This window comes from Cheilinus undulatus, linkage group 8, assembly GCF_018320785.1.
Source record: "Cheilinus undulatus linkage group 8, ASM1832078v1, whole genome shotgun sequence".
NCBI classification, from domain to species: Eukaryota; Metazoa; Chordata; class Actinopteri; order Labriformes; family Labridae; genus Cheilinus; species Cheilinus undulatus.
This window is the reverse complement of record NC_054872.1, coordinates 28748911-28809858: the sequence shown is the minus strand read 5'-3', so window position 1 is coordinate 28809858 and position 60948 is coordinate 28748911. Positions and strand designations below refer to the sequence as shown.

The 60948-nt window shown below is 38.5% G+C and overlaps 1 protein-coding gene across 1 annotated transcript; it reads right to left on the bottom strand.

The window, feature by feature from the left end:
- Positions 1–10106: 10106 nt before the first annotated feature.
- dgat1b (diacylglycerol O-acyltransferase 1b) lies at positions 10107–39209 on the bottom strand. Its single transcript, XM_041794092.1, has 17 exons — positions 38660–39209; positions 36617–36704; positions 35510–35550; positions 30537–30622; positions 22652–22704; positions 21419–21524; positions 16862–16990; positions 16496–16558; positions 16286–16389; positions 15780–15818; positions 15575–15616; positions 15442–15486; positions 14476–14588; positions 13989–14054; positions 13476–13563; positions 13245–13307; positions 10107–11163 (listed from the first exon to the last, which is right to left on the bottom strand). The coding sequence occupies exons 1-17, from the start codon at positions 38899–38901 to the stop codon at positions 11014–11016; spliced, it is 1518 nt and encodes a 505-aa protein (XP_041650026.1). The 5' UTR covers positions 38902–39209; the 3' UTR covers positions 10107–11013.
- Between the last annotated feature and the right edge of the window lie 21739 nt (positions 39210–60948).

The window sequence follows — 60948 nt, the reverse complement described above, 5'->3', positions numbered from 1 at the left end:
ACACAGACTCAGTGCTGTGATTGCAGCCAAAGGAGCATCTACTAAATACTGACATAAGGAGGTGAACATGCAGTCACTTATTTTTCATGTATGATAAAAAATATGCAGATTTGAAGTGGCTCCATCTACAAGGTGTGACTATTCTAGACAGCAGAGGGCAGTCATTGACTGCAGTGTTATATCTAATACAGCGAATGACTCAGTGGAATATACGCTTGCTGCTTTTTTCTTTATAGGTGTTTCCTTGTCAGTTAACACAGATCATTAAATGGCCAATGGCCGTATTAAGACAGAGCCTTTAGGGTCCATGAAGGACACCTATAATTATGATACTATTAAAATAGGGTGAAGGTGTATTTTAGGAATAAGAAAGAGACAGTGCATACTTTTGTGTGATTATACATAGCTCTGCCTGTTTTTTTTTAAGCTGAGAAACAATGCTACTATTTAAAGCTCCTGTGAGAGGGGCTTCAATGTAAAAATAATTTAAAAAGCAGGTTGAAATTTTTACTTTTTGCATCAGTTAATGGTTAGATTTCATTGCCTGCTTCCAGTGTGTATGTTTGTGAGCATGCTGTGTGATCTAATCTGTGTGGATAATTTTGGTCATGTTGAGTTTTACTTCTGCTCAAAAGTTGTATACTGTGTTCTCAATTTGCAGTACAGTGATTGTTGTGATCACTTGTTCTTGACTGTGAAGCACATTGTGTTGCAATGTGTATGAAATGTGCTATATAAATAAAGTTTGATTTGATTAGATTTTTGTGGAATTTTTACTTGGTTATAAAGCACAGTGAAATTAAAACTGAAGTATAGTCTATTTGTAAGAGAAAAAAGCTTCTAAGAGCAGATGGACTTCTTCTATAAAGTTATTATTTATGTGTGAAATCCCGGCCAAAGGGTAGGTGTCAGAAAAAGTGGTTAACAGCTGTTTTGATACATTTTCCATGCCAAAGACTGATAGTGAGGGATATATATTTGCCCGTTAAAACCACAATGACAAGGTTTTTATTTAAATAGTTCTTACAATTGTACAGGACAAGGCCAGAAGGAGATAAAGGATACAACCTCTACAAGGGGTGCCAAAAATCACTGTGACAGGAAGTTCTTTACAGGAGCTTTAACATAGTTGTTGTGTGTTTTTGTCTACTGAGGTCTCTGCTAGGTTTTCTTTTTCGATCTACCAAGTTAACCTTCAGACTTACCCTGCAAGTGAGAGAGTCAAAAAGTAAAACAGTAGATCCAAAAGCCTTATTTGGAGTCAAACACATGAGAAATTACTGCTTTTTAAAATCTGCCCAGTAAAATAGGGATACATTATAATTACAGTGATGACTCTCAGTGGGTGTAACCTCAAAATTGGCTTGAAGTGATCATTTCACCATCTCCTTCCATGACAAGTGTAGTTCAATAGCTCATCTTTATCCTCCCTCAGCCCAGCAGTTTATGTTGTGTTGTCTCACTGCTCATAACTAATCTCTCAGCAAAATAATCATTCAGCTGATGAAGAAAGGCCAAAGAGAACAACATGCTCAGCTGAGGGTGAGGCGTTAATAATGTGATTCAACTTTAACAAGAGCGGCCCAGTCTCAGCACATTAAGGCCACTGAAGGAAATAAATGGCTGTTTTCACAGTAACATCCCCCTGATAATGTCCAGCTTACTGGAGCTAGTTTATCATCATTAACAGTGTTAAACAGTGTTATGAACATTGCTCTTAGGAAATTGTGTGTTAAACTGCTTACTTCATCAGTTCAGGAAAAACAGGCACTTAAAATGAGTGTTTTTAATGATGGATTTTCAAAGCTGGTCTTACTGGAAGTGTTAAAAAAATGAAAGGAATTATCAAGCGGCAACCTGCGGTCCTGAAAAATGAAGCCAATGCAGAAGTGCAAAAAATTGCTATACCGCGAGTGTCCACTTGAGGCTGGCTGGAGTAACACTGGAAGTCCCATCTGGACACCTGTTAAACAGCCGGTTTTGACACTAGAAATAAACTGGTTTACAGACTTGTTCAAAACACCAAACGTGTCTCATTAGCTATCGTCTTACTGTGCTCCCACTGTACGGGGGGTGAATTTTTTTGTACCACGATTGTTTGGATTATATTTAGGATGAAAGCTGATTGGTGCATCTCATTTGATTGACAGATAGCTCAGCAGGCAGAGGCTCCGTTTCTGTCAACCGGATGCTAGCTAGCAGGCTGACAGGAAGTCATGCTTAGTGGGCGAGCCGTTAGGTTGATCCAAAGTTTGGTTGAGACCGCGATTTCAATATGGAAGACTCCACGGATTGGCTTCAAGAGTCCCCCTATTGTAAGCAGACAACTGACGTCCAATGTCCAATTCTTTCTACAGTCTATGGGAATTATATGCAACTTTCAGCAAGGTGTCCAGTAAATGATACACCTGTCTCCAAGACCAAAACAAACTGTATCACCTTCCCTCCTCTCCCACTCCATTTGTTCTCTTTCAGTTGGACTTTTGCGATCAAACTCCACCATCATATTGCTACATACAGAGTCCCTGGCAGGGCTCTCTTTTAACCTTCATGACGGCAGGGTTACAAATACGCCTTTCAGCCTCTGAGTGAAACGAAACAACATGATGAAGTACCATATTGTCAGTGTAAACACAGAGCTGAGGACAACAGTTTAACTCCAAGCTACCAGGTTAGTTAACAGCAAACTTTGAATAGATGTTAGGCAATTATCATAAAAATGTGACAGCTATTTTCACTCACTAAATAGGTTCATGTAGCTTGTATTTTCTATTAACATTATGCACTTAAAGAAAATCAACATGTTTTCCCTTAAATGCTGTTTTCTCAATTGAAATCTGCTGCTGTTGCTAAAAACACATTAGCAAGAAAGAAGATGCTTAGCAAGTGTGATAGCTTACAGTACAATAGCTGCTGCATCGCCAATATGGCAGTCATTGAGGGCGTAAAGCGTTCTACGGTTTTGTGTGTGCTAGTAGTGTACTGCATTTGACTGTACTTCTCAGTGTAATTGCAATTGCCACACTTATGCACTCAAAATATTAAATATTTAGTGCAGAAGTAAGCAATTTGGGACACACACATGTTGGTAAGTTAGCATGCTAAGAAGTAGCTAATCTCAATTATGTCAGTATGTAGCCAACCAAGGAACATAGCTGGTAGCAAAGTTTTTGGACTATTGATCAAGTGATTCCTGTTAAGGCACAGAAAAAAAAAAGATAGAAGGCACAAGTTTATGATATCAAAACCTAATAGGCCAAACTTAAATATGTTAGCATGTAGCACATTCAAACACAGAGCTGTTAGGTGTTTATCTTGCAATCTAAAAATAAATGGAAATTCTTATAAGTCAATGTGTTTCATTAACAAATGATTTTCATTCATCAGCAGTAGGCTATTGGATGCCATCTATCACCACACTGTCTTTGCAGCAACCAGTTAAACAGAAATACTGGAATAAAACTTATGTAGCCTCAGGTTCGATTCTGCACAGATAATTGGCTAATTTCAATGCATCACTGTTGCTTTCTCATTGTTGCTTTTCCTCTTCTGACATCAAAGAGTGTGCTGATGTAATGACTGAAAAGTGATCCACAGCGGAGAGCAGAGGGCCCGGGGGCCGATCACAAATAACACTGTCCAAATAAATTCCAGCAGCGTGGGAGCCCCGTTTGGGTGGTAGAGTCGATATGTGTGTGTGTGTGTGTGTGTGTTTGTGTGCATGCACGCTCAAGATTGTGTGAGAGAGACGGGTCGGATATTGGAATACAGATCTCACGCTGCTCTGCATCAAATTATAGCTTCAAAGAAAAAAAACATGCAATGCAAAATGAAGATTGTGGTATTTGTACCTGTGCTTGAATGGATTTACAGGGATATTTCATGCATATAAGCTTTGACAAGCTTTTATGTTTAATCATTGCGTGGCACTATTTAATTACATTATATAATGAAACAAAAATAACTTTTTCAATTGTTCACATTACGTACACCTACAATGCAATTTATGCAAATTTTAAATAAAGTTTAAGTAAGTTACGACAATGGACAGTCTGTTTTGATGTGAGACAAATTGTACTAGTTGAAAACAAACACAATAAACAACTTTATATGAAGAAAGAACAAACATCAGACTTACTAAAAACTGAGTCAAAACCACGTCTGAAGTTCAATTTAGCACCTGTTCAAATCCCGAGATCCTTGGAAAGTGTTGTTGGAATGTTGGGTCTTTTCCAAAGCTTCAGCACTCACTGACCTGATCACGTTTGAATATCCACTTGCTCCGGTTGTTTTTCTGTCGTGAATGACCAAGTATTCAGTGAGAATTTCCTTTCTTCTATCTGTTGTGTCTCCTTTTAGATTCTCCAGATCACTGTTCAGTCAACAGATCTCTCTGGATCTGTGCATCGGGAGGCATCCTTGTCATTTCTGTCTCTTAGTCAGCCTGTTTTAATTTACTTAGTGTGTTGATTTTTTCCAGAGTTTCCTTTAACATCCTTATATCTTTCTGCTCCTGTCTGTACATCTTTCTTTTGACGTGTATTTCTTCTTCTTCTCTGCTTCTTTTTCTCTCCCTGATAGCATCATTTTTAGACTCTCTCTCTCTCCCTGCTTCCCTCCCTCTGTCTCTTCCCTCAGTTTGGCCTTCACACAGGAAGTCTCAGTGTGTGTTTACATTCTGTTGGGACATGCACATGAATGCCCATGTAGGCTACAGCATGAACACACAAATACATCCACACACCAGCTGCAGCACTGATATGTTAAATAAGTGACACTGTGTATGACATTACTTGCACATAAAAGTCCTTCAAACCACAACAAAGTATTACATAGACTGAAAGGACAACGGTAAAACACAAATAAGTGCATTCACCATAATATGTATTAAGTTAGAAATTTTATTTCAGGATTTTTTTTCTTGCATAATCTTGACCTTTACGATGTAAAATAGCAAACCAGTACCACTAGTCTTAGCTCTTCAACAAAAGGGATTAGAGCATCCTCAATCTGTTTCTTAGGATAAATGTGAACAAGAGTAATGAATGGGGCTGAATCATACAACCAAGACAAGCAAAGAGCCCTCTGATATTTGCTGGATTTAAAAAGAAAAAAAAATTGCTCAGTAATTTTCATTTGTGTAATTAAAAACTTTGGGTAATTAAGAAAACAGCAAAAAACATTATTATGATTTTTTAATTATCTAAAGTGACTGCTATGAAACATGAAAACATCTCACCTCATCTCTCATTTTCATCTCACTCTGTTGAGCTCAAACTGTAATCAGGCTGAACAAATAATTTGATGCTCTTTTCATCCTGACACTTGTTTGTACTAGAAGTGGGGAAAAACTGAGACAGACATTATCATCCTAATGGAGACAATCACTTCTCTCAGGGTGATATCAGCTGTCTCAGCTGATTGCATTCAACCTCCTCAGTCTTTGATGAATTGTAGGAGGGAAATCAAATATTGAAGTTGAATATTTCATACAAGATATAAAAAATACAGGTAAATACTCCTGTGAAGTTGAATTAGATTGCATTGTGAATGCAAGAATAGGATCAGATGGATTACAGACTTTACATTTTGCTTTGTCCCCCAGAAAATGCACCAGAAGTTGATTACATTATACATATTCAGATGCATGGCATCAAATTGAAGACATTTTTGTTAGGTTTATTTCCTGTTGCTGGAAAAGTTTAGTAATAAATGAGCGTATATTTAGTCTGGGGAGAGAAACCGGGTCAGAACAAAGGTGTGTTTGAACTGTGGCTTTTTTAAAACTCCCTGTTTATACTGTTCAATAGATTTGTGGATCATCTGCAGATATAGATCACACTTGCCTGACTGATAGTCGTGTAAGTCCACGTCTTTATGACGTGCATCTGGGCCTACACTTTATCTATCTTGCAGAATGAGACAGGTTTGCTTCTCCTGGTTTCCTGCCTGGAGGATCATCATCACTCACGGCCTGTCGGCATTCTGTGGAAAGATCCGGAATAACGGATGTCACGAGAAGAGCCATGGATCAACCTGTTACTGAGGACAAGCACGGAGAGGAGGTGCAGGACAGGGACAGAAAGAAGGAACTGTGAAAGAATAAGACTTAGGAAAATTTAGAAAAAGATCATTTCATTTCATATCATGCCATCTGTGTGGACGATGTAGAGAGATGCATAAATGCGTCTCAGTCCAACCAAGAAAACCAGAGAAATTTGTGTCAGCAGCATTCTAGGTATTGATGACAGAGAATGAGATGGTGATGTTTCTGCACTTTTTACTCCCCTCCTTCTCCCCTTCCCTCGTCCTTTGATGGTTTATTTGTCAGGAATTAGAGCAGGATAGATGGAGGATTACAGCTGTCCCGCAGCAAAAGCTCAATTTTTAGCACATGAGTAAAGTTTGAGGACAGATGTGAGGAATCCATTGCTAGGACAAATAATTGCACAAATCCATCTTATTGAGATGCAAGTAAAAATACATTTCTTACCCACTGCCTCCACCACACAATGAGACTTAAAAGACCCCTGGGAAAGATAGACAGCATTTCATAATGAATTGTGATATCGACCCTGCTGAGAGATACTGTGTCTAAAACTTCTTATTATAGCAGAGTAGCTAAACAATTAGCATTAACAGTACAGTGCCTATAAAAAGTATTCACCCAGATGGAGGTTATTGATTTTATAAGTCAGTCATGGTCAATATAATTTCACTTTTTTGTCCCCAAAAATGTTACAATAATAAATTGACTGGTGGTGTAAATTAGGTTTAAATAAAGTTTTACTGCAAGCTGACTATATTTTGACTTTTATAAGACAAATCCATGTCTCCTGTCACATCTACGTGTTAATCCTCAGTACACACAGGCACATACACAGGTCTGCAGAAACAATGTGATTTGCCTCATTCTGGCTGTTTAATTCCCTGTCAGCCTGACAAAATACAGGCCCAAAGCTCTGTCCTCACAAAATACACACGGCACACCTTATTGTCAAGATTTTTCAGGAGACACAACGTACACGCACACATGTTCTGACACAGACTCAGAACTTTTGTCACAGCTTTAAATGTTTGGTTAAAAATGCTGCACATATGCCAATAGAACCTAGGTAACCTAGTCACTACGAACAACAATGACATGGAATACTGCCAGACACATATGACCAGGAAGTAGCATTAAACACACTTATCTATTGCACATTTCACATTTAAATCCCTGACTACATCATTTTTATATAGTTTATTAGAGATTTATGTATTATAATATTTGGAACACAAGTTTTACATTTTATTAAGTAAACTTCTCCGCTTCCTGGTAAGAGTGATATTGGCCACCTGCCACTGACAACATCTCATATACCTAAACAAGCATGACAATAAGCAGAACTGTCCCTTATTTTTACCCACGTTTTTTGACCCACTTCCCTAAATGTAGGTAAGAGATCCCTCTATACCTGTTGATAATTCATAAACCCGAGTACAGCTGCAAATCACACAGTAACTACAACTGACTAGACTTTTATTTAATTCAGTAGTGAAGGTCCCTGCTTTTATTTGCCACAGGCAAAAGGAAAGATTGGAAAGAATATAAAACCGTTTATTTAGACCTGTAGAATTATTAACCGTTTACAGTTGATGTCAACAACTACTGCTGATGGGAACTTAATGCGTGAGGCAAGGTTATAATAGTATTTGATTTTTCATTAGTTTTTATTTTCTAAACTTGGCACAAAAAGAAAGGAAATTTGTGGTTGGTAGATTATTTCTTTGTTGTAACAATGCTTCTTGGTAACAAATCTTATACCATTGGAAATCCTGTTTATTACCCTTTTAAATGGTGCCACATTTGTAAGGAACATGCATTTGTGTGGTTAAGCAGCAGAGCTGAGTATGTGGGTTGCGCCCATGAAAAATGTGCCAAATCTTCTCTGCCAATGCCAAACAGCTTTTTTTGCTGTCGCTATTGACTCTAGTTTTGAGCATCTGGGGCTGGGCTCTCTACTTTTCATTTTATTTATTCGGTTTTAATGTTTGTATACAGCTCAAGATGTAAAATTACCATTGTGTGAAGTCTTCTTCAATCAAATCTAGCAGTTTTACCCACTCCAGGCTTGGGTGTGCATGTCAGTTAGCATGGTGCTGTCAAAAACTAAAACTAAGGAGATTTTGCCTCTAATTTTATTTCATTTTAGTTAGTTTCATAAGCACAGAATTGAGTTTCCCTTCGTTTTCTTTTTTTGCAGCTTAGTTTTCATTTAGTTTCAGTTAACTAAAATTACTTATACATTTTAGTTGTAGTTAACTATAACAACCTTGGTGTGAGGCCTGCTTTTTTGTCAAAATATGCCGCAATGTCAGGCCATTTTAGTGGATTGAGCCTTATATTGCAGCGGGCTTTTATTCAAAGTTTTATGGTACCTTAATGAAAACGAATAATGTTTACTAAAATTAAAACAAGGACTAAGTTAAACTCTGGGGGGTATTCCATCAAAGTAGCTAATGAAGGCTGAGCTTTCCTAAATTAACCTGACTTGAACTAGCTACAACTTCCATGTAAGCCTCAACTTGTTCCACAAACGTGACTCAGCTGCATCCAGGCACAGCTAACTCCAGTCTGACTTAAACAACCAGCATGTGTGCTCGTGCATGGGATGATTATGGAGCCCAAATCAATCGATAGTTGAAAAGAGGATACTAAATGTGAAAAATTGTATATTTAAGAGTTTTAGGAGGAAACTGAACAAGTTTTGACCAAAAAAAGGTGACATTATCTACATTAACAAATCAAAGAGGATCTTAGTATCAAGAAATGTCAGTGGATTAAAGGCATTTATATAATGCTATTGTGGCGATCCAGCAGTCACCTGGAGCAGGAACTTCTGGGATTGCTTTGTGAGATAGAATGTTACTTAACAGTTCTTTTATGTTAATGTTGCATTGCTAGTTGATAATTATGCATGTGTTGTTTGTTTGTTCATGTTTTAGTGGGAAATGTTTTACAAAGTGTGACACCATGTGTGAGGGAGTCATTGCTGCAGACTAAAGTGTCTGTATGCGTCTCTCTTTAGTGGAACATGATTTAAAAAAAGAAAACAATTGCTCATGCTTACAACACAAGTGCTTGTTAAACTATCAAGATTGGTCCCTGAGACATTCCTCATCACAGCTTGCAATACTATATAGTTTGCTTGATTATTTTAACAAAGTGTACATTTGGGTAACTAGGTAGTGATCATGACTATTGTAGTAATATCTGTAAGATTAATAGTATCAGTCATATGCTCAAAATGAATTGACCTTCACTCGCTCTTCACTTTTTTATCTCTGTAAGTAATCACAGTAGTATGACAGGATGATCCAGCTGGCAGAAATACAGTTTTTTTTTGTTACGATTTTCATGAATATAAAAGTGTTTTAGATAAACTAAACTATATCTAAATAAACTGTGACAAAGATATTTTGTAAAAAATAGATTTTATAATCATTATGCAATAAAAATGCTTTGATGCCATTTTACATCCATGACAGGTTAGACAGAAGCTTTGTTGTAAATTTCTTATACATTAGGCTATTTGCAGAAAGTGCTATAACTTAAAAACCATAGGCTGTAAAACTTAGGATAACTTATCAAAATAAGTATTAGTGTAATGTAAAATCTAGGCTCCTTCTTTTAGAAATCCCGTTTGAAAGTTTATGGTGATACTGACACATAGCCAAATCTATTTTTTTAATCAGTCTTTGAAACTACAGTAAACCTGAGAAATACGAAGTTTTATTCTGGAAAACCTTACAATCTGTTTTTCGAGATCCATGTAAAAACACTGTCACGGTTAAAATGTATTGCTGGAATTTGAAGCCTGAATGAATTAAATATGTAAACAAAGGCAACAATACGCTCGGCAGAACCACATGTGGTGTATCAGTTTCAGTCCGTCAGACATTTTTTGAAGCACAGCTAGACTTAGCTGGACAATTAATCTGCTCCAGAGCAGGATAGTTCTGAAGTCTTAAGTAACCATGGTTACCCAGCTGAGCCTCCAGCTTGCCACGTTGATGGAATGAAACTCCTACTAAAATAAGCCAGACTAACCGAAGTAAGACAGGCTTAACCCTTTATCCACTTTCATGGAATACCCCTCTGGAAATGTTTTTTATCAATACAAATTTCAAAATTAATCAGACAACATCACCCTGGGGCAGACCAACTAAGAGTATCATGACAAATAAAAAACACCAATTCAGTGACTTTTACATAGCCTGCTTTAAGTGATTGTTTGTTCTGCAATGGCACCTCAGTTAAAAAACATACTGCTACTAACATACTGCAATGCAGCTAGCATTACTAGCACTATAAAACATGATACAAATTTAAAAAACTGCACTTTAACAGTGAAATCCTACCTGGAATACATTCATGTTTGCTAGTGGTGTTCAACTTTACAGTAAAAGAGGAAACATTGAGGCTGCCTTGGAAAAAAGGAAGAAAAAATAACAGAGGATCAATACTGTGTGACACAACTTCAACAAAAGAACTTCAATCAGCTTTACATGTCTTTAAAGAAACAGCTGGAAAGGAATACAACTTTAACTGGAAAATTATCAAAGTACCACAAACAGTTGTGTATCCTCTCAGTGGAAAAATTTCAGGTCAAACTGGTCGTTAAACATTTTCAATAGAAACTGGAAGAAAAGTCTCCTGAGTAAGAAGCCGCATGATATAACATCACTAAACAAAGAAGTGAAACCTTCCTCTTTATATTGAAACAGTTTAAAAACATTTTTTCTACACTTAAATTTTTTTTTTTTTCTAGCTTCCGGATGTTTCTTGCAGGCAGATAAAATAAGAGATTTTTCTAATATAAACAGGAAAATCAGAATGTGATCTCCTTACATAAAAAGCTCATTGCCTTTAACTCCTGGATGCTACTGAACTTTTTTGTTTATATTAATGTACCAGTGAGCCCAACAAAAACCTCAGGACAATCCAGAGAAAGCTGTGCATGTGTATCAGTCAGTCTCCTGTGTGTAATTCAGGACGTAGTAGTCGTGGACGTACATCAGGACGGCGAAAGGCTGACCAATGATGAGTGAGATCCACACTGCAGCGTTGCCATAGTTACCACGCAGGAAGGTACCAACAAACCAGGCTAATGGAAGCTGATGAGTAAAACATCAATAAATTAATCACACATATTAACTAATTTGTGACTGTGTGGCTCACACAGTCTTAAATAATTTGTTATCAAACTTTGAATAAATTAATGAATAAAATTATGATGCCATTAAAGCCCAAAAGGCTTTTATGATACACATTTTCAGATACATTCTCTGTGATACATAATTTGTTTGGCCAATGAACTTTTCAAACTATTACTGGAACTAAGGCCAAACATGTTTTAATGGCTTTAAAGGCACAGCATGAAAAATCCGCCATCAGGGGGCTCTTCATCAAAACAATAACAGAAGATGATGAGTAGCGAGACGCTGCTAAGTTCTGATCACCTTCACTGCTTACTTCTTGTTTTAAACTGGAATCGATACAATAAAACATGATGCCTTGTTCAAAAAACACTAAACCACCATTTTTGTTTCATGGATGAACTTCAAATGATGAGAGAGAAAAGTTGTTAAAAGTGAACACAGTGAGTGATCTTGATGGCTTTTGTGCATGACTCAGGGCAAACCAGGGAGGTCACTTTTCACAACTTTTCTCCCTCATATATAAATTGAGCATATAGTAGCAGTTCACGCAGGTCATGAAGTCAATCGCTGCCATTAAATTGAGAACTGCTGGCTTCACGCAGGCCTTCATCAGCTGACAGCCAACTGATTCACCTCTAAACAAGCTAGTGGTTAATTGCATTCAGGTTACCATACTTAATCTTAGCTCTCTTTGGTGCTTCCTCTGCAAGCAGCTATTTACAACACTCCTCCTCCCCAGCTCCTCCTTTATTCTGCTTCTGATTTATTCAGTGTCATTCTGTTCTCACTGATGCCTGCTCTGCTCTGGGTTTTTGCTCGTTCTCTGCCTGTCTCAGGCTTTCCTTGTAGGCACAGGAAAGGCAGGAACGTGTGCTGTTCCTGCTGCTTCCTAATGCTTCCCGCAAACGGTTGTGGAGGGCAGGGGGATCCCAGAGCAGCCACACTGCTAAATATAAATTACAGCAAAAACTGGAAATTTATAATAATAAAGAGAAATATTTATAACCGCAAATCATTTGTGTTTCTTAAAAACTGGTCCTGACTTAAATGGTGGTTTACTGTTTAGTAACAACAACAAAAAAAAAAAACAACAGAGGTGAGTGGAGTCAAGGGGCATGGATCTACTTTGAAATGTATAATGGGACAACAATGTAAAGGGGGTGGTGGAGTTCCACGTTACAGAAGGAGCTTGAGCAGTAGATTGCACAGTCGATGGCAGAGAATAATCATGGTCAATCACAAGTTCAGCACAAAACATGAATGATATACAGCTTGCAGTGGCACAATCTTACATTACAGTCTTTGATATAATATCCAACATTTCCATGGCAACAAAAAACATAATGTGTCTTGTCGCATCGCTGTCATGGCAGCTGCTGTGACAAGACACATCATGTTAGAACAAAAAGAACTATGAACTTCTCTGGATTAAGAAACATATTCCATGTCTGCCATCAAGTGGATCCATCTTGCAAAGTTTTGAGCTGAAAAGCCTGTCTTTGTCAGAGAATGACTGGACCGATCAGGGTCATTTAAGGGGAAAGAGGCTGGAGCTACAGGTGGGGGTTAGTTGCACTGCAAGCCGGTAAATAATGACTGTTGGTGAAGGGATTAGCACAGATGCAGCTAAAAGTAGCAGTTTTTCACAACTGAACATAATTTCTTTATTAAAAGAAGAGCAAAGACAAGTCTTCCTAGGGGAAAAAATGTTTTTGCTCTTCTCCAGAACAGCTTGAGTAAGAGTCTGATTTACCATCTGGCTCCACTAATATTGAACAACAATAATGGCTGCCTGTCAAGTTTGCATTATATAGTGTAGTCTTCAGGGTGTCATCTGTTTTGTTACTCTAATTGGCTCGAAATGAATATGACAGACAGAATGTTTGTCTAATAACCCTCTGAACTTTTTTTGGAAGGACATGCCCTTCTCAAAACACTGTGTATGGGCTGCTGCCCAAATGAATGCAAAAGATAGTCCATGCCATGCATATGTTAAAAAAAATACCATCTGGCATGTCAGGGTAGTAGAGTCTCACCTGTGCCATCATGCCCATGAAGGCCCAAAGTCTGAACATCCTGAGAGGAACACTCACCAGGTACTGTTGCAGAAACAGAGACAAAACATTTTTAATAATTACTCATATGAATCAAAGTATGTTTATTCATAATTATTTTGAAGAAAAAAATGGTTTGAATAAGGGCATTTGCAGGAAAGAGTTTTGATGAAATAGTAGACCAAGGATGGACTAGTCTGTTTCATCTCTTACCTCATGAAAGAAAGCTGACAAGAAGAAGACAGCTGATTGGCTGACTATTTTACTGAATCCCCTTCTTAGCAGTGGCTTGTAGAAGTGGCTGCATATTAGAGGAAAAAACAAATGAAATGGGTGTCAAAAAACAAAGTCAGTAAAACAGCATTTGAAAGATAAAACTTTTGTTGTTGTTTTTTAAATTCTGCCTTTAAATCTGTTTTTCTAACCATATGCTAAAAACTCCCTTATGTGCTTGAAGTCTCCCTACCTGACAGAAATACAAAGGAAACAGGCTTTAAACCCTTAAATGGCATTTCATTTATTCTGTCTTGTTGAATAAAACCTCTCTGGGTTTGCACTTGCCTCTGTGTTACTGAATAACTGGCTGCAGGCGCTGTATTTATTACTACCACTTACTCAGGCAGAAGAATCAATTTCCCGAAATACATTGGTGTGCCTTGTTAAGCCTTGTTCACTTCTATAAATTTCATTGCTCCCTCTCACCGTGTTGGTGTTTGAATAACTCACCGCAGACACCACTTGTGTACAGGGATGTTCCAGTTCTGCCAGAAATATGTCACTGTCTCTGAGTTCCTGAATGAAGAACGAATAACAGAGAGATTTCAAGGTATTTATAATGGATTAAAGCCAGTTTCTTGATATTCATGCAAATAAAAAAAATGTTTTATTATCAGGCAAGAGAGGAGGAAATACCTTACTAAAATGCACCGATTTAAAAGATGAATTTATTAACACAGAACAATAACAGAACACACAGAAAAACCTGTTTAATTTATTCCCTTAACTGGACAAATGAGTCCAAATAACTGTTAAGCAAAAAAAACATTTCTTTACAGGTATGATTACTTAAATAAACAATTAAAAGAAAAAAGCCACCCAAAAAGTGAGTCCTAAAGACAGATATAAAAATTTACAAACATGTAATGTGTAATCTTGAAAACCATGCAGACAATGAAAAACAGCTCATTAGATCCATCATCAGAAAAATACGTACCACCAGTCCCTGTAGAACTGTCGGTCTCCAAAGCGCAGCAGCTCAGCTGTAAAGTTCATCGATGAATGGAAGAACCAGTAAAAAAACATGAGCCACAGCAGGTGATTAGGAACCTGTCGGAGGGTTTGACAAATGGAGAGAAATATATGACTGTGAGAGGTAGAAGCCTTGTAGAAATGCTGAAACTGGTTCCCCACCAGTGTTCTGCATGTTATCATATGGAGACATAGGGTGTTCTTCCATAAAGTTATTAAATATATTTAAGACCTATAAAAGACATGATGACTGTAGCAACCTTGCCAAGTCAGGTGATTGTCCAGATTCAGATTCAGCCATTTCCATCATGTCATTATTGATTTACTGCTACAAACAGCACCAACTTAAAGAGCAGAACACAAGGCTTGCCAGAATACGCCTCATGAGCTTTCTCATGGATGACAACCCTATTGTCCTAGACAGGAAAGGAGATGACATTGTGAATCCTACATTCCATGGCAAAGATGACTTGGAGAGAAGATAAGTGGTCTGATTTTGTGGAAGCACCATTTTTTGAGCATAGCACACCTTCATATACTGCCACCACTTCATCTTCAGGTTGCACTGTTCGCTCATCCTTTAATATCCTCTCGCAAAACAGCTGTAAAGTTTCCGTATTTGTATGAGTTTTTTCCAGCTGGCCCCTCATAACATTGTCAGACCAAATGTCTTACTGACATTTGGTCTCTTTTTTGGTTGCATTTCCTGTCACTAAAGGTCTGAACCTTTCAAAATAATGCTTTCACACTGGGCATGAACCGAACTGTGGTTCAGTTTGGTACAAACTGAGACCTCCTCTTTTGGTTAAACCAAGGTCTGGCTGTTTGGTCCAGAGGGAGGTGAAATCATCAAGTTGCAACAAGTGTGACAACAAATATCAGAAAAGTTTCCACAAGTAGTATGACTGTGTTGCATCTACTCTGGACTTACAGCTAATCTTAAAAGTCTCTCAGTCATCCTGGACAGATCCATGTCCTACAGAGGAGAGATTAAAGAGACATATTAAAGACCATGATGCCTTGTTGTTTTGTACATTTTCAGCCTGTCATTCTGTTGTCCTCACCTTTAATGGCTTCATGGAGCTTTGAATTATGGGAATCATCCACTAAAAGAGAGAAAGAAGACCGATCTGTTAAGCCAAAATCAGGGCTGTGAAACACAAATATTATACACAGCTTTATTTGATTTAATTGTATATTCTATTAAATACGAAGCAAAATAAACACAGCTCAGTACATCAGTTTAGGTTCACATTATGATAAAAGTACCTGCTGAGTAAGACCAACTAACAGCTGTATGAAGAACATCTGGGGAATAAGAGACAAAGCAATTTAGAAAGAGACAAGGTCTCACAGAATTAAATTGCAAGTACTTCTTTATCATTTTTGGATGTGTGGCAATTATTACAAGAAAAAAACACTAAACTTTTAAAGGTGTCGGAAAATACAACCATAACAGCTAATGATCAAACTCCAAAAGTAAGAGCCAGTAATCTCACTTAACAAGAAAAATTACCCTAAACTTAAACATCATCATCTTCATGGTCATGCAAAAGCATTAAGCTCTTCAGCTGTGCTCATGCACATGCTCTTGAGTTATTTTAATGAGATGCTTGTTAAAATATGAAAGCGAAACCAAGAAGACTTAAAGACAACACTCCTATGCACTTGGAGAAATGACATAAAAGAAAGGGATGCCTCTTTATGGATAAAGCACACAGCTCTAGAAAGATTTTTTTTTTTGCTGCCTAATACTCATGAGATTTTCCCCTCACCATCTCAAACAGCCTCCTCAGCAGGAAGCTCATTCGGATCTTAGGAGAGCGAGGGAAGTTGAGTTCGTAGCAGAGAGTGGGTGCAAAGACAAAGTAGTACATGTCTGCAGGGAGGGAGAGGAGTGATAGTTTGACAGAATTCAACACATTAAAAGAGATAGTGTGATAACTTGATTAATTAGGTTTCAGAGTATAATGGTGTTTCAGTACCTCGGATGGTGAGATTGCCAGGATAACACACTTTACCTCCACTGAGGTGCTGTGCTGAGGGGCCTGTTGGCATAAATAATACAGAAATGCAAAGGTACATTGAGACATTATATAAATAATATAAATAATATTTGGATTAGCTGATTATTGGTTTCACAGTATACTGTGACAGCTGCTGAACTGTCACACATTTATTTCATCTCAGAGCTGTATTATCAAGTACTTTCCATTAGATGTCACTATAATAGCATGAGCAAAAGACTAAAGGATTATCTAAAGTAGGAAGACAAAATTTAAAATGAGCAAACCATAAATTATCTGTTTTCTACACTTGAGACAAAAAATATCCACGTGTTTGTGACTTACAAGACAGTGATCTGGCCAGCTTCTTAGCCTTGATGGTGCTCAGCTCTCTGCACCACAGGTTGACATCTTTATAAGAGTACAGCTTCAGGAAAAGGATGGTGTAAGTACCAAGAACAAACGCACCTCCAACTGTGAGGAAGGGAAAGATGACAGTTAACACTTTAAGCTGTAAGAAGGAACAGAAGAAACTGGGCGAGGAAGGCAGGTAGCTGTTTGAAAATAAAGACAGGAGGAGGGGACAGAGAAAATAAGTGATGAGAGCAAAAAGTGTCACTATTTGATTTTGAACTAACTACAAAACAAGTACAGCAAGGCTAATCTAATCTACAAATACCGAGGAACCCAGCCCTGCCAGGGAGGTTGTTATAAAGACAAGATACGGAGTGGTTGTGTGTGTGCACCATCAGAAACCTCTGGTGCTGAAAGTGGAAGCTGATACATGAGTGCAGAAAATGGCAGTTCCTCCAGTGTCTGCTTGAAGTTTAAAACCCCAAGGGATCACGTTATAATGAAATGTCATTTTTACAGCAGGAGTTAACATGTTTAGGACCTGGTTTAACAACTGCTTCCGTCTCTAAAGCTAACTTTCCTACTGGTAGACGATACAAGTACAAGTGATTTTTTTTAATAAAAAATGAAAGCACCTATTTTGGCCATCCTAATGGGAAAGTTAATGCTTTCACCATACTCTTGTGAGGCCTGCCTATTGAGTGATTGCCAGAGGTGCGGAGTGGACTCCTTTGTGACAACTTCTCTTTTGCACATCTTTGGGTATCATTGGTAACACCGTGTGTCTAACACTGATGTGCTCAGGAGAGCAAGGATGGGAAGGGTCAGATGATAGATACGGGAATGGCATATGCGCTTCTTCAGGCACCTGGTGCGCTTGCAAGGGCCTGATCTAGCTCACCGCATACTGGGTATGCCAGGTGTGCATCGTGGAAGGGGCAGCTAAGAGGATACCTGGAGAGATGGGGAATGGACCTGATGCAGGCCACGACAATGGCCATCAGGGGGCAAGAGAAGTACAGGATCAAAGTCAACGCGGCACAGTGATGCTTATGCTCCCATACCTCAGTTGACCTGTTAATATGCTAGCAAAATGCAGAGCTGAATGAGCTAGATGGGAGCTTCAGCAATCAAGATATTAACTAAGGCTGTTTCAGCTCCACCTCTTTTGCTTCCAAACATTCTTGCATTTCTAAAATGGGGGGTGCCATTGTTTAGCTTCATAATTCTTTTCCAAAAACTAATGGATGACATCAGTGAGACCATGTCTATGTTTAATAAAGTCTACAGTGCTTACTCTTTAAAATGTAACAGAGTTTATTCTGAAAGCTTTGACCTTCTTTTGAGCAGCTTTAATACATTACGGGCCAACTGAGCGGTTTTCCTAGCCTAGCTTCATCAACAGCAACCATATCCTTGAAAGAAAAGTATCGCACTGAATGAAGGAGACACAAACCAATGACACACAGTCATACATGTGCACAAACACAGCACATCACACAACTAAACTCTGCCAGCAGGATGAGGAGGAGGTCAGCACACCTGGCATCAAACCACAGCAGATCTTCTCCATTAACCATCTGTTTCTCTCTCTCTCTCTGTGGCTTCCAAACAACTACCCTGGCTCTGAGGCAGCTTCAGGAGATACAGGGGTACTCATGGAAACACGGAGAGCTGAAGCTAAAGTGGAAAAGCTATAGCAAGTACTTGTGACACCATCTCATCACCAAAGCTAAGAAAGAGTCTGCAAAATCCAATCTTGAATTTCAAAACTCTCATTTAGGGTGATCTCTGTTGCGTTTGTCTGTCCCTGAAATAAATCTCAGCAGTGACTGGGAGGGTCATTGTTCACAGGCTTAAAGCAACACACTTTTTTTCTGTATGTAGCCGTCTACACTGTTTTGATCAGAACTTGTTCCACCACCACGCCAGGCTCAGCTACGTGAGGTAACATGATACTTTCTGTATATACCTCAAGTGCTACCACGAGCTTTCAAGCCTGTACAAGCTGGATAATTACTGAAGTTTTTCATTAAGATGTAAACTGAGAGATCAAAAAGGGGCATTGTGTTTAACCAGAAATACCTGATGGGGTTATTTTTTTGCTCTTCAGTTTAAGAGATTTTCTATGTAAGAGCTTTTTGAGTACCTGCCAGAAAATCATCTAAAACGGTGTTTATCTTCCTCTGAGGTGAAAATACCTTCTTTAAGATGTTTCTTCATATTTTATATGTCACTCTTTTTAATTGTTTCATCAGGGACACTGGCAAGCTCTCATTTTAGACCTAAACAAACATACAAGTAAGTGTGTTTAAACTAAAATGGACACATTGAAGTGTATTTAACTATTAAGTATACATTAATGTGCAATGCAGAAGGGGTGTCTAAAGTTATTATTTCCTATAGGGCTTCATGGAAATCAATAAGCAATAAGTGCAATAAGTTTATCCTTCTACAATGCATGATGTATCCATTATAATACTTTAACTATGATATATATCTGGCTTATTATGGTAACCATAGTTAGTAAAACATCGATCAAAAGTTGATTCTCTCTTAAAAAAAAAGACATGGATTGCATTGGCAAAAACAAATAACAACAACAAACAGTATTCACTTAAGACTGCACTGTTCCTAAAAAATACCTTTAGATATGTAGCTTAAAATCTGACCATGTCATTCTGCTTCATGTGGAGAAGAAGCAGCTTGTAGATGCAAAAGCTTCCTTCCTCACATACACATATATCTGACATACACACACCTGCCCTCTCTTATTGCCCTTCCTGTGTGAAAAGCAACGTAGAGAGGAGAGCAGAAAGACAGATGGACTGACTCCTTCACTACTGTACCTCCTATCAAAAGAACAGATGAGAGAAGAGTTCTCAAACTTTAATTTCTATGACCATTTAACAACAAAACGGCATTTGCAATATTACACTAAAAACCAAGGCTGCATAATTTTAGCAAAAAGTGACGATGTGATATATTTTCTTTTTGTGATGTATAAAAAAGAAAACCAGATAAAAGTGGAGATTTTCTATGAACATTATGCTGTCATTATATCAGAAAATTGTACATCATGTGCTACTTTGTATTTTGATAACTAAATAAGGTGTGTGAATATAAATATATATTAAAGAGTGCATGTAGGCCAAATCTCTAAATCTCAAAGTCTTGTATGCATCTGCTGTTCTTTATGTTTAACACAATCACTGTGTTTGCAATGCTTCCTTGCTAAAGCCAAAAAGCAGTTTTTTTTAAATCACTAATAATTAATAAAACTGAGGCTAGCTAATAGTTAGCTGGAGAGTAATTGGACTGCATCAATCGACTATTGTGATTTTTATTTACTGCAGAAAGATACTTTACCAAAATTCTGTCCAATAAAAGGCACCCACGAGGGCACTTTTTCAGCTTTTTTTTCAGATAGTTATTTTTTTTAGTTAGAATTAGTTTTAGGTGTAACAACTGAGGCATAAAGAACAAAGGACAAAGGCCCTGCCAAAAAAGACTATGTAATAGAGGGGAATTTTGTGAGCTTACTCATAAATCTGACCTTAACTGTGAAATATTTTACATTTTTACTTATGTCTTTATTTTAAATAAGTCTTCCTAAAAAAGCTGAAGATTTAACTTTCACAAAGTATCAATCTTACAATAAGTGTTGACATAAAATCTAAATTTTCTGTTTAATTCAACTTCATGCTACTGTCTATTTTCTGGTTTTGCTGGGAAACAGTGAGCGATATTTCACATATCTGAAAATCTGTGTTTTTACAACAGCACATTGTATCCACATCAGGAAATAAAATTTTGCTTTGTTTCTCTATGCTAATGGAATCACTCATAACACAGAGAAAGGCTGCCATTAAGTATGAAAAACAAAGAAAATTTCATTTTCTCGTGTGAATGCAACATGCTTGATTGTACTTTTAATACAAAATCAATGCAAAAATGACAAATTTTAGCAATGCTGTTGTATCATTGTGACCATTGTGTAAACCACTGCTTATTACTGCAGCATGAAAATTATGAAAGTCATGTTTTCTGTCAGGCAGCCTGATAAAGACACAACAAGGTGACCCCTGGATGACCCTTTACTGCTGACCACACCTACTCTGGCATCCATCCTCTCCTCTCCCCTCCTCTCTTTTAATTCCCTCTCCTCTCCTCTCCTGTAATTTCCTCCCTGTTTCTCTCCCTTCCCTCAGCGCCAGCTGGAAATAATCCAGTCATGACCAACTGGTCCATTACTGCTAACCATCTCCAATTATGACTCTGAGGTATAAGAGATATTTTTACTGCTCTATCAAACTGGTGGCCTTTTTCTTTGAAGGGTAAGAATATAAATGACCTCTTAATCTTTATTACAACTACATTATCCTCTGTTTAACACACATGGTGACAAAGTAAACTGCCAATGAACTGATGACAATTTTGGCTGTAAAATACATACTTCTCTTTGAGTTAGCTATTTCTCTCAGTTAAGTACAAGTGTGGGAATGCAGGTATGATATTTTTTACAACACTAAAAAATAAAGCATTTACCTGGGGTCGTGGAGGGGACCAGCAGGACCACTGCAGCAGGGAATGTTAGCATGATTGTAAGGTTTATGCAATGGACCAGAAATCCCACAAGTTCACAGAATGAACCCTGGAAACAGATGCAGAGAAGAGAGCATGCCTTTGGACTTTAAACACGAAATCAGGAAGTTACTTTTCTTTAAAGTTCCTGTGAGGAGTTGAACTGGTCATGGCACAGAGGGAAATTAATTCTGATGTGTACTTAAGAGCTGCAAGGGCAAATATGACCCTCAGTGGCATAAGTGATCATTGCTTTACACTTACGGTTATTTTTAATGCCTTTAACTATTGCCACGGGGTAGGTGCCAGATGTGGCAATGTCAAGCCTTTAACACATTTTATATTAGAAACATTTACAAAGACTGATTCAAATTAAATTAATCAGAAAACACCATTTATGAATGTAAAGGGCAAGGTACACAAAAATATTCATTCCTTTGTATGTTTTACCCTTTAATCAATTTTATAAATCAATTGTGGTCAAAATATTTTTTACAAAAAAAAAAAAAACTCATTAATGTTAAAGTGGAATCAGATTTCTACAAAGTAATGTCAGAAAATGTGTAAGGTAATGTAATGTTTGGTGGACACCAAACGCTGCACATCACCACACAGACCCCACTGTGTAGCATGGTGCTGGCAATGACAATGACCCGAAGTATATAGTGATAGCTTCACAGAAATGACAAAAAAAAACAAACAAACAAACAACCCCCCCCCCAAAAAAAAAGGTCCACAGGGGAAGCCAAACTCAACACAAAGAAAAATCCTCACAGGAGCTTTAAACTGCTGGCACGTGATTTACTTTTGCAATTTATATCAAAATATCATAAGCACCATTCTGAAGCTTGCACTAGAACTGACAAAAAGTTGGGTTTTAAGTGTTTTCTATGATCTTGCTCAGAAGCTAATTTTGAGTTTTCCTGGCCTGCTAAAGTTTTAAAAAGCTCATGATGTTCCATATTCATGCCAAACAGACAGAGCTGAACTGAATCATCTGCCCCAAATGCAGATGGTGAAACTAATTCCTCATTTAACTATTTGAAATTTGCAGAGGCGATCAGGGAGGGTCACTTTTTAGAGAACAGCTTTAGAAAAATAATCCCTCCTGGGGCTTGTGAAAGTGCTCCAAATTCAACACTCAGTTAAAATCCTCGGTGCTCTGATGTTTAAAGCAAACAGGGCTTCTCCACTTACCTTGGACAGCTGCCTCTCTGTGTAGAGAGCCACCACAATGAAGACATTGGACACTGTCAAAAACACAATGAGAGATTTATGTCAGCTCTCCTGAAACAGCCAATCATAGTGCTTTTCTCAGCAGACCCACTTCTGAAGGGACTCTGCAGGATAAATACAGGTACTATTCTCAGAACAGAAAAACATTTCTCCTCAGAATTCTTTACCTGTGGCTAATAATAGTTCACGGATGTCATTCTCACACAAACAAAATTTAGGGAAATAGGAAAAATTGTTATTAAATGTGAGAGTCAAGGTACAGGAAGACAGGTTATTTTAAGATTCAATTTTTAAGTGTCTCTGAGGCAACAAATGCAACCATACAAGTGAAGTGAAACATGAAGTAAACCAAACTGGATGGAAACATATCTCACATACAGAGTGGTGGAATTTTAATGAGATGATCCAATAAGAATGACTATTTTCATCATCTATTTATCGATAAAAATCTTTATGATGATTTAACTACATTTAACGCTGATTTCCAAGCCTAATGTTTGTCATTGTTTGGTTTTAGATTGAGCATTCAAGTGGGTTGTAGCAGCCTTGTTTTCCTTTTTTAAACCTTCTCTCTTACAGAGAAAAAAGACACTGGGAGCTGCACAAACCACACACACAGCCAAATTCTCTCACATGATTACACAGCAACACCTGATGAAAGAAATGAGCCAGCACTAATAGGGCATATGTGTAGCAGAGCACACACCAACTGCTAGAGACAGCAAATGTGTGTTTGTGAGCTAATGCACATGCACACATTCAATAATGCACTGTTGATATTTCAAAGCTGCATGCTCACTTTTTTTAAATGGAACAAAACAGAGATAAGATTTGTATGAAATTGCAATAGTAAAATACCAACATAGTTTGCCCATTTAGTTCAAAAGCCCATCTCATTTTGCATTAATTATAGCCACTAAGCATGACTGTGAGTGAAGCTAAGTTGGATAATTACATGGAATTTTTTTCTCCCTTTTGTGTTGTTGTAGTGTCAGTAGTGTAAAGTAGTGAGTTAAAACTCATGACTGACTTGGCTAAAGGAACCCCCTGGCATGTGCATTTCTTTTAACTGTTACACAGGCCTGATCCTCACATACTTATGTTCATTTTAAGATTTAATTGGTGCATTACCATGTCAATTGATCTGATCTAGACTGAGTACATGTTGACTGTCAGATGTTTTGATAACTAATTTGTTGTACTGAAAGCATCAATTTAGCATCCAACGTTAATGGATCTGTGTTCTGCCTTTATCAATTCCATAGAAAACTTACATAGAAAACTCCCTGTGAAGAGAAAACTATGCTGTAAGTGAGCCCTAATAGGGATCAGGTGAAACTCTATCATGTGCATGATTAGATTATCTAAAAACAAGCTAATCATGCACAAATGAAGAGCAGTTATTTTCTCCAAACTGTTATGATTGTAAGTAAGTCAGAAATAGGGCTAATGGCAACAAAGTTTCTACAAAGATGGCAATAAGAAGAAGAAGAGTCAGTATCTTGGCAAATGTTGCACTACCTTAAAAGAGACTCTTATACTGAAATTTTACTGAGGCCATGAGACCATCTATGTGTAATTATCCCTCAGGAATCTTTTTACTTAGTAGCTTTTAAATGGTATTTCTAGACAAAATGCAAACACATTACCAAAAATATAATTACTGCAAAAAAAAAAACCACCATTTGTAACACTGAAAAGGTTTAAGTAGTTTTATAGAGAGATGGGTAAAGCTAACCAAATATTTAACTCTCTTAACAGTCAATCTGTTAACTTTGATAACAGTTTAATTTAATTTAAAACTATTGTAAGTTAACATTAACATTATTGTTAAAGCCTGTTTAAAGTCCGCCCCTGTCTTTCAGTGTGTTTTCTAATCAAAATTGTTTACACAATTAAAGTGTAGGGTGGTGCAGCATCCAGGTTTTGATTCCATTACACGTTCCTTAAATGTCCCTGTGGTATATGGTAATACTGCCAGGCATGGCCGTAGCCAGCTATGAGGTCACCAAGGTCTGGACCTCGGTGACCGCATGTGAAACGCATATTAACACACCAGACAGCTTTTATTTTGAAACCACACACAGGAAGTTATCCAAATACGCCTAGAAGCGTCTAAACTGCCTTATTTCACAAGAAGAAGAAGAAGTTATCTGGTGTCAGGCCCACCCCTGCCCAGATGCAAACTACGCATAACGTGTAGGGCTTCAATATTGTGGGGGGCCTCACTTTGAGCGTCTGTTTCCTTCTCTCTCTCTCTCTCTGCACATCAGTCCGGTGTTTGTATGATGAATATGATTGAGGTAATGTATATACAATGTTGACCAGACAAAAACTTTACCTGGTCGTTACGTTAGTAAATCAACCCTCACAATATCTATTTTTGGAAATCAATGCCATCCGTGATCAATAAAGTGCGCGCCGTGTGCGCTCGCTCTACCTTTCTCTCTTTTTTTCTCTCTCTCTCTCCTGACGCTTGCAGCACAGAAACTCTAATCACGCGTGGCCTATATATACAGTTGAAACCAGAAGTTTACATACACTATATAAAAAGGCACATAAACTTTTTTTTCTCACCGTCTAACATTAAATCAGATTAAACTTTTCCTGTTTTTGGTCAATTAGGATTACCAAAATTCTTTCTATTTGTTAAATGCCAGAATAATGAGAAAAGGATTTTTTTTAGAAAATTTTTATTACTTTCTTCAAAGTCAGAAGTTTACATACACTAAGATTACTATGCCTATAAACAATTTGGGAAAGCCCAGATGATGATGTCATGTCTTTGGAAGCTTCTGATAGGTTTATTGACAACATTTGAGTTAAATAGAGGCACACCTGTGGATGTATTTTAAGGCACACCTGAAACACACTGCTTCTTTTTGTAACATGGGAAAATCAAAAGAAATCAGCCAAGATATCAGGAAGAGAATTGTGGACTTGCACAAGTCTGGTTTATCCTTGGATGCAATTTCCAGATGCCTGAAGGTGCCACGTTCATCTGTTCAAACAATTATACGCAAGTATAAACACCATGGGAATGTCCAGCCATTATACTGCTCAGGAAGGAGACGGGTTCTGTGTCCCAGAGATGAATGTGCTTTGGTCCGAAAAGTGCATCTCAACCCAAGAACAAAAGCAAAAGACCTTGTGAAGATGCTGGCTGAAGCTGGTAAGAGTGTGTCATTATCAACAGTCAAATGAGTCCTGTACCGACATGGGCTGAAAGGCCACTCTCCCAGGAAGAAGCCATTACTCCAAAAGAAACATAAAAAAGACAGATTACAGATTACAGTTTGCACACAGGGACAAAGACCTTAATTTTTGGAGACATGTTCTGTGGTCTGACGAAACTAAAACTGAACTTTTTGGCCATAATGACCATCGTTACATTTGGAGAAAAAAGGGGAAAGCTTGCAAGCCTGAGAACACCATCCCAAATGTGAAACATGGAGGTGGCAGCATCATGTTGTGGGGTTGTTTTGCTGCAGGAGGGACTGGTGCACTTCACAAAATAGATGGCATCATGAGGAAAGAACATCATGTGGAAATACTGAAGCAATATCTCAAGACATCAGCCAGGAAGTTAAAGTTTGGGCGTAAATGGGTTTTCCAAATGGACAATGACCCTAAGCATACTGCCAAACTGGTTACAAAGTGGCTTGAGGATAACAAAGTCAATGTTTTGGAGTGGCCATCACAAAGCCCTGATCTCAATCCCATTGAAAATTTATGGGCAGAGCTAAAAAGGCATGTGCGAGCAAGGCGACCTACAAACTTGTCTCAGTTACACCAGTTCTGCCAGGAGGAATGGGCCAAAATTCCTGCAAACTATTGTGAGAAGCTTGTAGAAGCATATCCAAAACATGTGACCCGTCATACAGTTTAAAGGCAATGCTACCAAACACTAATGTAATGTATGTAAACTTCTGACTCTCAAGAAAATAATAAAAAATTGTCTAAAAAATGATCTCTTTCATTATTCTGGCATTTAGCAAATAGAAATAATTTTGGTAATCCTAATTGACCAAAAACAGGAAAAGTTTAATCTGATTTAATGTTAGACGGTGAGAAAAAAAAGTTTATGTGCCTTTTTATATAGTGTATGTAAACTTCTGGTTTCAACTGTACACCTGTTATTCTGCAACCTCTCTTGTCAAAAGTCTGCTCCTACTATCCTTTAGTTTGTGAAATAATGGTAAAACTCCGTAAAGCTCCCACGCTGGTTCTGACCAGGAATTAATTGACGTCGTAGAACTTCATCGCCCTGATCAGCTGATTTAAAATCAGATCGCGGATGAAAACAAATAAAGAAAATGTATATTTAAAGGTGATATAATAACATAAAGCCTACTGATGATGACACAGAAGCAGAAACATAGTTAGGGAGATACAAAAGCGAAACGGATGAGCTGCTGTGTTAGGGAAGGGGAGGGTGCAGGGGTGTATTTGGGGGGGGGTGAGGGGGGGCAAGATCACTGGTTTATGCTAGTTTAATCCCGAGGGAAAAACCCCAATAAAACAGAGCTAAAAAATGTGGGGTTAATGTTATGATGAAAATAACTCTTAAAAAAATCAGGCATTAAAAATATCATCTTTGTTATTGCAACAAGGAATATGATTATTGAAAGCAATGATCATTTTTGTGACCTTTTTTCAGGTAAAAGTTAGTTTTGTTGACACAGGCTTTGGTAGTTTTTGGTACGTTATCCTTGGTGATGACTCAATTACAACTAAGAATGGCCTCTTTTATATTCAACTAACTCATACTAAATTGCAATTTGCACAGACTCTGTATGTGTTATTGTAATACCGAGATGGTATGTGTGTTGTGTATGTGTATGTTATGCCACAGCATAACAAGTTTTCTTATGTATAAAAATATATTTATATGGGGGGTTTCAAATCCTGGACCTCACTTATTTTGAAACCCTGGCTACAGCCCTGCTGCCAGGTATTGAATTTAAGAAGCAGATTGAAGCAGGCACTTGCAAGGAGGCAGAGTGTGCATATCTGCAGACGTTTCATTCAATCTTTTTGCAAAAATCCTTTAGGTCTAAATTTGAAAAAAAAAAATAAATAAATAAATAAAAATAATAAGAATAAGAATAAGGTTGTGTCTCTTTTTTCCCTCTCCAGCTACAGATTACTGGCTTTTTACCAGATAATGGCTGGCCGCCCATATTATTTATTTTCACATTGCGCAACAATGGTGAGCTCAATTTAGCCAAGAGCTTACTCAGCAGTATGCTTTTGAAAAGGTACTACTGACTGCTTTAGTGTCCAAAAGATAAAACAATGATCAATCTACTGAATCTACATATCTCATAAGATGAGGTTAACAAATATACTACATTGCCAAAAGTATTCACTCACCCATCCAAATAATCAAGTGTTCCAATCACTTCCATGGCCACAGGTGTATAAAATAAAGCACCTAGGAATGCAGACTGTTTCTACAAACATTGGTGAAAGAATGGCTCGCCCTCAGGAGCTCAGTGAATTCCAGCGTGGAACTGTGACAGGACGCCACCTGTGCAACAAGTCCAGTCAGTGTGTCCCTCTTTGAGAGGTTAATTGTTTGACTAATAAGCCTGACATCAGGAGTTCAGTTATCACTTTTAAGGCATATTTACACACAGGCAGTGGTGCTGCTGCTAGAAACAATCACACATTCTCAAGTCATTTTTTATAAACATGTGCTCATTACACAGCACAGTCTACATGACTGTAATGAAAGCAATACCCACGCTATTTTTAATTACCATAAGATACCGCATTATTGTATTTAGGGTTATTTGTGCTCTATACATGTATGATCTGTATGTTTTAAACTGTCACACTTTAATGCATCTGTTCCGTTGGGGTGGACAGTGAAAAACAAATCCACCAGAGGAGATATGCCCACACACTTACTTAATACCACTAAAACATTTTAGGCTCCAACCAACAATGCAGGCTCTATCTATGCATCCGTCACAACAATGACAGACATAGATTTTTAGTCTTTAACTTAACCAGGAGAGGCTCAACTGTACTCCCCTCATTATAATATTTCAACAAAAACAGTCTTTCTGCATCAGAAAGAATCCCCATGGTTCAAATCCAGTAAAAGACTCAATCCAAACAAATTACATTCAATCAACAGATTGCTTTAAATCTCCAAACAATAGATTCTTTTGATATATTGCAATCTTTTATCCACACCTGCAAAGCAGCATTTCACAATAAAAGTGTCCTTGGCATTTAGGAGTGTTATTTAATAAGTTCTCTTACAAAGAAGGTGATATTCTCTTGTTTAGAAAATGTGACAAATGGAATCTGACAGATTAGCATCCGTTAAAAATGTATACAAATCTTTACAGTTATAATCAATAACTGATGAATAAACAGACAGCACTGGTTTTATATAATCCAGTTCATCATACATACAGACTTATTCCATTCACACAGCTGAGGTCTTCAGTGATTCATAGGCTGATACTGCAAATGGCCTTTTGTTTTTATTCTTTCTAGTTTAATCCATTTTGAAAACAGGCCTGTTGAGCACACAGCGGGTGTATCAAACTTGCAATAACAAAAAAGGAAATCATGGGACATTCACAGGACAGCTTTAGATTATTTTTAGAAAGCAACTGACTAGTAAAATCCTCCATGTGTGTCAAGTGGATTTCATTTAAGTAGCCACTTGTCGTTGCTGAAACTAAGTGTAAAACTCAACTTTTACACTCCTTGCTAGGTTGTCAGCTATTGTGTTCTCTCATTTTCTCTGTGTTGAAGTATTCTTCTATGTTTTTGTGAGTGTGTGTGGTGAGGTTGCTGCAGTGTCTTGCTGAATGCCCTCTGGGAATGAGCTGCTTTATCGTCCATGTTACTGTAAACAAACTCCCTTTCTCACCTGTTTCTTAACCACTGGTGCAGTCATTTACCTTAACTCCTCCACCTCCTCCCCCCTCCCTCCCTTGCTTCTCCTGCAGCACTATACACCAGCTCTCTCACTCTCTCTTTCTGCATATCCTCCATCTTCATTCTCCACCTCCTCTAAATTTCTCCATTCCTACAAACTTCTTTTATCCCAGCCCTCTCTATAAAACTTTCAGTCCCTTTATTCTCTCTCCATCTCTGCATTTCTCCCACTCTCTCACTGTTTCTGCAGCACAGCACAAGTGTGCAGTAAATAGGGCAGGTGACTGTCCCTCAAGAGACACTGTGAGCTGCACCACTGCAGACTTTTACTGCACTAAACCAAACAAATAAACATATTAAAAAAAGATTTAAATACAGCAAGTGTCTGAAGAAGAGGGACTGAACTGGCTATTTAAGGAAAGTAAATCTTTAAATGTAGTTCAGTTATCTTACAGTTACTCCTACTCAAAAAGGAAGATAAAGTATTTCAGCAGATAAACAATCTTTTCTCATGTGCATGAAGCAACACCTCTTGATAAGTTGTTCTTTACATGTTCAGGCTTTGCTGGTTAGGTGTGATTCTAGTTTTGATTTAGTATCTATCCATATGTTCAAAGAAAAGTGTTTTTTAAAGGTAGGCATCTCTAAATCAAGTTTAAGATGTTGACTGTAAATTTAACTATATAAATTTGGAATAAAGATGTAGATTAATCGTATTTTGTTCACTGTTAAACTGTAACAGGAAAATACAAAAGAAGATTAACCCAGACAAATGAAATATTAAACCCTAAGATGTTTCTTCTTCATTTTTGTAGTTATTTGTTTAGATTTTCAAAGGAACAGGAAAATAAAAAAGTATCCAAGTATCCTTTCATGTACATGCTTTGCTATATGAAGTTCAGTAACTGTGTCTTTACTTGGATGAATGTAGTTTACCTACCGATTATCAGGCATGCTGCTGGCCAGCTGTATGGATCATTCAGAAACAAGGAAACCACCTGGATTGGGTCTACCAGGACACCATACCTGAAAATATAATATAATATAATATAATATAATATATGTTTTGTGAGGCATTTCCATTGTTATTTATCAACAAAAATAGATAAATAAACCAATGGGGTGTTTTAACCAAGTGGTCTGGTTTAGTTCAGTTCACTTTGGTGCATTTGAATAGAGTAAACCTGATCTTGCCATTTTTCCACTGCCAACCATACACTTACAAGTAGAAAGGGATTCCTAACAGCACTGTCCAGTTACTACTACACCTGCTCTTGGCCAATGAGTCATATGAGGGCCTGCCTCTCCCAGGACATCCATGTGACTATGCCACATGCTGACATTATTCAAAACAAAACAGACAAAAACAGCCTCCAAATTACTTTCCCTATTCACAGATTATTTAACCATGGCGTGTTTTGTGTTTGTGCATTATTACAGCTGCTAACCTGGCAGTGTTTCACACATCCATCTGGTAAAACACTCATAGACAGCATTTGGGTGCCCTTTCCTTTGAGAAAAAAAAAAAAAAAACCTCAGAGGGTGAGTGGATGAACTTTCTGTCTGTCACATCTTTATGGGCCAATCAGAGCAACAAAACACGTGAAGTGGGCTACTGAGCTGCACCCCCACCAAAGGAGTAAACTCCATACAGAACTGCATAACGCTGCAAACCATGGCGATTGTTGACATGTTAGTACAAGTCCTTTGTTGTTTTTGGGGAAAAACAAAAAACAAAAAACAAACTCAACGCTGTTCTTTGTTCATCGTTTAACGAAGAAATGTTGTCAAGTTCTGATAAAACTTGCGCTTTAAGGGTGTACCCACACTAGGCCATCCGTACCGTGACTCGGCCCGTTTCAGCCTCAAGTCCGGTACGTTTGGCCAGTGTGAGTGCAGTCGTTCCGTACTTCAGCGCGGCACGCTTCACGGCCCCGGCACAGATGGACGAGGTGGGCCTAAGCACGGCACGGATGCAAATGAAGGAGCACAAGCGTGGGAATGTGACGTAGCGTGAAGTAACAAGAGGACCCGCCTCAGAGAGCCCACCAGGGAGCAGCTGCATGCTGGAGACAGCAGGATCCCAGTCCAGTCCACATTTCTGACCAGTTTCTGGCAAAGTCAGGCTTTAATGACTGTGAGAGGATTTTTGGTTCGTAAAATAAAGCTTCTTCCCTTGTTTTAGTCACAAACAGCAGCTCACAGGATAACAAACACCTTTCATCCTCTGTGCGTAAAGGAGAGTGCCAAATATGCGGACAAGTGTGTCCCAGGGTTAATCACATGGCTGATTTAACCTCTCTTATTATAAAATTATAATGCCAAACTACCATCCACTGAAATAACTTACCTCTAATTCTATTTCGTGTCACCAAGAAGTGAAATTATGATCTTGATCGCTGACGTTTGAACAGAGCATCGCCTATTATTAATCCTGAGGCGTTTTCGCCTCCAGCTCTCATCAGATGGCTAAAATTGCTCTCGTCACGGTAAAAACAACTTTTAACCGAACATTTAACCCTGCTCTGGACACATGAGCACTTGTTTGGAGCATCAGGCATCCAGGATTACGCTGAGAAAATGTAAAGGTTCGTGGTACATAAAGGTAAACTCTCTGCTACAAACCACTTTTTCTCTCTCTCTCCTCACTGTCTCTGTATAGTTAATGTAGCTTCCAGGTCAGGGGAAATAATTCTGGTGTCAGATCAGATATTGTATAAATCTGTAACTATTTTACAGCCTAAAAAACAACACCTATGCATACTGAGTCATCAATGGTAGATGCTTCGTGTAATGACGTCGACGCGTGACGTATCCGTGCCCAGGCCTGGATGCGCTGAGCAGTGTGAGTGCGGGCCAAAGGGGGGACAGGAGAGGGAGTCAAATGGGCTTCAGCACGGTTAGAATACGGCATGGTACGGATGGCCTAGTGTGAGCACAGCACTCAAAATGTCCTTTATAGTAGTTAAGTGACAGTTCTTTGACCAATCAACTATGTGCCTAGCTCCAACCTTTGGGGTCAGATCTGTGTGCTTGATACCTGAACAGAAGAGTGCCTCCTAGGAATGGGTGCTAATCCTGTAATACAGGATCCTAGGGTATTGAAGAATAGCCATTGCTTTAATTATTGCAATGAGGAAAATGCTGTGCAACGGCCACTATAGTGCTCCAGTCAAACCGTATAATCACCACTGGCTGTAATGCAATCCGTTGGAATGTGAGTTTAAAAACAATTCAATTCTTCTTTAGTGATTGACTCAGTGATGAAAAATTATCTAAACTCTAAAGCAAAAAACCCTGTGTGGCATTAAAACCATCAAACACTTTCGTTAAGGTTTAAATGTGCCATTTTTATCTGTTTTAAAGCACATGGAACATCCCTAAACATTCGGTGATCCTGTCTGAAAATAGTTTTAAATTACTTTTTCATATATTACCTCTAAATGATGGGAAAAGATAGCACATATTAAATATTTCACAGAAAGAGGGGAAGAAAAGAGACAAATCTTCAGCACAGCTGCAATTAAAAATGTCTTCTAGTGCCCTGTTATAAATGTACCCAAAGCATTTTGTAAAAGGATTGAAAGAAATGCCTGAAGAGGCATGTGCTCTGCTAACTGGGCAAAGACGGACCGTTATCTCTGACGGCCACTCTCACAGACCATTCATCTGAGACGCTGTATATCTCAGAATGGAAATACACACTAAAACTTTCAAAAAAAAAAAAAAAAGAAATCACATTAACCTTCCACTTAGGGTAGAGGAAAGGGTTGAGGTAAGGCTTAGGATACCTAAGACTTTACCTGCAAAACCTAATAACAACACATTCAATAAATCAGAGGAAGCAGCCTGATACAAAAAAAAGCTTGTCCTCCATGAAAACATTCTAACACAGCCAGCGTAGCTCAAGTAGCTCCATCAGCTCCATTAGCTGCATAGATAATGTAGCTATGTAGCTAATGTAGCTAAAGCAAAGCTCACAAAGGAGCTACATAGGATATGTATCTATGTAGATAAGTTAGCTTCAGCTACGTCTGTTAAAGCTCATGTTGCTAAAGCTAACTTAGCTATAGAAACCAAAGGTAAAGTAACTACATAGTTATCATAGCTAAAGCTAAGCTCACAAAACAGCTTTGTAAACTATGTAGGTATGTTATCTACATAGCTACTTTAGCTTTAGCTACATTTGCTAAAGCTCATGTTGCTAATACTAACTTAGCTACACTGGCTTATGTAGTAACGTTATTTACATAGCTAGTGTAGCTATGTTAGCTTCAGCTAAAGGTTACGAAGCATAAGCAAACCACCGTTAATTTAAGTACTTTTAAAACGGTTACTTCTAAAACATAATTTCATTCCAGAGTAGACCTCTGACCTTTTCTTTGTTTTATTTTTTAAACGTTTCCTAGTCTGTAATGTTTGCTGTGTGGTTACTTCATGAATGCAACTGCGAGACCTTGTTCATGCATAAAGTAGATTTTTTTTTTAAAATCTAAAACTGGAAATACTTTTTACCAGCAAAATATGGCGCTGCCTTTCTGAGATACATGGTGTCTCAGATAAACGGTCTGTGGCCATCAAAAATATATGTTCTGCAGCCAGACTCCTCTCAGCTGTGCTGATGCATGCAAGCTGGCAAGTGCTTTTTCAACCCGATCCTTAACCATATGGTTTTTAAGCACCTGTTAAATACCGTATACACAGCAAAATCGCCAGCATTAGATTAACACTGAGAGTGTAAAATCTAACACTAGAAAAGTGTGTACATGTGTCCACTCTTTTGGTGTTAATTTAACACTTTTCAAAGTGTTACTTATTTTACACTGAACCAGTGTTACTGCAACACTGTATGGTGTCAAAAATTTACACTGGTGAACACTGAGTAGTGTTGATAGTACTCAACACTGGCATCAGTGTTAAAAAATTAACACTAAGGAGTGTATTACAATTAATTTCAGCAGCTGTAAAATACTGTGGATAGCAACTGCCCCTCTTCCACCAACCTGATAATAACGAGAAACAAGACATGTGAGTTCCACTAAGTGAGCGTTGATAATCAGACACGCCTGACTAGATTGACTGCCACCTCACATTGTGAGGTATTTGACAGCAATCAGGAAGTTATGAGGCAGACTCAAAGACAAAGCCTGTCCTGAGATGACAATCTGCTCTCACTCCACAGTTACCATAAAGCTGTCACCACAGCCAAGACTTGACCAACCTAGAAGACAACTACACTCATGGTGCTTTATGCAACAAAAACTTAGGAACTCAAGATAATTCAAGAAACATGTGCAAGTGAATCCCACCAGTGACCCCTGTACAACAGGCAAAATCTAAACACAGCTAATCATCTAAATACATCTAAAAACATCTGAACCCAGCTTAACACTCTGCACTAAGGCATGATGGGAAAACTCTGCTCCTCAGATTTGAAATTGCAGTAGGTGGAGCTTGGATCAACTGACTCTCTACAGTGTTGGAATAACACTGGTTGATTTAACACTGTCTCTGAATGGAGTTAAAATAACACTTTGAGTGTTAAAATCAACACTGAAATGTTTAACACTGAGAATTCAACATTCCAGTTTTTGCTGTGTGCTGTGGAGAAATTTTTTGAAAACTTTAGCAGATTAAAAAATGGATATCACCCAATCCTAGTGCCTAAATGGTGTCGTATGGATCATTTATTTTGGTACCTTTTGGTACCTGAAAGTAGAACTCAAAGAATTGTGCACTGTACCAAACAGTGAGTATGTGGTAAATGCAGCTTAGGTCAACGTCAGCCCTTATTGTGTGTGCTAATTATACCTCAGGTTTCCAACATGGCAGCTGTCAAGCATACAGTATGTCCATTGATATAACAGATAATCACCTATTTAAAATATCTGAAAAATAAAGAGGTGCACTCACTTTAAAAGGTTTTCTAAGAAGAGGCGGGCATTACTTAGTACCTGTCAGAGACAAAAAAAAAGTCAGATTAAGAAAGTGGATTTATTAAGAAAAAAAAACGAAAATTCAACCATACAGTTTTCTAAAAGAACTGATACAGGTATGGGCGAAAGTATTGGCACCCCTGAAATTTTTCCAAATTTTGTCTGGCCCATTTTTTGAGTTTTCTGTAAAATTATGTCAATTTTTGTCTTTTTTCTTCGGATTTTTTGTGTTGCTCCAATGCACATTAATTAAATAAACGTGTATACAAAAATATTTGTAATTGCAACAATTTCTGGGAGAAATGGTGTATTTTCTGGAAAAATTCCAGGGGTGCCAATACTTTCGTCCATGACTGTATGTGACCCTTTCATTTTCTCATCATGTTTCATGGCTGGTGCTTCCTGTTTTATTTTGTTATTCACCCTGTGTCTTGTTCCAGGCCCTTTTTTCCTGCTCTTCTGACCGTTTCTCCCATGTCTGCGATTACCTGATGTTTTACCTGTGTCTTGTTGTCTTGAGTGTTTAGTCTCCCTGCTCATCTTCCTTTATACCTGTTCATTTTTACCCTGCTTATGTTCCAGCCTTCTCCCTAATGTTTCCTCATAGCTGTCTGATCTGACCTTTAGCCTATTTTTTGACTAAGCTGGTTGCCTCTTGTTTTTGGATACCGCTGCCTCTGTGTTTTTATTCTCACCTGACTAACAAAACTGTTCCTTCTTATAAGTGTTTGCTTTTGATTTAAGTGTTATCTGCTCAAAAGGCTAATGTTATGACTCCTTTGCTAAATTATCAAAATTACTATTCAAAACTAATGCACCAACAAGCATAAAGTCAGTGTTAAGAATATATGAAGTCCCTGTACTGCTAACCATCTGGGAGCACATCATTCAGGATTCCTCAGGATTTGTCATCCTCCTACACAAAGTATGTCAGCATTTTTAAAGTCAAAAGTCAAAATAGAGAGATCATAGTGTTTCTGAGAGCAAAAACAGAAAAAGTAGACACTGGAATTGACATGAAATGTAAGCTTGTATGCTGCACTCTTATATATGTGTTTAATTGACTTAATGCTAACTTGCTTACCAGCATAACCACACACCAGTTGAGGATTCCTCTGTAGTTACTGTAACCGCTGGATGAACTCAGCAGGGACTCCCGGGTCTTATGGCAGCTGCAGAAAAGTATTTGATGGATAAATGGGTGGAAAAATAAGAATATCACAATCTTAAATCAACATTATTTGTTATGAATCTAGCTTGATGGATGAATGGATTTATGAAAAACAAACATGTCCTTCATTAACCTGTAAGTGCACTTCCAGACTTACTGTATGTTGAAGTTAGAGCAAAGAAAAAGAAATAGTGATGGTGGCACCGTAAAAATAGAAACACTCAGTATGTTGACATGCACAACTAAGTTGTGCTACAGTTACAGCACAGACAAATAAATAGAACTGTCCTTGTCCCAGTGCACAAGCACCAGGGGAATATACAGTATGTCTGTTTACTATTGTCAGACTCTGCAACAGAAGGTGGCGATGAGCTTTCTCTCAGGTGGTTACAACTTTTCCAGCTGACCTACACGTCACATACTGGACAACAGAAAAACAAGTCAAGAAGCCGCACACTTGTTGTATGTCAAGTGATGAAAACACTGTGTTTCTTTTGACAGTAGAAGTCTGTCTTCTGTAGGTTTTCTTTTTTGTAATTATGCTCATCCACTTTCGGGTCAACTGTGGAACCTGTAGAGGAGTGGTTCTCAGCTGACTTATGACCAACCACCATCTCCTTCATGAGGAATCAGGTAAGGTCAGGTATGGGACTTTGCCGAATCACCCTTGGCCCTGCATGGTCTCCTGATGGCCATTGCCCAGGCCTGCGCGATTTCACTATGTATGAGATTATTCTAGGAAACATCGATGTTTAAGCAGCAAAAATTGAAGAGACTTGCCAAATTGTTTGCAAATATAGTCCATGGTAAAATGGCAGACAAACTGAAAATCTCGTGGTGAGTTGAAACAAGTAGACATCCCTGTTTAATAAACAATTTTTTTTTAATCACATCAGAGATTTTCCACTCATCATGAAGAGCCTGATCCTGGTTACATTTTGCCAACATTTTGACCACTTGCAGCATTTACCCTCCTTTCTCTATATAGAATTTTAACTTCTATATATAATATAATAAAAATGTTTTTTTCCAATATATTCTCATTTTTTGATGCACCTGTATATGTGTTCACCTAGTAGCCTTCATAAATTATAGACTTTTTGTTACTTTCATGACTCATCTTTGGATCCAGACCCACCAATTGAGAGCATGATTTAAACATGGTAACAACATAAGGCCAGTATGGGGCCAACTGTTCATACAGTAAATCAACCTCAGTTTGCATGATCTTGTGTTTGTCTGGCTACCAGGAATAAGAAAATTTACAGTGGACTTGCATATGTAAATGTCCACTTTCAATCAGACAAACACAATAAATACATTTTAATTTTTATATTACTGTCATGTAAACATACAGACTTTACTTTAAAAACGTTGCAACAAAGGCTAGAAAATCAAAGGTGTGGTTAAGTAAAAGTCTAATAAGGGCATTTTTCTGCACTAAATACCAAGAAGGTAGGGATAATCAGCTTACAGGGTGTACATTGACAAATAGCCTAAAGAGATTAAGCTAACCCGTAGTCAGACCTGTTTAAGGGCCCCTGGTAGATACGCCCCTGCAGCCATAAACTGCTTTCTGCTGTCTCAAACACACATAAGCCGTGCATGGTCAAAGTGTTAGGGTCAGCACTAAAAAAGTCAGTTTCACAGTATGAATGAATGAATGGGAAACATAATGCAAAAAAAAAAAACAAAAACAAAACTGCAACACTTTTTTTCAGAGGCGGCCTTAGGCGACCCTAGCAGTAACTCATATCAGTCCGCCTGTCGCAGTGTTACATTAAAACCAGAACTAACAAACGTCACGTTTGATAAACGCTTACGATAAAGCTGGTCTGGGTCAATCGTGACGTCAGTGGCTGACGGTATGCTGCCTGTCGGGAGACGTTAATAAAACAAACAAACTTTCCGCAGACGGATCAAGTTTGGCAGTCAGCTTCACGAAGCGTGACTTACCTTAGTCTGTCACCTATGTCATTTTTCCGGGTCTTCTTCTCACTTTTCGTTTTAAAGCCAACTAACTCCGGCGAAGATCCGGGTTTCCCCTGACCACTGAAGCTGCTGATGTCAACGGGCAGTAACGGCTGGTCCTCGGCTGCAGACTTTCCGTTCACCGGTTGCACGGTGGCACTTCTCATCGACGCGAAAGTCGCCCTTCTCCTGAGAGCAGCGGCCTTTGTCGCGTCAGAGTCACCCATGTTGACACAGAAAAGCAGCTACAAACCCACTTTTAAGTCCACTTCTAAAGTCGCACCATGCCTGTTTTCAGCATAGTGGCGTAACAGCTCCTAAGAGGGAAGTAAGTTCACTTCCAAACAATCCGCCCAAAGATCAAATTTCCGCTGTGTTGACATGGCGGTAGGTGTGTAGCTACTCATGACGCCACATGAAGTGACTGCAGCCTGGATTGTTACTTGACTTACTTTTGCACATTGTAACACAGAGGTGAGTCAATTTACTCAAAGAAAAGATAGGAGGAACTAGGTTGATGCCTGCATGCAAGTCTGGACTCCTCCCATAATGCACTGCATGCTCTACGTTCTATGTGAGTTGAGTCATCAGCCTCAGTGTAGACAATTTTAACTTTAGATGGTTTGATCAGAGAACTATAGGAGTGTGACGTTGAAACACCATGTTGTTTTCAGCAAAAATGAGACGGAGAGTGCGTAGTTTATTATTTTTTATTACATTTTTAAACATTTTTTTTGCTTTCTTTTTTCTACCCTTTTTGCTGCCCCCCACCACCATTTTCGCCACTTCTTTTTACCATTTTTGCCACCTTTCATTCATTTTTGCCAGGTTTTGCTTGTTTTTGCCACTTTTTTCCATTTAAACCATTTTTTGCAGCTTCCTTTTGCTTGTTGCCTCTTTTGTCCCATTTGTTTGCCCTTTTGCTACATTTAACATATTTTTGCAGTTTTTCCTCCATCTTTTGCCACTTTTTTGCCCATTTTTGCCACTTTTTACCCATTTTTCACCCACCACCTGTTTGTTGCCACTTAAAACCAATTTGTGCCACTTTTCACCTTCTGGCTGACACTTTCTTACCACTTATGAACCATTTTTTTTTTAATCAGTTTTGGTCAATTTCCCCATTTTTAAAACAATTTTTGATGTATTTATTCCCATTTTTGCCACTCTTCACCCATGTTTGCATGGTTTTATTTGTTTTTGCCACTTTTTTTTCCCACTGTTAAGCCATTTTGCCACATAATTTTGCTACTTTTGACTCATTTCGAAACTTCTTATCATTTTTTTTGCCACTTATACATTTTTGCCTATTTTGCCCATGCTTTTTGCTTCTTTTCACAATTGTTTCATCATTCTTCACCAAACTATCTAAATTTTTGTACTCTATTTTCTGGCATCCTAACGTTTTTGCACATCATGGTTAAGCTATGAATTCTGACATTACTTCCTGAACAGTTTAGATCATGGTGTCTTTCTACTTTACCAACAGAAAGGTTATTCTGTTTAAGGGAATGGGTTTACACTTTGAAGGCTATATTACACTCTCCAGGCTATATTATTCTGCAGAATAAATTAATAAATTCATTTACTTTGACAAGAGCAGTTATTTTTCAGGTTGAAAATAGATTACAGTTATCACAGCTTTACTTAACAATGGACCATGACTCTCCTGACCTCCATGGGCTCCCCAGTTTTGCTGGGCCCCACAAAGCTCTCCCCTTTATCCCCCCCTTATGGGTGGCCTTGATTGTCACTACTGGTAGGTATAAAAGGTAGTGTATCATGTTGAGATTAGTGCTGAGCACTGCATTGAAGTATACTGCAGTAAAGTATACTAATGGAAGTATGCAAATTGAGACACACTATATGGAAGGGCAGCTGAGCCTCACTTTAATTGGCCTTGTTTCAGTCAATCATTACAGTAGCAAGTAAGTGTCTTCTGATGGCCTTTCCACTTCTTCCGAACTTGGGAATCTTCCCATGTCTTATTTCTGCAATGCCACTATGAAAACAAAAGTTTTATTATTTTCAAATTATAGTTTATAAGATGAATAAGGGACATTTCTTTCCTTGCAAGTCCCTTATTATGACTTACTCATATGGATTGTTGGTCTTGTTAAAGATGGATATCATTTTTTCATTGCTTAAGTACTTTAACAGTCAGCTTTTAAGGACAGTTAATTTAAAATAATGGGTTGGATTTCCATCCTTCCTCCAGATTTTGGCAAAGGGAATGACAACACAACATCCTGTAGGTTACTCTTTATGCACAGCAACCATAAGGCTATTTGAAAGCTTTCTTATAATGAGAATGGCCTTTCTGTCTTTTCTTGTTCTGTGCCTTTATCCATACTGTGGTGGGGACTGATCAGAGGCATTGATCCAGCTTTATCAGTCCTTACTGTCCATAAGGTTGTCTTTTAGAGTAATGGGCCTGTCTGCAGTTGTTGGGATAGGAGACCTTGAGGAGGGATCAATAGGAAATGTATCACTAATTGTTTAACTCTTAAAGTCACCACAAACCATTATAATTTGTAAGCTCCATCTTAGAACACCTTTTTGGTCTTTATCTTGCTTTTTTGTTCACGGCGACTGTAAAATGATGAAAACACGTCTGCTGTTTGAAGACAAATGCAGAATAGCTTTGCAGATGATAGCCGGGTTTCTTTTCTAATTATCTACTGCAGGGAGGCTGAGATGTGTGAGTCCTTTAAGGAGACTTCCCAGCAGCAGCAATGCAAAAACTTCCCCAGCCTGCCTTTTCTATCAACCTGCTCCAAGAACCAGCAGAGGGAGTCCAAGACCTTAATCCTGCTCCTATTTCTGGGTGAGTCATCCCATTGAGTTGTGTCTTGTTCAGTGCTGTCACTGGAAAAACCTAGAGCCTGTGTCATTTGCGAAAAAATGTCTGTTTCCAACATGACGAAGAGGACAGAAAACACCCTCTCAAATAGGAAATGTATTTATAAATTAATAAGTCTTAATGATTTGTTTTTGTTGCTTTTGGACATTAGGAATCAAAGTAAAAATCATGAAAGGGTTGGAAAAATGAAGATGAACTCAGGCTTTACAGCAGTGTGCTGTGGAATAACAGTGTTTCTCTGTTGCGTGCGAGTCTGCTAATGCTCCACAGATCAAGTTATTTTTGATAACAGCAAGCCATTTAAAATTTAGAGAATAAGAGGTTTTACCTATGCATTATTCATGCTTTCTGTAGGGCCTAAAAAATGAAGCTTTCTGCAAGCTCTCTGTCTGAGCAGAGGCAGGTAGGAACAAGAGGAAATTTCCCTTTTCATATGTAGCTGCCTTTCTTTCTGCTTCCCACTATAGAATCATGACCTTTAGATTACCTTTTCTGCATTTAATACAAAGATTTTTGCATTGCATGTCTACACTTTTGTCAACTCTTTAGATTATACAGTGTAAAAAGTGTGTTATGATCACAAGTTCATACCTCTTAATGACATTTAATTCTGAAAAGCATCACTAATATGCAACAGTATACTCTTGTGTCCATATACTTTTGGTCACTCTCATTTTTGTTCCCGTCCACTCTGTTGCATTCATGCTGTTGCATTTCCCACTGCTTTTAAATGTTTACATAGCGATGCTTAACCATCCTCGCACTTGCTCAAGGCGAGGTGGGAGAAGAAAGCGTGTGATTGAAAACACAGAAATAAGGCGATAGATGGAGACCAAAGATAAATATAGAGCTAAAGAAAACAGAGAGGGGATACAAAGAGAGGGAGAAGAGAGGATGATCTCACTTTCTATCTACTGTATATCTCTCTCTCCTCCCTCCATCTGGAGAGGCAGAGGGAGCGAGAGATAGTGTTTGCCCTTGCAGGTGGTAATGAAGCTGTGGAAGGATAGATGACTCACTTTAACACAGGCTGAGGAGAAATACACACTCCAACATCACTCAGCTGACCTGAGCATGTGTGTGCATGTGAGTGGGTGCATATGTGAGACAGCCTGTGTGTAAGTAGTCGGACTGTGTGTGACAACAGAGACTGATGCTGATTGTATAGGAGACTATGTGGAGTGATAACGGTTTTGCTGGATAGACAGAGAGTGAAAGAGTGTATGTGCTCTGCTTTAAACATGTCACACTGCTCATATGTGTATTTGTGTGCTTTTGAATGTGTGAGCACACAAGTCTGTGAGAAGATATATTGCAAGGATGCACTTCTCTGTTTGCATGTTCAGCCATACAATAATAAGTGACCATGCAAAGCTAGAATCTGTCTATGCACACACCCGTGAGTGTGTGGTTGTGTGTAAGAGAGAGAGAGTGCATCATGGAGAGACAGATAGACACGTCATGACGCTGTAAGAGGTCTTAGAGCCATGTCAGCACAAACAGTTCATCCAAGGACTCCTTCACATGCTGTCTATCCATCTCTCCATGTCGGAGGGAGAAAAGGTGAGAGAGAGTAAGAGAGAGAGATGGACTTCCTCCTGGATGACTGGAATCAGTATGAGAGTGGGAAAATTGTACATGGAGGAATAAATGATAGCAAACTTCCTTTCGTCAAGGACCCTGGAGTAGATCTGCTCTGAAAAGCTGCTTGTATCAAACTGAAAACTCAACCAAGCAGTGAGCAGAGCCTCATGTGTCCAGGCTTCTGGCTCATGCAGCATGCTGTGTTAGAGGGCTTTTTGCTCCTACTTCACTGCAGAAACATTTGCTTCAGTAATCAACAGGGCCTTTTTGCTCTTGTGGTTTTCTTGCAGTCAAAAAGATGTCTTAAGGAAAGTCAGAATGTAAGAAAGCTGCAATAAGGAGAATTTTATACACTGAAATGTCTGTATTTATTTCTAAACAATGACTACTCCTGTATCATATATTATGTCTGCTGTTATTGTTAGTATTTTATGTCTTTATTTATTCTGTTGTATTGTCCATGTCATTCCTTAAAAGCCTAATCAGGGACAAGGACTGCAAATTAGCCATGGCTAGAAGTCTTGTACTCATTGCATTGGTTGCACTGTAATTAAATGCAACAACAGATCTGGGCTTATTGGCCCCCTGGAGTTTGCACTGAGGAGAGGTTTCCATCCAGCCACTCTGCCATAAGCCCAGATCAGTGGAAGGCTGCAGTATTGTTTGACCTTCTGGAGCTTTGTCCCTTCTCTACACAGGATCTCTGGAGCTCAGTCAGAGTGACCATCAGGGTCTTGGTCACCTCTCTAAGGCCCTTCTTCCCTTAAGCCTTATTGTGTCCTTGGGCAAGACACTGAACACGCTGAACAAATTGCTCCCATTGCTACATCAGCAACTGCCACGATATGTTGCCAGTTAGCACCCCACTGCTGTTGTAGAAAACTAAATGGAACAGTGCTTTTCATCAGGGTTGTCACAATATTAGAATTTTAGACTTCATACGTTACCAGCAAAACAAAACCTGTTTCAGTACCACCACAACAAAAAGTGCTTGGCACCCATGTTGGGTCACTTTTTACAACAAAATATGGTGAGCATACTCGCTGTCTTTGACTGTCTGTGTCTGAGAATGCTGATAGTGTGGAAGTTGTAGAGTATTTTACCTACCTTGGCAGCATAATCCATCGACTGCAAGGCTGAGATGGACCGTGGACTTGGAATCGTAAATGGGGCGATGGGTTCACTAAGCAGGACAGTGTGGTGTTCCTGGTATCTGGGTATGCGGAAGACAGTCAGAGTCTTTTGGTCCTTGGACCTCCTGCTGATACTTTACTTTTGAGAGACCTGGACGCTGACTAATTGTCAGAGGTGCTGGCTGGACTCCTTTGTCTCTTTAGCACATCTTTGGGTATCGCTGGCAAGACGACGCCATTCTAATGCTGATGTGCTCAGGAGTGCAGGAATGGGAAGGGTCAGCTGCCTGATACAGGAACAGCAGCTGCGCTTTTCCAGGGCCAGTCCAGCTTACCACTTACTGGGTACCCAACGGGCTGGTCCACGTGCTGGAGGAGGACTGCGTGCGTCATGGAGGGGGCAGCTGGAAGGATACCTGAAGAGATAGGGCATGGGCCTGGCACAGGCCTGGATGATAGCCATCAGGAGGCCAGAGCGGTACAGGACCAAGGTTGATGTGGCAAAGTGCCAAAACAGCACTCAATGAATTTTGCATGCAGCAGCTTAAAAAATTAAGGAAATATTAGCATTTCTTGTATAGCTTTGGTACACCCATAAAAATAATGGAGGGTTAGTATCAGTGTGTATCCTTTTAAAAGAGGGCTTTGAAAAAAAGTGCTAACCACAATATTTGACTGTCATTATATTTAATCAGTCTTGAAGAAATAAGTAAAAAAAAGCCATGTTTTAGTTTTAAGGGGTAGTATTAAATGTATTTTTTGTTGTATGGTAGTGTGCTTCAGTAAAAGCATGGGCAAGGGCAACTGCTACTATTGTAAACATTTTTTTAAAAGGTCAACCCTCTCTGACAGTGTATCCCATGAGGAGCTCTCACTGTCATTTATGGTTCCCTGTTAAATATAGTTGGCTGTAAACACATGCTTCATGTTGGCAAAGCTGTCAGTTTGAGTACAAATCACAACCTGTCAGAAGTCATATCTGTTCTCAACCCCTCACTCCTCTCCTCCTGTTATTCAATGTGGTATTTACAAGCAGAAGTTTGCAACTAATCAACTTGAAGTCCAGGATCAATAATATAATGTTCAAGCTTTTATTCCGAGCATTTTACCACTGTTGTGAAATGCATTGGACACACACAAGCAGCAAATGCCACCTAACATAGTTTGACTTGCTGAAGAATATTAAAGGGCACGAGTGGGAGTTCGACAGAGAGAAAGAGCTGAGAGGGACAAGACAGTTTGTTTTCTTACACATGCATGTGAAGCAGACCATGTTAAACAGTTTGCCCTGGGAAATGTCATTCATAACTCGCTGTATGAGTGTGATGTAAAGTGGAAATGATTTTGTATGGGAAGCCTTTTGTCTTTTCATTTGGAGCCTCAGTGTTTTCTAGCCGTGAAATGGGTACGTTTAGACTAAAATAACTTTATAAGATCAGCTTTCAGTGAAGAGACCTTTAAACATGCATGCTGTGTGAATTTATGAACATGCAGAAACCGTTGTGGTGGGGATATTTTGGGTGTAAAATTTTCATGAAGGCCAGTACAAAGGGGGAGAATGAAGAAAAGGTCATGGCTTTTTAATGAAGTTTCTTTAGCAGAGCTTAAACATAAATAAAGACCAAATTTTCATGATACAAGACAGCGTGACCTCTGGGACTGACATCAATATTAACACTCCATAATATTCATTCTTTTAGTCAGTCTGGGGAAGCATGTATGTTAGTTTATAAATTGGGTAAGCTAATTATCACTTTTAAGGAGAAAGATTCCTTGTTTTCCATCCAGAGGATGAATAGTGATACATGCATGATCCATGGAAAAAATTGTGTTTTTTTGTCAGCTCATAAATACACCATTTCTCCATAAATCCATCTGTCTGTTGCATGAGTGAGTGATCTTGCATGTATTGGACAGTGTGTACAATGACACATGTGCACAGAGGAGAGTTGGGAAAATAATGGAAGCAGACCTGTATCTCAGTAAAAACTCAATTTAAATGTATCAGCGAGAACTGATATTAAATGGTGGAGCAGGTATGCTGTTGTGATTTCTGTGTGTGGAATAAGCTCAGTAGAAGTGCATTGCGAACTTGCTAATGTATCTCCATCTTTTCTAATGTATCCTCTAAGTTTAAGAAACACACTGCACCACAGGCTTTAGACTGTAGACTAGGTTTTAGGTAGTTTAACCCCCAAAGTCTACATACTATGTCTGCACAGCAATGTGCATGTTAAGTGCACTGCAAAGCAGATCTTTCCCTTTTTAGTGAATCTGTGCAGTTCCACATCAGGTGCTCCAGTCCATCTCTGGCATGTCCCAGAAGTGCTGTTTCACTCTGCTAGAGGTACATACAAAGTCTACTTTCAGTGCCAACTGCTAAAACACATCAATCCACATTGACATGATCGGTCCAACAGGAGGAAGAACATGCAAAGCACTCGGTCAATTTTAAAATACAACACAATGCACACACTGCATCTCATCACTATATCAACATAACATTTCCTCCTGTGACATACACCAATGGTTGTTATTCGGTTAACGACATGGACAAAGACAAGCTAACTTTTAGGTGAATATCACTGGATTTTTGAATGAAACCACACATTCTTTCTAGAAAACATAAACTTTTTACTACCTAATGTGATTATTTCAATGAAAAAATAATTACTGGCATTAAGTGTAAGATAAGATAGACACCTGCACTGCGCGCCAAGACACTTTGCACTGGACGTGTAGGATCTCACACGGGTTTCCTGTATATTATTTGCAATCAAATGATCAGGAATGTCTGCTAGGGGTCAGGAAGTGGGGGGCAGCCATTAGAAATGAATGGGAGCGGAGTAAAGTTAGTACTTTACAGCTGTAAATGATCTCTTTGCTACAATTATCTTCAGAAAATTTCTACATACATTGAATACGATATGATATGTTAGGAGAACACAGAATCGTCTGTATTGATGCTGCTGAGTACATTTGATCCTGCCATAGCCTGAGGGACAACCAATCAGTCTCTTCCCAACAAACACACTGTGTTTCTTTCTTTTTTCTTTCTTTCTTTCTTTCTTTTTATTTTAAGTCTTTCTTTTTTCTATCATTTTGTAGTATCATTGTTTTATCTAATTAATCAGATTTATTTCATTATGGGATTATTTAATATGCAAATTTATATTATGTGTAAATATTTAATGCATTTTTATTTTTTTACACTGCTTTGGCAGTAAGTGATCTGTTCATTCCAATAAAGCCATTGAAATTGAAAAAAATGAATTGAATACGATCCCAGCACATTACAGAACATGATTTCTACTACAGTTGAACAGATTTACCTGGTGTGGAGGTGATCAATCATAAGTAGTCCTGCAGACCTCCTAGCCTCTGGCATCATCTAGAGGGTTGAGGGAGAGTCTAGAGGAGGCTTGTACTGAGCTAAAAGGGCTAGCTGAGCCCCTTTAACACAAGAAAACCCCTTGTTTTGTCAAAAACATGCTTTTAAATGAAACTGAGCAGCCAACCAATAGATGATGAGCTGTTCACAGACGAGCCTACGAAATTGCTCTTAGGTGTTAGCCATGGTAGCTAGCTCTAGTTTGAGTGTAACTCTCCTGACCTCCATCCTTTGTCCTTATTTTAAAAAAGCCAAACTGTTTCCAAATGAATAGCAGTTTGGGAGCAGCTCACTTGAGCTGAGCCAAATGATCTGGACAGCCATAAAGAACAACGCTGGAGGTTGGTGAGACGGGCATTCAGGATGGACTTTGGTGGAATTTCCCTGCAGAAATCATTCTTTGCCTTCCCCCAAGAGGTGTTCTGTGCTAATGTGTGACATCCTCTGAAAATAACCTATAAACAGAAATTTCTTTCATAATGTGTTTTTGTTCTAAAATAGATCATTACTGCTGTTGATCCTATCTTTTTTAACTAACAAAGTTTTCATGTGGGCGTGGATGCTATTTGAATTGTAAAACCAGCTATGTTGTAGAAGTAGTGGCTGTATTATTAAAAATGTGGAGAGTAACAATATTCATCACACACAGACACCCAGTTTAGCAGTTTGTTCATCTGTGAGAGGCAGCACTTATTGCTCTCGTTACTTCATAGTCATAAATTATCAATTGGGTGTCACGAGATGATACCATGGTGTTTTCGAAACAGAAATTACACTTCATACAGATAGAAGTTGTATATTCTAAGCATTTCAGATTCTAAATGGCTTATTTCAATGTATGAGTGAAAGTATAATTAAAAAATTATTTGGAAAAAAATGTATATGGCTGGAAAAAAAAAGAAATCTGACATAAAATATCTATTTAGTGCCTGATATGTTAGGGAGCTTTAAAGAGTGTGAACTGCAACAAGACATTTTAATTCAGTTTCATTAATGTATTTCTTTAAGATAAAAAGTCCAAACCACTCACTAAATATGAGGTTAATCTGCACCTTTACCATTGAGGTTGATTTAAGGCTCTCACACAGTTAATTTGAAGCTTTGGAGCAAAGTTCACAACTATGAGGGAACAAACAACACTCCATTAACTCCTTATAATTGTCACTGAGAAATCTGCACTTATTAACACTGCAAGATCCTACACAGGATGCTAATTTGTTTTAGTGAGAATTGTACTTTAACTAGATTCTCTGAAGCCTCTATTTTCCAGCCAGTTCTTTCCTTCCTTTCAAACTCAGCGGAAAAAGTGAGGCGAGGATGTTTTCACCTTAACCTTTGTACAAATACTGATAATATCTCGCTTTTTATCTCCAACTTAACTCTGGTCCAGTCTGCTGTGACCCCAAATAAAACACAAAAATGCACCTGTTTCGGCACCTTAAAGGCTGCTCAAGGGTAAACTATTGGAAATAGAAAAGGCGGTAAAAGATTGAGATTTGAGGAGTTCTATAAAGAGAGGCGAGGTGTCCTTTAGTCACGGGGTTATGAAGCATTTTATCACAGCCTTTCTCTGACTCGGCAGCTCCTCTGACATTATCAACCTCACACTTTGTGAAAGCCAAACTCTGGGAAAAAACTGCAACACTGCAGTCTTCAAACAAACACTTCAAACATTTGCACATTACAAGCACTTTGTAGGCAAATGTCCTTGTATGCAAATCTAAGATCAATTCTGTTAGGATGAAAGAAAATGTACAAGATCTGTGCGACTTGTTTACATTGTGTTCTTGTTTTTAACAGCTTAATCAAAGGCTTTTCTCTCTCTGCAGCGTGTTGAACTCTGAGCTGTAATGGAGGAATAAATTGAAGTACTAAGTTTTCAGCACACAATTATGTTTTATCCTCAGCTCATTATTTCAAAGGCACACAGTGCTGTGCAGACATAGAATATAAATGCAGAAGCACATGTAGAGTATGAATATGCACCAACAAAAATGACTCACGTTGTTTACAGCGTGCATCTTTTGTCCTTAAAGGACTCTAAAGCATTACAATTGTTATATCATTCACCTCCATTGGGTGATTTTTCCACTGTCAGCTTCTTTGAAACGACACACTTTTCACTGCACTCAAATAAATTAAACTAGATCTTAAGTTGTTGTCTGCCCTCTTGCTGCTGCAGATAAATCACATCAGTACCCAGTGTACTCCGCTGATGCAGTGGAGGAGGTGGATATATTGTGACTGTCCATTATCCATACAGTGAGTTAGTGCCCATGAAGTTAATGAATGAGTAGGAGAGGGCTTAATTCTACAATAAGTCAGTGATATTGGCACAGGCTAAGTACTTGTGCTTACAGTGCTTGTAAAGAATAACTGTTAACCAATGTGGATCTGTCTTCATTTAACCATTCATATATTCACTGTTGTAATAAAACATACTACCAAAAGGTAAGCACTGATAATGCAACAGCTAGTCCTATTTGAATAATTCATAAACTTGTCAAACATTTTCCTTTTTTCTCCCAAAACCCATCTTATATATCTTTAAGTTTTTTTGATAAAGATCCCACACCTTTAATTTAAAGTTCCATAAAACAGTAAATGCATTACAACATTAAGAAGCTTAAACAGAAGGTGTTTCAGTTTTGCTTTCATTGTGGTGCCCCATTAAAGGGGGGCCAGTCTGACCTCTCGCTCTCTCTCTCTCATCCCTATTTCCAACTCTATTCACTGTATTACTGTAGTATTTGCTCTTGCTGCAGGATGAAACGTTACGATGATATGGTAATGATTTACCACCTGCGTCTATGTATTGTGTAGAATTTTGAAGCTGGGGGATTTGTTCGCACATTTTTTTCTGGCAGTTTGGATTGATCTGCTCTATGTGGATTGCTGAGGTTTGGTGGACGCCAGCACCAAAAATAGACCTGCAGTGTATCACCAAAGAAGTGGAGTGAAGTGGCGCTTTAGGGATGTGCCGGAGCCGTACTGTTGTGATTGACTACAGAGGGAGCGATTTGCACTGCAGTATGATTCACCGGTGGATCACAGTGCAGCTGATGTATGTGGAAATTGGAGGTTAGGATACTAAAAGATAAAAGTAAAAAAAAAAAGAAAGGGCCTGCAAAATCTAATTACAAATTTAATAAAGGCGAGTTAACAGTTTGCTAAAGCTTTTCCCTATGAAAACAATAACACAGCTAACATCGCAAAGGCAAAAGCTAATGAATTCACATTAGCTACATAGACAAGGTTGCTACGTAGCAATGTAGCTGAGGCCAAAAGTTAACAAAGCCCAGTTAAGATTGTTAGCTAATGCAATGTTTGATAAAGCTTACATTGCTAGTGTACTGTAGTCCCAGCTATATTAGCTCACATAGTAACGTTTACTACGTAGCAAGCGTAGCTTTGTTAGCGTTAGCTGGAGCTGACTAAGCTAAAGTGAGCCACAGTAACTACTTTAAAAAAATCTTACTCTTCCCATGCAGAATTTGCTTTGCATCAGTGCTAAATTATCATCACTGCCAGGTCATGATAGTGATGTAAACATTTCACTTAAAGCAGCCACAAGCTAAAGACCCTCTCTATTTTACCTTGAAATGCCCTTAAAAACTAATGTGGTGATATTGTGATACTTAAGTTGATGTGGTGAAATGTTTATCATTCATTCTTGTTATACATGTCCTAATTTTACTTAAGATTTTTTGTTATAGAGAAATATAAGCTTATTATTTTAGGGAGGTAAACTTCTTGTTATCTTTTTTAATGTATAATGAAATGTAAAGTTTTAGGATGAATTAAAATGCATATTCTAAAACTATGAATCGAAGAAATGAAAACAAATGTTGCATCTTTTGTCGGCTTCTAGCCAGAGATCACTATAAGGTTAATATAATGCAAAATGGTATGTTAAATGTAAACAGTTGGGAATATAGAGTCTCTAAGGTTGTGAATACGTCACATAATACAGTGTTAATTTTCTACCCTATTAACGGCATATTATGTATTTCCATACTTATCCATGTCGGCATCAACAAATACACAGTCTAAGCATGTGTTGATGCTCCTGTGTTTGTGTTAATGAAGGAAGAAGATGGTGTTTATTTGGAGCTGCTTAATTAGCAGCAACAGTAATGAAGCCTCGTGGGACTCAGTGTTGGTATCTGGACGGCCAGGATAGGATGATTATTTAGACTGGATTTGTCCAAGAAGCTGTTCTTTTTCCTCACAACACAAACATGGACACAAAGCACATGAGTGTGCATACACACAAACACACTTTGTTCTCTTGATCTGCTGCCAGAAGAGGTGTGTGTATGCAAACTTCAGTGTGTGTGCTTTATTTGTGTTTGTTAAATTCTTTGTATTCTGTGTATCTGTGATTGCATGTGTTGTATCTGTAATTGTGTGTGCTAGTGTGTTAGCTGTTTGAAGTGGAGCTATCAGGGACAGAGCAGGGACTATTTGAAGTCTCTTAATGAAGCCTTAGTTGAGAGATGTTATTACTAAGTGCTTTAAATTTGCAGAATTTCATTTCTTGCTAACTTTCATTCACTTAAGAATTTCATTCAGTATGAACCAGATGGGATTTACATAACCAGTATTACAGTATAAAATAGGCTACTGTGCAAAGTCATCAATCATATAAATCGATCCTGTGAGATGCAGAAAGTGAATTTTTAAAACAGCAGAATCTGACTCACTGTCTTCTTGTTCTTGGGTGTTCAGACTAAGGAGGCTGTTAGACCTTTTTTTAAACTGATAAAAAAAAGCTTTCTGTGTCTTCTAAAGGTAAAAGGTAAGTACAAATCTCATCTTCTGTATGTTTCTTTAGGTATCTGCACATGAAAATAAACAGCAGTGCAAGTTCTAAATTGGAAGTAATTGCCCCTCATGGGCCGTTTCTATCCTTTTGTCGACTGGGTTTCATGATCATTTCAAACTTAAAAAATTCTCGTACAAATAGAATAGCAATACTGTCTACAGCTCCACACCATCAAATATCAAAGTGCTATCAACCCAGTAGACTCTAGAGGGTATTTTTTTGTTTTTGAGTACCAGTACCTTAGAGGTGAACTCCTGCACAGGAAATGTCTTCAATGTTGTGCTATTTACCAGGGTCTAAATTATTACCCCATGCTAATAGTCAGTTGTGTCTCCTTTTAACCTGTAGTTGTTTGTTGTAGTTTTTAACAAGGTTCAGACACATCTCCTGAGAAATCCCAGCCCATTCTTCTCTGGCTAATCTCTCGAGATCCTACAGAGGTCTTCTGGTATGAACCTTGTTCTTCAGTTCACCCCACACATCTTCAATGGGATTCAAGTCAGGGCTTTGTGCAGGCCAGTCAATAATGTTCACTTCTACCCTCTGGAGTTCTTCACCAGGTTCCACATATGTTTCGGGTAGTTCCAGACCTGGTTTTCCTGCTGACTGCTTTCTTTCAAAAATCTAAACTTTGTTTTTTTTCATGATTCCTTCTACCTTTACAAATTCCCATTTCCAGCATCTCCACAGCATAATACTTCCCCCGCCGTGTTTCACTGTGTGGACGGTGTTCTTTGGGTGATACGCCTCTCCCTTCTTTCTCCAAACATGAGCAACGTCTCCATGGCCAAAGAGCTCTAGTTTGGTCATATGATCAAAGGACATGCTTCCAGTATGCAGAATCTTTCTCCATGTTGTTCTTAGCATAAGATGTCTCTCCTGCAGAAGTGGAGGTTTTCTGGTTTACAACCTTGCAGTCATTCTCTAGTGTCTTGGCAGTTGTTCCAGGGTCTTTAAACACATCTTTCACTAGTTTTCTTTCCAGAGTCTTTAACATCTTTCTCTTCCTACTTTTGCCAGGCTTGTCTTAGACTGTGTAGCTCTCTTTGAATATCTTGATAATACCTCTCAATTCAGTTCTTCACACCAGGAAATGCTGATAACTTTGTATATCCTACTCCTGCTTTGTGAGCATCAGCATTTTTTTCCAAGTCAAAACTGATTAATTTTGTTTTTGCCATGATGCTCTCTTCAGTGGCAGCTCAAACCCTTTTTGTCAGTTTTAGGCCATAACCTGCAAAGAGAACCGAAGGCCAGCTACGCCAGCACTGTGTCAAGATCTTTTTTTTTTCCATTGCTGTGTAAAGTTGGTCTACAGAATGTTATCTTGGGACTTGTTGGATAAACTTAATTATAATCATTTGCATTTGGCCAGATGGATAATTTTTCACTTAGGAACATGACTACAATTTACATAGTGTGCAAGAGTTTGCCTGCAGGACTAGAGTACTGAACCATTTACCAAGCTTAGTCTTGTTAAATTTCAGCACTTTGATCTGTAGCATCTGGAGACCTTTCTGGTGCATGTTGTCTTCCTGTTTCTATTTATTCTTTTTACACCCATGTAGAAGAATTTGCAAGAAGGAGTTGTTCAGAGGGTGCATTTGTCTGCAATACCTGTACAGTACAAGCCTGAGTGCATCAGTAGCAGCACATGTGTATTTCTGTGCATGGTTGTTGTTTCAGGAAGAAATGCCAATTTCAGCATTTCATGTACCTGACTCAGGCTGACAGTGAAGGAGCAGGAACTGGGATGAGACTGACACCTTGCACTGTCTAAGTCTTTTTCACACACACACCTCATTTACCCTGAGTTATTATTCTCTTGTTCTTTACAGCTTCAACTAATCCCCTTCCTTTCTTTTACTCTGTCTTCCTCCTCTTTCCATCCCTTTCACTCTTTGCTTCCCCTTTTCTAACTCTGCCCTTATTTGCCTCTGCTCCTTCTGTTGTTTGTCTGCTTCTTGTCACCTTAACCTTATTACGGTATCTCTATCTCTGATGTAATATTGATGGAAGCCACAAACAATGCAGCAATAATGTTGTTCAAGTTGAACTTCAGACCCTGAACTTATTGGTCTTGAAATGACACTGCAGCCTTGTCTCTTGGTTCCAAGGAAAGTTATCTACTTCAGAGAAAAGATTTATCAGTGCATTCATGGGACCTTTTTTCATTTCTTATCTACTTGTAGAACTGAAGCCTTATAGGGCATTTAGTCTTAAAGTTTTGTACAGAGTTTTGATTCTTATCAACAGCTGGATTTGCCTTGATGGTAAACGAAGCTGGTCACAATGCCCAAGTTTTTGTTTTTGCCATAAAATAAGGGCATTTTAATTCTTATCAATCCTATAGCATTAACTGGATTGTTTTCTGAATGAAGTTGAATTTTTTCAGTCCCACACTCCATTGGCAACCCCTGTTTATCCTATCTGATAGATGATATAGGAAGCTTTTGGGAATGGATGCAAATTATTCAGTAACGCCTCACTCAGGCTCACCTCAGCATTTCAGCAATATGAAACTCTAAAAGAAACCAATTTTCCTGTGCTTTACTGGCAACTGATGGGAATGAAGTTCTTCAGGAAGAAGCAGTCCCAAGAGAAGTGGTAGAAAATTGGATTCTTTTAAGTTTCATACCAGTGAAGTGTTGCAGTGAGCCTGAGTGAGGCCTTATGTTCTTCTATACATTTCAGACCTAATGCCACACAGAAAAGGAAGTCCTGACTGGAAGTTGTGTAGCAGTGTTAATTTCGTCGACCAAAACCATGACTAAAACTATTCGTCGACAGCCTTTTTTTCCATGACAAGAACTAGGCTAAAACAACAAAAATAGATCTGTGATGACTAAAACTGACAAAAACTAAGTTTAGTTTTTTTAGTACATATTTTCTTCTCTGCTCAAAAGACAACTTGTGTCATTTTGACCTGAAATCATGAATATTAAACATATTTATTGTTTATGATCAGAAATCCAGCCCAGCCAAGCAGGCACGAGCAGGATTATTACATGGAACAGAAAGTAGGCCCGGTTAGAAAGTAACAGGTCAGTGTCGAAGGGCAGAACTTTCAGGCATGGAGGAGTCGTGACGTAAGCAAGCAGCAACATGAGGCCGGTGCAACAATGGCGGAAGAGATTAGTGTGGATGCTGTCGCCATGGTTCGTGGCGTTATGCAGTTCTCAATGGAGTTTACTCATTTGGTAGGGGCACAGCTCGGTAGTTGCTACGTCGCATGTTTTGTTGCTCTGATTGGCCTGTAAAGATGTGACAGACAGAACGTTCATTCAACCACCCTCTGAGTTTTTTTTTTTTAATCAAAGGCTCTGCCATTTACCACATGGATACGTAAACATGTCCATCTGGCGTGCCAGGTGACCTGAAAGTGTCCTGTATACTGTTTCACATCAGTGGCTATACTGCTTCGTTTTTGGCTGTGAAAGTGCTCAGCTTAGGGAATACTTCTTCATCTTTTTCCTTTATTCTGCTTTTATCTACATAAGAGCTCTTTGTTGATGTGTTTGTCCCAGTATAACTACTGTCATTAATACACATGTGGAGAATCAGTGATAACTTACTTTATCAATAGCAAGAAACTCCACTGAGATGTGGCTACAAGTTGAGCTGTATTTCTTTCTATTCCCTTTTTATTTATTTATATCATCTTTCGATCTATAAAGTGAGTCAGGCATGAAAGAGGAAACTTCTCATTCAGTCTAAAATATGTGAAGTCTGTCCAGCAGAGGAACTAAACTAAGGTATTTCAGTGTTAGTTCTACTAAAAAGGCTTTAAGTTTCCACCAGAGTCTTCAGGTGAACAACAGCTACACTTAAAAGCAGCATCAGGACGTGATCCATCTCTGTCTGCATAGGAACCATGATTCTGTGCCAAGGTTTATGAGGCAGATATCTTAAACTGATTTACAGCCCTCTACAGCTCTTCTCTAAAAAGCCATGAATCATCAAGGTTTCATTTTATTACAGTGAACCAGTGAAAGTTCCCAGCATCACCTGAAGGGGGAGGTATTGAGCTTCCTCTTCTGTCTGCATTGTCTCTCCAACCTGAGGAAACTGCGCTACAAGGTTAACATCTGTAGGAGTCAGGAAGAGAGAGGGATTGTGAAGGGGATGAGAAGCAGCATGAGGAGAGGAGGAGGAGGGGGTGAAATGGGGGAGAGATGGACGAGGAGAGAGACGGAGAGGATGAGGAGAGAAAGAAAGGGGAGTTAAATGAGACTAGATTGGGTACCATGAGGGTTAGAGACTATATTAAACATAAAGAAGTGAAAAATGAAACACAAAATTAAATTTAATTAGATACAGTGGTGATGAAAGAAAACAAGACAGATGAAGGACAAGAAGAGAAAGAGGGATGAGAGAGAGCTGGAAAAAAAGAAAGCTGCTGAAACAAGAGATCAATACTTTACTGCTGGGTGCTGAAATGGTGGTGGCAACTGTCTCCCTGAGTTTCCTTCTTAGCTGGACACGCACACACACGAACGCACAGACACACACACAGGCCGAAAGCTAAAGCCCCAGGGTGTCTACAGTTGTTAAGATGACAGAATTAAAGGACACCTGCTGCACTGGAAAGGCTACACGTAACAGGTCTGGCCTGTTTCACCTTCAAATCAAAGTTCATTTGTTATGATGAGAATGATGGATGCACTGTATGTACAAAATAAGAAAAGATAAGGCAAAGTACAAAACATGGGTTTGACCTCAGGCCCATTAATGTCCCAGTAAAAAAAAGGAATATTTTTCTTCAAAACAGCACAATATGTTAATTCCATTCTGAATAGTGTTTACGGGTTTTTTTATGTCATTAATCTAAATCAAGTAATGCCACACACATATGCCATACATGTAAGGCTACAACTAGAGAGTTTACAGAGCTTAAAGAAACAACTCTTAAAGCCCACAAGTTTATAAAACTATTCAAATAAAAGCAAATTCAAATAATCCTTATAAACAAGGCCAGGCAATGTTATTTATAGAGCATTATTCATGCATGCATCAATTCAAAGTGCTTTACAGAGTTAAAAACAAAGCATTTACAATATTATAGGCATAAAAGATGTGAATTAGACATAAATAAGACGTTTTAACACAAAACAATGAATATACAAGATCATAAATGAATGCATCCTCCTATTGGGTAATTGATGACCAGTTATGTGCTCTACAAGCCTTAAAGTATTACAATGCTCTGGAGCCCCCGATAATACAGTCTTACCCTCCTGATTTACCCTTTTAACAGACTACCCAGAAACTCTTCCTGTGGGTTTAGGCTCACAGTTAACTCTGTGTTGAGTAGCCCTATGCTGCCCCAGAAACCCCCGAATTGATGCTTTGGTGGGGAAACCTATCCACATCCATAATAGCTCAACACTCCGCCAAATGTAAACAATGATGAATATAATTGTTAGAATGCAATGAAATAATTTATTTGTGTTCATTAAGATGTCAAAAATGTGTCAGTTGAAAACTAGATTGCATTGTGAGATCATTTAAAAATTATACACAGACCTGTGCAGAACTTTAAGGCGTGTTTGGGCTGAAAAAATGGAGGCTGAGGTAAGGCATAGATGTGGGGAGTAAGCTGCCTGGGGGAGCCACTGGGCAGGAAGGAGGATTTGACACAACCCTGGTCATACTCTAGATCAGTGGTTCTCAACTGGTGGGTCGGGGTCAAGAAGTGGGTCCTGGAGCTGTTTTCACTGGGTCATGAATGTGAGCCTGGAAAAACTGTGGCATAAAGTCAATGATATACGGAAGGCTTAAGCAGAGATATATCCTATTAGTGCTGTATATCCTATTTTTATGATAATGTGCTTGTCCTGTCTTTTTGTGTTTCACACATCCATCTAGAAAACCTTCGATACACAGCATTTGGGAAAGGGCAGAGCCTTAAAAAAAAACAAAAACAAACAGAGCAACAAAAAACGTGACGTAGCTGCTAACAAGCTGCGCCCCTACCAACTGCACTAAACTCCATAGAGAACTACATAACACAAACCATGGCCACTGTAGACATGTCAGTACACGACTTTTGTCGTTTTTGAAAAGAAAACAACTCATTGCTGTTCTCAGTTCTTCTTTTAACAAAGAAATGTCGTCAGTTCTGATAAAACTTAAGCTTTAGCCTTTACGACACTTCTGCGCCTGAAAGTACTGCCCTTTAACGCTGATTGATCCTGTCACTTTATAACCACGCCCAAACAGTTCAGACAGGAGCTTTGCAAGATGGATTCGCCAGTGAGAAACACGGAAACATCTGCTTTTCAAGGTTAGAAAACTGTTCTGTAACTTGGGCTGCGATTGCTCATTCATGACGTGATGGTGGGTCCTAAGGCCAGAACAGTTAAGAACCACTGCTCTATCATGTTACCAAAGGCATGGGAAATAATCAGTGGAAGACAATAATCAATTGGCAGGAGTCCCGGTTGTGCTATGGATGTCCTAAAGGCTTGAAAACCACTGGTGGTCTCTGGGTGTATTACCAGGAGTGGAAAAGCTTGGACAAAAGAAATGCCATCAAGCTTGACCTTGGCTGTGAGTGACACACATTTGTGTTGTCCCTGCCCCCTCCAGCCCCGGGTTGTGGCACATTGGGCCTATGAAAATTCATTAGCACCCTACAATAGGGGTGGGACAAAAAATCGATACTCTAAAATATTGCGATATTTCGTGTTGTGATAATGTATCAATATTTCAAAAGGCAGTATCAGTATTTTATAATCTAATAATTTACTTTGTTGGTGTGGTAGTTTGTGGTGTAATTTCACCCCCTGACCACTAGTTAGCGGCAGGCACCGCTAGCTGGCACCTAGCAGCATTCATAGCAGATACGTGGACTTATTTTGGCTTCCAAAACATTAAAGACAGTACAAACTTAGACAGGAGTCAAGTCGTTTGCAAGATATGCCATGCCAAAGTGAAATACTCAGACAACGCGACAAATCTAAGCTAGACATCATAGCGATAGCATTACAGCTAATGGCTGACGTAAAACAAGCCTGTTCAAGTTGCCGCTGGTCTCTATTTGTGCAACCAAAGTCACACAGCCAATACTTTTATTTTTATTTTTGTTTTATTTGTAAGGATCTGTGACATCTTAGTGTTGTTAAAAATGAAGGCTTCTGTAATATGATAAAAAAAAAAAATCACTGTGGCCCGTCACATCATGCCCTTCCCACAACACAGGCCATCAGTCCTTAAAGCTGGACTTGAGGATCAGCTGGTCTCCCATAGTCTCCCTCCACAAACACCTAGCTGTCACATGATGATATAATAACTGTCATAACATGAAATATAAAAGATTGGAGTACCTTTACTCTATATTGATGTTTTTTCCCGCCTTTACTTAAAAAAAAAATACCGGCAGTTTTATAATTTAGTTCAGCAAATGGGGAAAATCCTCATCTTCAAATTGCATAAAGATAGTTAAGATGCAAGGTGATGCAGGACTACATATTTTTGATAGCATAATTCAGTTTTATTTTATTCCATATTAACCTAAAATCACATAGTGGTTATGTATATGCTGTGTATATTATCTCGTATTGTGAGGTACCCTGTGGTTCCCACCCCCACCCTACAAGCCTAAAATATATGCACATGACTGTATATATGTATATGTATTAATGGTGTTAAAAGATTTGAGTAGAAGCAGATAAGAAGTGACTGAACTCATGGGGAAACATTAACACTAACGGAGGACACAAGACCATAAATGTAAAATGGTCCAGGTAAAACACAAATTGGTGCACTGGAATTGATCAGAATGCAGTAAAGTAAATGTGTGGTGTTCCTAGACTCCCTTAAAAGACTAAAATTACCATTTAAAGCAGGAAACAGAAAAGGGGGGGTTAATAATTGTGGTCCTATTTATGAAAACATTTCTGCAAATGACCAACAATAAATAGTTGTCATACTAACAGGTTGTTGTGGAGGGCAAACATTCTTGTTGACACAGTTTTTGTGCATTAATACATTTTGTGTGTGAATATAGAGGAGGGGTAGAAATGCAGTAATGCCAGCTTCTTTATCCTTTGTTATCACAGTTTCATCCCTGATTGGAGATTAAAAAAGCCATTTAATCATATGTCATATGATGTTGCATATATGAAATGAACATGGGGTACATAAAATATTTTAATCACGTTTTGTGTGTTTTATGCAAAACCTCCAGATTTTAGAACTGAGGCATTCATATTAAATCATTTTTCCATCTCTCTGTGCATTTTTGTTTTCAGTGAGTGTTCTCTCTGATTGTGAATTCACTCCTCATTCTCATCACTTGTCTCCTCCATCACTCTGCCCGACATGAAGCACGCTCGTGGTGATGCCCTGAGCCAAAGTATATTTATGAAATCTTCAAAATGCCCCTTTCTACAAATAATATGCTTATATCAATGTAGAGAAGAAAATAACCATGACTTTAATTACACCACAATCTGCAAAAATCATGATCAG

Excerpts from the sequence above, each read along its gene's own strand:
- dgat1b (XM_041794092.1), bottom strand. The coding sequence starts at position 38,901 with ATGGGTGACTCTGACGCGACAAAGGCCGCTGCTCTCAGGAGAAGGGCG. Across the intron at positions 35,551-36,616 it reads ACTGGTGTGTGGTTATGCTG|GTACTAAGTAATGCCCGCCT; the intron begins GTAAGCAAGTTA and ends TGTCTCTGACAG. Across the intron at positions 11,164-13,244 it reads TCATGGGCATGATGGCACAG|CTTCCATTAGCCTGGTTTGT; the intron begins GTGAGACTCTAC and ends TTTACTCATCAG.